The 72,089-nt window shown below is 38.9% G+C and overlaps 2 protein-coding genes and 1 long non-coding RNA gene across 8 annotated transcripts in view; 1 reads left to right on the top strand and 2 right to left on the bottom strand.

The window, feature by feature from the left end:
- snx13 (sorting nexin 13) overlaps window positions 1-3,313 on the bottom strand; it is a 33,838-nt gene extending 30,525 nt beyond the window's left edge. For all 4 annotated transcript variants that reach the window (XM_079591125.1, XM_079591123.1, XM_079591122.1 and 1 more), the window contains exon 1: window positions 3,137-3,313. In XM_079591125.1, the coding sequence (XP_079447251.1) occupies window positions 3,137-3,148 (12 nt within the window). In that variant the 5' untranslated portion in view covers window positions 3,149-3,313. The remainder of the gene's footprint in view (window positions 1-3,136) is intronic.
- Window positions 3,314-14,690: 11,377 nt separating this feature from the next.
- Window positions 14,691-48,862, top strand: LOC306987110 (histone deacetylase 9-B). 3 transcript variants are annotated; one of them, XM_079591139.1, is made up of 11 exons: window positions 14,691-15,057; window positions 22,690-22,901; window positions 26,291-26,447; window positions 27,384-27,504; window positions 27,630-27,751; window positions 36,585-36,716; window positions 36,851-36,957; window positions 41,162-41,284; window positions 43,965-44,109; window positions 44,911-45,128; window positions 47,624-48,862. In XM_079591139.1, exons 1-11 carry the CDS (start codon window positions 14,967-14,969, stop codon window positions 47,930-47,932), a joined length of 1,737 nt encoding a protein of 578 aa, XP_079447265.1. In that variant the 5' UTR covers window positions 14,691-14,966; the 3' UTR covers window positions 47,933-48,862. The 3 variants fall into 3 exon arrangements, with proteins under 3 accessions (XP_079447265.1, XP_079447264.1, XP_079447263.1); XM_079591138.1 differs by having other exon boundaries at window positions 14,713-15,057; window positions 22,690-22,943; XM_079591137.1 differs by having other exon boundaries at window positions 14,741-15,057; window positions 22,690-22,961.
- A 15,691-nt stretch (window positions 48,863-64,553) lies between these two features.
- Window positions 64,554-72,089, bottom strand: part of LOC306987133 — a 13,719-nt gene continuing 6,183 nt past the window's right edge. The window contains exons 2-3 of the long non-coding RNA XR_013795099.1: window positions 68,557-68,660; window positions 64,554-64,684 (exon numbers count right to left, since the gene is read on the bottom strand). This is a non-coding gene — a long non-coding RNA (uncharacterized lncRNA). The remainder of the gene's footprint in view (window positions 64,685-68,556; window positions 68,661-72,089) is intronic.

Genomic DNA, 72,089 nt, shown 5'->3' with positions numbered 1-72,089 from the left:
CACTCTGATTATGTAATCCGTATGAAATAGAGTTGTCAAAAAGTACCGACTTCTTCGGTACTGAAATAAAAAAAATGTGTCGCTGTCGAGTGGAATCGGAAACGCCTCTGATTGCCTATTGTACTCTCGCGCTCATCGGAAATGTCTGTGATTGGCTACAGTGATCAACGCACGGGAGCGGTTTAAAAAACGGGAGCGGGAGTATTTGAAAGCACAAGCAGGAACGATCCGCTGATAGACGCCTGCTTTCAAACGCTCCCGTCTGTATCTGTGCAAGCGCTCGATGAAGAGTGTCATTGACGTATATTTAGTTTACAACATGTTTTTTAAACGTTGATCATTGTAGCCAATCACAGACATTTCCAATGAGCGCTCGTACACAATAGGCAATCAGAGGTGTTTACGATTCCACTCGACCTCACTCAAAGCGTCACAATTTTTTTATTTAAGTACCGACTGGTACCAAAGTCGGTACTTTTTGACAACTAGTATGAAAGGCACGTCCACTATAAAGCAGCGATGACGAGTCAGCATCGCCAACTTCATCTTTGCAGCCGACACTGACTCAGAAAAAACACTAGTTTATTAATAAATAATTAAAATGTCTCCTTGGCCTTGCTATTTTTTTTATTACTTTTGTCAGTGCTTTCCAGCAAGCTTATAGGCTATATGTATTACACCTATATATTAAAGGCCCATTATGGTTTAGTATTTCCCCCAGTAGCCTATATATTTAAGTAATTAATTATAAATGTAAGATATAGGTCGACTAATGGCTTAAATGAATGACTACCAGTCAACAGGAAATATCTTTAGTCAGGGAGAGCCCTAGAAATCAGCAGACATCATATTTTTGAAAAAAAATGGGGGGGGGGAAATGGGTGAAACAAAATCTTATGTCTAGTTACATATAACTACATAACTTCAAAGACAAACAGCTTCTTTCACTGCACAGGCTACGGTCACGGTGCTACTGTGAAATAATGATCAGTATTAGCACCCGTAACCAAGAGCTTCACAACGCTTTGATAAGGATCATCAGATAATAAGATTTACATCAGCATATATCTCACAGCTCTGATGGGCATAAACAGGGCACACGCAGCAGAGAGCATGCTGGGATAGCTTCAGTGCGCAGGTGAGCTGAGCTACCCGTGTCGTAACACGAGTCTGATAGGCAAGTGCTGGACATTTACAGTTTGGCATTCCTCTGTTGACACACATACTGTACAAGGCTACTTGTAATTTACTGAGGAAACAAAAGGAATGAAGAAACAAAACATGAAAAAAACCTCTATGCTATTTTATTTGTACTTACTGCAAACAAACGAAATGACCTGTAATATAACATCACATGCGTCACAGCAGGTTGACCTGAAACTCGCTGGTTCGACGCCACGGGCTAGTAAAACATTTGCAGGAGTGCATTAACTTCGAGGTCCAGCCCTAAAATGCAAAGACAGTGAGTGTGTTCAAGTCCTGATATGCGTGAGACACGTGAGGACGCTCTTACAGCGGGTCAGGTGACTCAAGAGGATTCACCTCATCCACCTGTCATCAGCTGACGAAACACAGACAGATTTCAACAATGCACTGAACTTTTGACAAATGCACCATTTCCATTGTGAAATGTGGCATGCGACAAATCGGCAAGCTCGTCTTCAAAACAAAACAGGCGTTTAATCTTTAAGTTATTTTCAAATTACTAAATAAATGTAATAACCCCAACACAGGGCAAGTAGCACACAACAAGACTCTTTCAGGCCTGTCATGATTAACTAAACTACAATATTTAAACAATCATTCACAGCTAAAACAAAAGCAACACACCAATTCACTAAATAATCCGGTTTCCAGGATTTTTACAAATGACTTTTCCTGTTGTTCTTGATCACAGATTTGATGCTAAAATTGCACATGAACCTGAAAACGATAAAAAACCAGACAGTCTGCTTATTGCAAATGTCCCAACATGAGTTTATAATTAGAGGGTGAAATGACACATCCAGAGAGTAAGTGTAATGAAACCAGACTGTTATCTTACCATCATCATAACCAACCATACCACAATGTTTGCATAGTCTAAACAAGTTTGTGTCACTTTAGAAATATGCTCAGAAACTGAAATAAAATCCACACACAAGACCAACTTGATCATCCGACACAAAGTCTGCATGGGTTTAACTGCCTCATAAAGACAAATTAGACGTTTACACTTTACAAGAACATATTCAGAGACTGAAATAACACATACAATCAGGCATGATTTAACCAACATTACAATCTGGCCTACATTTAGTCAAAACAAGTGTTTCTAATTTAGTATATTGTTTATTTGAGTAAACAATACACACATACTGATAGGTTAAAATAACATAAGACAAGTGCAAAACAAACAGAACCAGGCTTCTCATCATAAACAATGTATACAGCAAAAACAGGTTCAAGGTTTTACTTTGTATACAATGCGTTTTCAGTATCAACACATCAAGATCAGACACTGATATATGACACTAACAAACAAAACCAGTGTGTGTTATCAGGCATGTCATCATAATCAACCTTATGGCCTGAACTGCAGCCTTTACAAGGTTTTATTTCTCCCATACACGCAAAACTAGCATTTTATTTCAACATATGTTTGTAGTGTGAATACATAGCTAATCATACGCTCAAATGACACGTACACATATTTATGATGAGTTTAACACACATGCCACGACGTATCTCAACATCAACAAGCTGAGACACGCAGAAAACACACAAAAACCCTTCACCTACACCCATGGCCCCTATACACACAACTGTCTCTCTCTCTCTCTCTCTCTCACACACACACACATTACTCATGTAAACCATGTAACTGACACAGCTGATGTTAGCTGAGCTAGCTGAAGACTTACTGTCAGTGCTCAGAAACATATAATCCCATCGCATTACTGAGTGTAATCCTGCACACAAGACGCGTATGTGTGTGCTAATGTGTGTAACTGTGTGTGTACTTCAGTGTGTGTTTATTTACCTGCTCAGGTAACACACGGCTAAGCTAACGTTAACAGTAACAGCAGCTCAATACAGCAGGAAATACAATAAAATGACAAAACAGACTATCCAATTAGGGAAAATCATGGCTTACCTCTGCAAACATTATTTAAAATGTAAAAACGGTTGTTTGGTCTATCCCCGCCACATTATTAGCGTATTTCTTTCTTCTCGCGTTCATAAACTGAGGCGCTTCAGGACTGCGCGCGCCCACCCTGCAGCCGCCATGAGCGCGAGCTCGACAAGCAACGCAAACTAGAGCAAACACTCCGGAGAGCTTCTGGGGAAAGGTCATGTGATGAGAAAAGCGGGCGCTGATTGGTTGGCAGAATTCAATCACCCGGAAGATTGCCTACGAAGCTACGATTTTGGCAAATATAATAACCATGATTTATGTCACAAAATGTCTTAAGTCTCCTTTAAGCTTTGCTCTTTTTCTTGCTGAACTTAACTCTTTTATTTCATCCCTTACATTTATAAATAACAAAAAAAGTGAATTTTTTTTCGATGCATTATGATGATTTATTCAAAGATATGATTTAACCTTATTATTGTTATGCTTTTCTTTTTTTTGTGTGTATGTATATTTACATAATTTGATGTATGCAAATCCAGGATATTCATGTTTTCTGTAGTGTATCATTGTTTGTTCATTGTAAATGATACAACCTTGCTTAACTTCCCTGAGCTTGTAGTTATGTATAAGTTTGCAATAAAAATAAAATAAAATAAAAATATTATATTTGGTAAATTTAAATAGCACAGATATGTGTAACGATGTAAAGTGCCTCGTATTGTTTTTTTTTCTTCTTCTTCTCAGAAATCGTGTCATTCTGCTGAACCAGCACTGATACAGCGGTTGACCTTATCAATGCTCATGTGACACAATGAAACTCTAAAAGTGCTCTAGTGCACAACTTGAATAAAAGCATTTTCTTTCTTTCTTTTGACATGGCATATGTCAAGAACTACACTGAAGTAGAGCCAATTATCTGTGTAAGCATGGCTAAAACATAAATGATGTTCACAAGCTAACATGGATGGATGCTCTCAGAATTTTGACTCATGATTTATTATATTTGGTCAATTTAAATAGCACAGATAGGCTATGTGTAACAATATAAAGTGCCTCGTATTGTTGATTTTTTTCTTCTTCTTCTCAGAAATCGTGCGTCATTTTAACGCACTTCTGCTGAACCAGCACTGATACAGCGGTTGACCTACAGTACTCAATGCTCTCAAAATGTGACACAATGAAACTAATCTAGTGCACAACTTGTCTTCCTTCCTTTCTTTTGACATGGAATGTGTCAAAACCAACACTGAAGTAGAGCCCATTATCTGTGTAAACATGGCTAAAACATGGTATGTTCCCAGCTAACATGGATGCTCTCAGAACTTTGTCTTTTCTGAATAAACATTCTTCCCGTAAAGTAAAGTTATCTGGTCTTTAATGATGTTTTTAAAACGTTAGCACAAAAACGTTTATGTCATTATTGAATGTAGCCCTAGCACTTTTTAAAAATGTTAGGCTACTACTTGTTTTAAAATGTTCTGAGAACATTCAAACGTAACATTGCCATAATTTTAGCAGAATAATGAAATGGAAAGTTCCCCTAACGTTTGTTGTATAACCAAAAGTTTGAAAACTGGACATTTTGAACGTTCAGAGAACATTAAGAAATAATTTCATAACTCAAATGGAACATAAGCAAAATGTTTTAGGGCACATCTTTGTTAGCTGGGTTGCGTGGTGTAAAAGCTTGATATATTTTTAAAATATAAATATATTCAATATTAATCAGTTTTTGCTGCATTGGCATTTGTTTCCAGTTGCTCAAAGCCCCGCTCGGGTCACACTGCAGGCAGGGCGAGGAAGAACCATCATCAGAGGTACATTAGCTACTGAAGGGCAAATGAAGAATAATCTTCACATTCGCGATTGTGCCTATGCATCATATGTCTTCATTTGATAAAGTAGTCCAAGTCAGAAATAAGTATGTTTGTTTCCTCCATATAGGCTATCAGTCACACAACAGGTTAAAGACGGCTGACGCGGGCCATGACGTCACACTGAATGATCCTAAATAAACTTTGGACCTTATTTATGTTTATGATCATAAGTGAGAAGAACAGAGATAGATGAGGAAGAGGCAGGAGATTAATGCACAGAGTAATTTACATGAAACTGATGTGATGGCCACTGATAAGGCTTGTTCTGCATGGATATATGAGCCGTGATGATAAGAATGGAATGCATTAAAGAATCGCTCACTCATGCTGAATGCACATAGATGCTTTGATGTCATGATTAGGCATAGCCTATATGGGTAGCTTATACACTGTTAGACCTTAGGCTTTTTACAGTAAAATGTGTTGTCAGTAATGTACACTCTAAAAAATGCTGGGTTGTTTTAACCCAATTTTGGGTCAAATATGGACAAACCCAAACTTTGGATTAAAAATCCATTATAAAAATGTAACCCAACGGCTGGGTTTTTACCATATTTGACCCAAAATTGGGTTAAACCAACCCAGCATTTTTTAGAGTGTACTGTTAATTGCACAGTTCTTTACTGTAATCATTATTGAATATTGTATGTTACTGTAAAAATGCAAATAAAAGCAAATTAAAACTCGAGTTAACTCATTTAATTTGCAGAAACCGACTGCCTTACTGTAAATTGACCTCAGTTGTCGAAGTCAGTTGCAGTTCTTGTGCTTCTCTTTTTTCTCTGTCCTTCAGTGATTCTGCTTATCAGGTGTTCATCAGTGTCTGAATTCAAGTGGACTATATTAGTGAACTAATGTAGGGAATAGTGAATGAGGGTATAGGGTGTGATTAGGAACAAGACTTTGAGCTGTTCATTCACAGTATATTAGGCTACTTTCTCGAAAACGACAAATATTGCACAGAATGCAATGTTTTATACGGTAAATTACTGTTTTAATGGAAATTGGTATGATACTATCAACTTTAACTTATGCTGATAATCTAAATAAAATTAAAATAAAGCAATATCAAATTTGCTGTAGCTTTTATCTTTGATATGCATTAGAAAGATAGATGTCCATAGCCTATTATGTGCTCATGGTGTGAAAGATCTTGTCACACTCTGCATCATGCCATTTTCACTGTCAGCATCTCTTGAGTGATATAAGACAGCATTGTGATGTGAGAAGCAGTCAGTGTGTGGGTAACGCGTTATTCTACTGCATCTCTTCTGTTGCGCGATGCGCTATTTTTAGATCTCGCGTCTGGATGCTGCGCGCGCGCGCGTGCGTTCGTACACGGCGCGCGCTGAAGATCCGCGGTGCGTTTTTATGAATGAGTGTGTGATCGTTTCTCTCATAGCAACCCATAAACGAGCAGGAACAGATATAACAGATATATACTTTTTTTTCAGGTGAGTGCCAACTGCATGTCTCATTTTATCATCCTCTTGTCTTGGATAGATAGACAGACATATAGATGATAGATAGATAGATAGATAGATAGATAGATAGATAGATAGATAGATAGATAGATAGATAGATAGATAGATAGATAGATAGATAGATAGATAGATAGATAGATAGATAGATAGATAGATAGATAGATAGATAGATAGATAGATAGATAGATGCACTGTTTTTTGTTTAAAAAAATGTTGCCCAAACTTGATCATTGCTTTTGTGTAAAATTAGGTTCATGGATTTATGACATAATGCACTGTAATGCATGTATGCAATTATATGGAATTAAATAGAGCAATTTTTCATGAGAATATATCTCATAAATGTAGCATATATAAGGGCTTATACAATCTAATCAGTACTAATAATAGTAAATTGTAAAAACATATAATGCATGACACAAATAAATCTGAATCATTTTTTGTGTGTGTAGTTTTCCCCTTAAAGAAGGGTTTGGAGCTCTTGGTAACAGGTACAGAATATATCCAGCATCCTCTGCTCATAGGATGCATGGAGGACACATCACTGAGCTATAAATAGAACTGACAGCACACACACACACACACACACACTGAGGACGCCTCACAGAAGCTGTTCCTCCTGAGCATCTCAGGTTTGAAGGCATTAGTTTGCACAGATGAGATTTCACATGACTCATCCACAGGTGAATTGTACAGCAACAGGGTGAAGATCCGATCCACAGGTTATATCAACAGGTCTGCTATGAAGAAAAGTGTGAATAAGGTATGCCACTGTCTGGCACTGTTATTTAACAGCCTATATATCACAGTAAAATAATTATGAATACGTTTATCCTTTTATGTTTAAACCGGAGTCAGACAATGATAGACTCAAGAAGAAGTGACAACAACAGAACAACAGGACATTCCTGAATGGTTAGTTGATGAATTTATGTTGCTGGTGATGTGTAGTTACCTTAGTCATTGATTAGCATATTCTGTCATGATATCGGGGGCGGAATTTATGTAAATTTTTAGGGTTGGTGATGTCACTAACCCGGGAGGAATGTCATGTAGTCTACGAGCCATTTGTAGATCTTAAAAAGCAATTTCTTTAAAAGCAAATATCTCCCTTTGCTTTGAACTTTGAGCGTTGTAACTTTGCAGATGCTGTGTATCCTCAAACAGCAACATTACACACTAACTAAAGTTAGAAAAGTGAAATCATACTCAACCACCCCTTTAAGACAACCATTTTTTCTTAGTGTAAAGAAAAATGTAAAAATCTATAGAACCCATATATGGGTGTTAAAGGAGCCAATGATGCCAGCTTTATTTTGAAGAGTGTAAGTTGACCTTTTGACCTCTCCCATGCTCACACACACACCTGGACTGAAGGTAGATGTCTCTCAGTGATGCTTTAGATATATTTAGCACACTTTGGATGTGTTTCTGGCTGTTTTAAGGTGACAGATGGACACCCAGGTGACGGGTGTCTCTTTCAGCTCACAGGTTCTCTCTGACATGATCATCGGATCAAAAATGGAAGATAGATTAGTATTTTACTGATTAAAATAGCTATTTCATAGCTTTGATGACTTTAATTATTCTTCTACAATGTGGGTCAGAATGGATGTAGCTAGTGTGTATCGGTGTAGACGCTGATATTGTAGCCTGTATTGTGTGACTGAGTCTCGACTGAGAGGTTTTGAAACGAGTTCATGAGTGTGTGTGTGTGTTGAATGACGCAGATGGTGTGATTGTTTGAGTGATATCATCACATAAAACTTCAGTTTTATATTGGATCATCATCTATCCTCAAATCTCCGAGGGTGGAGACCAGCAACATTCCTGACACACTGACATATGCATGATGTTTCCCTCTCTCTCTCTCTCTCTCTCTCTCTCTCTCTCTCTCTCTCTCTCTCTCTCTCTCTCTCTTACACACACACACACACACGCACGCACACACGCACGCACGTATACAAATTAGCAATCTTAAAAAACACACTCATTGCACGTGTATACACATTACCTAGAAAAAATTTGAGTCTATAAGATTTCATGTTTTTAAATTAAGTCTCTTCTGTGCACCAAAGCTGCACTTATTTGATTAAAAATACAGTGATATTGTGAAATATTATTTTTATAACAGTTAGTTAGTAAAGTGTAATTTATTCCTGTGATCAAAGCTGAATTTTTAGCATCATTACTCCAGTCTTCAGTGTCACATGATCCTTCAGAAATCAGTAAATATGATGATCTGATGTTCAAGAAACATTTATGATTATTATCAATGTTAGAAACAGTCGTGCTGCTTTGTGATACAGTTGTTTCAAGATTATTTGATGAATAGAAAGTCCAAAATAATTTATTCGAAACTGGATCTTTTTGTATCAAAATAAAAGTATGTCACTTTTGATCAATTTAATTCATTCTTGCTGAATAAAAGTATTTATTTCTTTGAAAAATATATTGCTGACCCCTTTTAAACAAGCGTGCGCACACACACACACATACACACACACACACACACACACACACACTCACACACACACACACGATTGCATCACATGTCCACCCACACTAATACAAAGTCATGCACTTGTGTATTTTAGCCTCAAGATGGCGCTGTTGCAAACAGATCCTGAAAGCTCCACAGATGCGTGTGTGCGTTTACGAGTGTGTGTGTGTATTTTTATGCGTGTTTGCAGTGGTGGACCCTCCTGATGCCTCTTGTGTCGTGAGGTTTTATCTGTAGAGGGTTTCCGTCCAATGTGACGAGACTGCAAAAACAAAATAAGAATATTTATTTGATAATCACGAATATGATCTGGTGCTGAATGAAAAAAGTAATGTATTGAGAAGTGACATCAACAATGCAGCTGTTGTTTGAAATGACATAATCATGCAGTTTCACATATGATCAGGCCTGATATACTCTTACGGTCTACACGACACAAGCACTGTCACAGTAACACAAGAAGCATTCACAAACTGCATCTTTCTTGCTTTATATATAGAACATACTGTGCAATATGCAGTTGCCAGTGCGCTTGTATTCAGAGAAACCGCTGAAGGTCTTTATAGATAGAACACGCTGTTTTGCTGGCGTGGTTATTTTTATCTGCCCCCTTTTACCTTGGGAGTGTGTTTCTCTGTCAGACCTGTGCAGATGACCTATTTAACAACACTGCCATTGTTATGTCTGGAGAGGAAGAGCAGGACATCTATAGGTGTGTGTGTGTGTGTGTGTGTGTGTGTGTGTGTGTGTGTGTGTGTGTGTGCAAGCAATCAGTACACTTCACAATGATGTACTGTAGCGGTGTTTGCACAGTTCACAGCCACAATGCTATGCTATGCAGTTGCCAAAGGTTTTGTGAATGGTTTTTGCTTTCAGCATGTTGTCATGCGGTTGCTAGGGTGTTCTGGGTGGTTGCTAAGGTGCTGGGTGATGTGTGCCTCAGCAAACATCACTAAAAACTGCATGCTTGGGAAAATAAAGTTGTGATGCCATTTGTGGCCACAGAGGAACTTCATCTCCGTCATGCATTAGGAATGTCTCACTCCTGGGAATTGTGCTTTTTCTGGATTACAGGAAGATTTCCTCTGTTTCCTAATTCATCCGGCGGGCCTGAGGGGATTCCACGTCAGTAGCCGGTGCTTTGTGTCCTATTTTTCCTTTAAACTGCCCGATTGTCAGGTGTTTTCCCCACGGGGAAGTTTAGTGGTGCTTTCATGATGTTGTTTAAAGAGGCCATGAAATCGAGGAGGAAATCTATCTATCTATATATATATATCTATCCATCCATCCATCCATCTATCCATCCATCCATCTATCCATCCATTTATCCATCCATCCATCTACCCATCCATCCATCCATCCATCCATCCATCCATCCATCCATCCATCCATCCATCTACCCATCCATCCACCCATCTATCCATCCATCCATCTACCCATCCATCCATCCATCCATCCATCCATCCATCCATCCATCCATCCATCCATCTACCCATCCATCTACCCATCCATCCATCCATCTACCCATCCATCCATCTACCCATCCATCCATCCATCTACCCATCCATCCATCCATCCATCCATCCATCCATCCATCCATCTACCCATCCATCCATCCATCCATCTACCCATCCATCCATCCATCCATCTACCCATCCATCCATCCATCCATCTACCCATCCATCCATCCATCCATCCATCCATCTACCCATCCATCCATCCATCCATCCATCCATCCATCCATCCATCCATCCATCCATCCATCCACCCATCCATCCATCCATCCATCCATCCATCCATCTACCCATCCATCCATCCATCCATCCATCCATCCATCCATCTACCCATCCATCTACCCATCCATCTACCCATCCATCTACCCATCCATCCATCCATCCATCCATCCATCCATCTACCCATCCATCCATCCATCCATCTACCCATCCATCTATCCATCCATCCATCCATCTACCCATCCATCCATCCATCTACCCATCCATCCATCCATCCATCCATCCATCCATCCATCCATCTACCCATCCATCCATCTACCCATCCATCCATCCATCCATCCATCCATCTACCCATCCATCCATCCATCCATCCATCCATCCATCCATCCATCCATCTACCCATCCATCCATCCATCTACCCATCCATCCATCCATCCATCCATCTACCTATCCATCCATCCATCTACCTATCCATCCATCCATCTACCTATCCATCCATCCATCTACCATCCATCCATCTACCATCCATCCATCCATCCATCCATCCAAACAGCCATCTATCCATCATCTACCTATCCATCCATCCATCCATCCATCCATCATCTACCTATCCGTTTATCCATCCTTCCATCATCTACCTATCCGTCCATCCATCCTTCCATCATCTACCCATCCATCCATCCTTCCATCATCTACCTATCCGTCCATCCATCCTTCCATCATCTACCTATCCGTCCATCCATCCATCCATCTATCCATCCATCTACCTATCCATCCATCCATCTACCATCCATCCATCCATCCATCTACCATCCATCCATCCATCCATCTACCATCCATCCATCCAAGCAGCCATCTATCCATCATCTACCTATCCATCCTTTCATCATCTACCTATCCGTCCATCCATCCATCCATCCATCCATCCATCCATCCATCCATCCATCTACCCATCCATCCATCCATCCATCCATCCATCCATCCATCCATCCATCCATCCATCCATCTACCCATCCATCCATCCATCTACCCATCCATCCATCCATCCATCCATCTACCTATCCATCCATCCATCTACCTATCCATCCATCCATCTACCTATCCATCCATCCATCTACCATCCATCCATCTACCATCCATCCATCCATCCAAACAGCCATCTATCCATCATCTACCTATCCATCCATCCATCCATCCATCCATCATCTACCTATCCGTCCATCCATCCTTCCATCATCTACCTATCCGTCCATCCATCCTTCCATCATCTACCCATCCATCCATCCTTCCATCATCTACCTATCCGTCCAATCATCCTTCCATCATCTACCTATCCGTCCATCCATCCATCCATCTATCCATCCATCTACCTATCCATCCATCCATCTACCATCCATCCATCCATCCATCTACCATCCATCCATCCATCCATCCATCTACCATCCATCCATCCAAGCAGCCATCTATCCATCATCTACCTATCCATCCTTTCATCATCTACCTATCCGTCCATCCATCCATCCATCCATCCATCCATCCATCCATCCATCCATCCATCTATCCATCCATCTACCTATCCATCTACCCATCCATCCATCCATGCAGTATATTGCATTTTGCATCGTGATATTATTGTGACTTCTCATTTTCATTGCAATGTGGAAAAAACTGTGATATATCGCTTCAATTATAAAGTACAAAAACATTTGTAAAATACAATTTTAAGTATTTGTCACAGTAGTATTTGTACTGAATTTAATTCATATATTAAAATAAATGACAATAAAACAAATTGAAATTATATTCATATTTTTCTTTTTTCTTTCTTTCTGGTGTAAACCTACAAGCTGGCAGTAAAACATTCCAAAGTTATTGACAAAGTTATCGCACTCAGGTCAGAGATTTTTACTGTATCCAAATATTTGTCAAATGCTAAAATGTAGAATGAGAGAATCCTCCTCCTTATATCGGCCACAGCAAAAAGCAGAAAAAGTGAATTAGGGTTTTTTAGCTATTTAAAAAAAAAAAAAGTCCTTTTATGTTTCCACCCAATTTCATGTTGGAAATACATCAAATCTTGTTCACGTTATTTGTAAACAGTAGTATCAGTTGGTCCATTGGTATTTAATCAATATGAAATGTGTATTTCATTCAGAGAAATAAGATTAAATGGAGACATTTCCAAAATGACTTCAGTATCTCCTCTAGAGTTTCAGAAGAAACGTCTCTCTGTGCTCAGGCTGCTCAAATGTGATGATTTTTTATGATGTTAAAAAGCTGTAAATTGTGCACACCAGTTTAATCACAAAGAAAGGCACCACATTCTAACTATAAAGTCAAATATCTCGAGCAAAGACACTTTTTATCTGCAGAGTCAAAGTCCAAATCTCTCTAATCTGTGCATTTGAACCTAAATGCGGTTTTGCAGATAGAGAATCAAAGTGTGTTTACTGATGAAGGTTTGGGAAACAGAGAGTCGACCGCTTGATGTCGACAGAATGTGTCCCTTTGAAATCGGCCGGCGTGATGCTGATGCTTTTACTGAGATTACACCTCTGAGAGAAACAGGTGAAGAGAAGAACACGAGACAGACCCGTCTGGAAGAGTGTAAACAGATAAGAGGAAAGATCAAACAGAAGAAAACACTCAATGACAGAAAGCTTGAGGAAGAACAGTCTGACACGAGCAGAGAGAAACTGGGAGAGAGGGAACCTCAGCAAACCTGTCAAGATCTCGGACAGCTCATATTTTACCACAAGATCAAAAGAAAGAAATCAAATTGTAATTCAAAATAAGAATATATATATATATGCAATGTGACATTATATTATTGTGACAGTTAACTGTATTTCTCCAAAAATCATTTTCATTTGAATTATAAAGAATTAGAATCATATTGAATTAATTATACTTAAATTATAAAGTACAAAATATGTACTAAATTTGTTTTGATTGATTTTAATAACAATAATAATATAAAATGAATTACAATACAAAAAGTTCAATTTCATTCATATTTATATTACAATTGATTTAATTTGAATATTTTTTAACAAATTAGTTATGAGAATGAGAATTTTCATTGCTCCAATATAAAAAAATTGAATATATATATATATATATATATACATATATATATACAGTATATGGCTTCAATTAGGGCTGTAAACGATTAATCGCGATTAATCAAATCCAAAATAAAAGTTTGTGTTTACATAATATATGTGTGTATTGCAGTATATAAATGCAAATAATTCTCAAATATATACATGCATGTGTGTGTATTTATATATACAAAATAATTATACATAACACACACACATATATTATGTAAACACAAACTTTTATTTTGGATTCGATTAATCGCGATTAATCGTTACCAGCCCTAGCTTCAATCATAAAGTACAAAAATGTGTGAATTTAATTCATGTTGATTTAACAATAATAAAATCAATTAAATTACAATATAATTCATATTTTTCATTTTACATTTAATTTAATTTTATTAACGACAAAATAATTACAATAATGAGAATTTTTCTTGTTGAAGTAAAAAAAAAGTTGTTGTTTTTTTCAATAAAGTAATGCAAGTGTTTTTTCTCGTTTCAATATTTCTCATGTTACACCAATAATATTTTTTGTGTGTGTGTCACAGTCATGAGAATTTAGTAGGATGAAAAGTGCTTAATTTCCTTTCAAGCTTCATTTTCTTGACGTTAAACCTAGTTGCCTAGTCCTTTCTTTTGGTTTTGTGGTGAAATAGGAGCAGGTCGTTTTCTTCATGCGACTCACCCATGCAGAGATAAATGAAAGGAGAAAGAGAGTGTGCAGGGAAGAGATGAAGGCAGACAGCTGTGTTTTTGTGTTGCTATTTTGAGCGTCTGGCCGCTGCTCTACTCCCCTGGTCTGGCCCGGCCTATTTCTGTCCTGGGCTGGTCCTGCTGCTATTCTTGGCACCTAAGCGAGAGAAAGAGAGAGAGAGAGAGAGCGTGCGGTTAGGACGAGTAACAGAGAGAGAAAGCGTGAGACAGACAGAGAGAGAGTTTCCTGTATACAGAGGTTGAGAGGCAGGAACAGAGCTGACGTTCTCACCTGTGACGTCTCCTCACTGATCTACCTGATGAAACTCAGCAGGGACGGCTAGAAGAACACACAGGAGAGACCCGGAAACAGCAGAACCACTCCGCAAGAGAGACACGGATCAAAGGAGAGGAAGTTGGGACGCTGAGACCGAGGTCTGAAGCTCAAGTTATGCTGCAGACCATCTATGAAGCTGACTCCAGCATCACTGCAGAGTGGAGGAGGAGAAGCCTGGACACACACGCCGCTGCCATCGGGTCAGGTACCGTACAACACCTGAACACACTCACTTGCATGAGCAACATGATCTCAGATGTTTCTCTGGGAATTACATCATTGGAATTTTAAATTGATGTTTCTCTTAGAATTCCATCATTAGAATTTTAAATTGATGTTTCTCTTAGAATTCCATCTTTGGAATTCCAAGAGACAAATGTGTTGTTGATGTTCAATATAGAGCTATTTTGTCAAGTGAGAACCTCAGACGCAGGGGGTTAGTCTTCATTTGCTCTCCATTAGATCTGTCTACAATGCAAATGATTTGCGTAGTAATTTTACTTTTATGTTTTTAATAAAAAAAAAAAAAAAAGTATTTTTACTTGAGAAGCAAAATGACATAAGATGTAAGTCTTTTTTGAGAAATGTATCAAAAAATTTGTGAGTTTATGCTTAAAACAAGAACAAACATCTGCCAGTGGGGTAAGAAAAGTAAAACAATTTTTTCACCAATTTGAAATCATTGGCAGATATTTGTTCTTGTTTTAAATGGGATACATGTATCCATTACGGATATATGATATATGTTATGATATGTATATATATAATTATATAATAATTGTCATGCATTCATCGTTTTCCTATTGCCAATGTGTGAACATCTTGCAATGAAACTTAAAAACGAGACAGACTGATTTGGACTCGGGACGTTTTTGCCGGGAAAATCAAAAGGATGTGAGGCTCTCTACCGTTATATGAAACAAATGCTAATTATACAATGTTCAGATCAAGATAATGAAAGAGCCATTCTAATGTCAAAAGTGCCATGCAAAGAAAAGGGATGTGTCTAAAATATAGTCTATTTTATAGCCTAATCTAACTATAATTATAACGGTGTAATTTTAATTAGCCTACCTCATCTGTCGACATGATGCCTGTGAACTGCAGCACTTGAGCAAACATATCCACATCGCAGATCTCTTTGCTGTTAGTGTTTTCTCACCGCTGTCATTTTTGTTGTATGTTTATTTTGTCATTGAGAGCCAAGGAAAGTTCGCATAGGCTACTCATGTAACGTTAAACGCCGCTGTCAGCAGCGGACGGCGTCGACGAGTGCGTTAACAGTAACGTTAGGCCTGTGTTGCTGCAAAGGTATTTCCAACTTATCTTTACTTCTAAGCGAAGAACGAAAAATAACTTCGCCGTGACGCGAGTATATCAGGGATTTAATCACGATCAGTCTCTTGTGTGGAATGTGCGTGTTCACGAAGTTGCTGTCTGCAGTTCACTTAACGGCCACCGGTGTCGCTAATAACAAGGGTTTCTGAATTATACATATAGCCGATTTAAAGGATAATTCCGGTATTTAACACCTTGAGTCTATATTGTAGTTTGTTTTGGATGAACAAGAGTGGTGGACAACATTTTTTTGACAATGGTTCCTCTCTCGAGTTTTTGACTATAAAAGAATTGGCCATGGACCCATTTAACATTGGAGTCAATGGGCATGTCCGAAAATGTCATTAAAACAGCCAATAATGTTCGTTTACAAAACTGTTAAACTCACAGAGTGGTTAGTGGTGTTCGTTGATGATTATAAACAATATATTGTCGCAATATATGATTCCAATCCGTTTATTTTGCTATAGTGGAACTATTTTTTCAACAATGGGATTTTACAAAATGACGAATAAAACACGACAGAAACTGTATTTCGCAACACTTTTTGTTTCTGGAACATCAACTAACATCACTAATCACTCGGTGAGTTGCACAGTTTTGAAAAATAATGTTAAAGGTTGTTTTAATGACATTTTCAGACATGCCCATTGACTCCAATGTTAAATGGGTCCATGGCCAATTCTTTTATAGTCAAAAACTCGAGAGAGGAACCATTGTCAAAAAAATGTTGTCCACCACTCTTGTTCATCCAAAACAAACTACAATATAGACTCAAGGTGTTAAATACCGGAATTATCCTTTAAGTATAAATTCGCTTTCCCCCCCTTTTAATTCTCAAGTAAATGTGTCTTAATTAAATAAGCGTTTACATAATTGTCAGTAATATAGTAAGACAATCACTTTCTGCAGTGTACCAGAAACATCTGAGACATTAAGGAGATGATCAGGTAGGCCTATATATCACATGTGAGGACGAGCTCAGGTAAATTGTGTTGCTCAAATGTCGCTACACACAAATAGTTGTCATATAGTAAGAGTATAGAGCTTTAAAATGAATGTGAAAAGCAGCTTAGGTCATGTGCTCTTGGGAGAAGTCGATGAGAAGAGTTTCTGTTGTGTTTCTGTTTCTTGTGTTTTGCGAGTTATTGAGAGTTTCACATCACACTATTCGTAGATGATTCAACAGCTCTTGACCAGGTCAAATCTATATTGAGATGTCAGATAGTTTCATATGTCAAATAATAATCCATTGTTTCATTTGACAAAAGCAAATGACTCACGTCAAATGATTCGCATCATGTTTCTCCTCATGACTCTGTTGTAGGCTATATAAACACCATACACTCATCTGCCATAGTCCAAATCCAGCAGCAGATCTCAGATCAATATCCTCATTTATTTCATGAAGATGGACTAAAAAAAGTAAATTTTGCTTTGTTTTGGCAAGTTATGTTTCTTACTGAGTATACTCCGTGCATTTTGCCTATGCGTTGCGCAATTAAAAAAGTAGTAGGCCTAGTATGAATTGTGCAATGATAAACATTTTAATCAGTTGCATGCTAAAGTGTTGTCACATTACCTCAATCATTTGCACATTGGGTGCCATCCAGCATTTTTAATCCAATTGTTTATGCAAAATCATACTCAACAACATGTTTGTCTTGTTTTCCAGTACAAATATCTAACATTCCTAAATCAGGATTTACTTGAGAATCAAAATGGCTTAAGATATTAATATGTGATGTAATTTTCCTTCTCAGGTAAATATATCTTGATTCAATACTTTTTAGATATTTATACTGGAAAACAAGACAAAAATACAGATTTTTTGCAGTGAGAGCAGTATATGCTTCCTAACAGAGCTATTAATCTGCCAGTTTGGTAACTCTATGAGTTAGCAGCGTACGAGTTCAACAGTGCAACTCCTGTTTTTAGCATGTGTGTCGACTGTGAGGAGAATGTTTCTCTTAGACACCTGAAGTCCTTCTGCAGGGAATGAGAGCTCGTCCAAGTGTGTGCCTGCGTCCCATTTATTATTATACTATATGCACTAAATGTATAGTACTTGGCTGGTGATGAGAAAGTGCACAAGAAGGTAAAATTGAAAGCACAACCCCCATTGTCACACACTGTTTGCATACGTATAAAAGCGCAAACGTCTAACCAAATTCATTCCTTTTGAACTTGCATTGCAAAGCTGAATTTTCAGCATCATTACTCCAGGCTTCAGTGTCACATGATCCTTCAGAAATCAGTATAATATTCTGATTTGCTGCTCAAGAAACATTTGTTAAATATTTAGTTGTGCTGTGCTTCATATTTTTTGTGCAAACTGCTACTTTTTCAAAGGATTTTAAAAAGTAATAAATAGAAAGCATTTATTTGAAATATAATTTTTTGTAACATTCTTTACTGTCACTTGCTGAATAATAGTGAATATCAAGATTTTTTCCTATATATTTTCCATTTGATAAATATTTAGTTGTGCTGTGCTTCATATTTGTTTGTACAAACTACTACTTTTTCAAAGGATTTTTTAATAAATAGAAAGCATTTATTTGAAATATAATTTTTTTGTAACTGTCACTTGCTGAATAATAGTGAATATCAATCTATTTTCCTAGCAGAATCTAATGCTGTCAAGTGGAATCAGTGTTTAGCAGCTGGATGCGTGTTTACTTCATGCTTGATTTGTCGTTTCTGAGAACATCTTTTGACAGCGTTGTGCTCAGGTGTGCTTGTGAGCGGCGTTCCGCTTTAGGAATGGCGTGAGAGGGCAGTTATTTACCCCTCTGCGCTCCCTTACTGCCCGCGGCTGCATGTTGAATGTTCTGGCCTCTTGACTTCAAGCCTGACTATTCTTAGCCACCGTATTTTGGGCTTAAGGCATTAGGATGCTAAGATTAGGCCCGGTTATCGTTCCGTCTGAGTTAACTCCTCACGTAACTACATACCGGAAGGCTTTATTTATAATGCACGCTGTTTTAAAAAAAAATAACAGCAGGAGAAACAAACAATGAGATGTTTTTGAAGTGAAGGTTTTGAGAGTTGTCTCATGGGTGTCTTTTATTGCGTTCAGAGCACATGCCGCAGTATTTTTGGTGTCGATTGACACCTTTGGCCAGTGTTGTGGTTCTGTTTTGGTGGCCTGTGCTTTTTGTGGTTTGTGTATTCTGGGCCGGGGGCCCGGTGGAGTCTCTGTGGCAAGAGATGGTTTCACAACGAGGCGGTTTTTATTTCATCGCCCGAACGTGATGCTGATATTCTGAGTCGAATGTAACTGTCGCCTATATTGCATGGTTACCCCCATAACCCGCCATCAAAGAATAACTGTGTGTGACCAGAGGGAGGTTTTATTGCACCGAGGTATAGAGTATTTAGAGTATAGAGCTACAGTGCAGTATAAATGAATGTGGAGAGCAGATCTGATTGCTTGATCATTGAAGAATTAGATACAAATTTTGAGTTCATATTGAGATCCCTGACGTATGATTGGAGACTTTAATATTTGACATTTGATTTTAATATCTCTGACACGTTATTTTGATGCTCCTCCAACAAACATTACTGACTTTGCAACTACAGTACGTCAACTTATTCTACTAACACCCAACCCATAACCTAACAGTTTACTACAGTCTAGTACTATAATGACTGCTAGGTGACATGTGGTTGCAAAGTTACTTAATAGTAGAATGTCTAAAGTGGACCATCAAAATAAAATGTAACCAAAAAAAAAAAAGCATAATTATGACATAAAAGGTAAATTTTGACATACTATAACTATAAGATAAAAAGTCAGAATTATGACATTAAAAGTAAACATTATGAAATAAATGTCAAATTTATGACACACTAAAATCAAAATCATGACATGAGATATAGTCGAAATTGAAAGTCATAACTATGAAATTAAGTCATATGACATCAAAATCATGAAAGACTAGTAATAATGATTAAAAGGTCATAATTATGGCATAAAAATTAAAAGAATATGAGATATAAGTCACAATTGTGACATAGTCATAATTGAGATAAAGTCGAAAGTATGACACACTAAGTTAACTATCACAAAAAGTTATGGCATAAAAAAATGAGATAACATTTAAAATTATGACATACTAAGTTACAATTATCACATACAAAGTCAAAATTATGACATAATAAGTAATAATTATGAGGAAATAATGGCATACAAGTCATATAAAAGTCATAATTGTGAAAATAATTAATAATTTTTACATAAAGACAAAATTAATGCACACTAAATCAAAATGATGGGACAAAAAGTCAAAATTATGACATAATTCGAAATTATGAGATACTAAGTCATAATGAGATAAACAGTCATAATTATGGCATACAAAGTAGAATTTATGAGATACTAAGTCGTAATTATGACATAAAAAACATGTCATCTTTTTTCTTATCTTATATCTCTGTCTTATTGTCTCATAATAACTTATGTCATAATGACTTGGTATGTCATAATTTCGACTTTTCATGTCATAATTTAAATCTTATAATAACCATGATTAACCAAAGCATATTTTTCCTCATGTGTCTGAAATGGGCTTCCATACTGTACATCTGAAACTCAAGAGGAGACACAACGGTCTTTTCCTCAGGAGGAACATCGAAGAAAGTATTTGAAAGACAGTATATTGATATCCAGAAACTGAAATCTATCTCAGTGTTGTCTCACACTTCTGGTTGTGTGCTTAATAAAGAAAACAGCACATGCAGTAATAGGTTTATTAGCGAGGAGATTGGGGCAGCAGATTAAGGTCATGTTTACGAGCGCATTTTTACAGCGCAGCTTTTTTAAGGGCATGAGACCAGATCATTCTCTCTCTAAAAAACACACACATATACTACACCAAACGCCTTTCCTTTTTTCACCTGTGTAAAAATACATTAAGTGCAACTCAAACATGACAGGCACACGGTGTCTCGCTTTAGATTGAGCTCAAATAAGATTTCGGCCTCGAACGGTCGGGAGCTTGTTGAAATACCTCTGTGTTTACGCTCAAGGCATTTGAAACAGACTCCAGAAAAAGACCCTCCCTGTAGATTATGCCCGTAATTGCCCTTGGGTTTATTTAAAGACACTGAAGAAGGGTTTTAATTTGTCATGTCTCAGAAATAAGTGTGCAATCTCTGTAAAACTGAGGCATTTAAACTGTACTTGTGCACTAAGCATTTGGCTGAAATGAATCAAACTTGTGCAAAACTATAAAGCTAAACAGGTATCTAATCTCAAGTGTGGCTTTATTGCATTGAATCTGGTTTGAAAGTCTGTGCTGAGCCGGACAGTAACGGAGTACATTTACTTGAGTACAGTACTTAAGTACAATTTTGAGGGATCTGTACTTTACTCGAGTATCATTTTTGGGGAGTACTCATGACTTTACTCAAGTACATTTGAGAGGCAAATATTGTTCTCTTTACTTCACTACATTTCTATCCATAACCGTGAGTTGCAGTTGGTACCGAGTACCCGTTACTTCTTCTTCTAAAAAAAAAAAAAAAAAAAGGAAAAAAATAATAATCTCGGAAACCCTCAATTTGTTGTTTCCCTCTCAAACGTGGCTGGATTGTGCAGGCGTCACTGTTTGGGACAGCCTATCAGCAATCAGCTTTCAGGTTCAGGTTCAGAGGTGTGTCAGAACATTGCTATATTGCCTTTTTTGCTGGTTTAGGTTTATTGATTTGATTGATGAAAAACAGAGAAACTCTCATGTACACACAATTGTTAGTTCAAATGTGGGTGCAAAAAATCCATTAAAACTCTAGCAGAGGTTTGTCAGAGCGTTGCCATTGTGCTATTGCCTTGTGGGCAAGTGCGAAATGTTAAATAAAGCAACGTGGTAAAAAGATGAAAATTACTTGATTTTACTTTCAATTCCTTTTACATTCTCCAGGGTATTAACATTAACATTTTTCATAACTCCATGTAGGACGTTTCTGTACATAAATGTAAGCACTGTGGCAGTAGTAATGCAATATTTAGAAAATGTACTCTTGTACTCTTGATACTTAAGTACTTTTAAAAACAAGTACTTCACTCTTAGAAGAAAAGGTTCTGTATAGAACCTTAAAAGGTTCTATAGGCGCTTCGTATTTGGAACCCCTAAAAGGTTCTACACTCTTAGATTCATTGGGGTTCTATATAGAACCATAGGGTTCTTTACTCAACTCCAAAGAACCTTTTATGCTAAAAAGGTTCTATAATGACAAGAAAGAACCCTTTCTTGGGTTCTGTATAGAACCTTTTAGGGGTTCCAAATACGAAGCGCCTATAGAACCTTTTAAGGTTCTATATAGAACCTTTTCTTCTAAGAGTGTTTTACTTAAGTAGACATCTGACTGTATACTTTTACTTGTACTTGAGTAAAATTTAGCAAGGGGTATCTGTACTTTTACTCAAGTAATGAAGCTGTGTACTCTGTCCGCCTCTGGTGCTGAGTGTGTCTGCGCTGTCTCTCTCTCTCAGATTCAGAGGGGCTGTCCGCGTCGGGCACGTCCGAGGTCAGCATGTTGGACTGGGACCGGGATTCGGACGACTGGGAGAAGCAGTTACAGCGCGAGCTGCTTCTGATCCAGAGACAGCAGCAGATCCAGAAACAGCTGCTCATCTCTGAGTTCCAGAAGCAGCACCAGAACCTGCTGAGACAACACCAGGCCCAGCTCGAGGAGCACATCAAGGTACAGCCATCTAACAGGGAACCTTCCCACAGCGTTGGCAAGGTATACTTCCTCTCAAAGGTATTATTAATATATTGTTTTTTCTGAAAAGTAAAAAAAATGCTACTACTTGCTTTTATACCTGTTAATTGAAGATTGTTTGCGTAATGATGATAAAATGTACCAATGTACCCATAATGCTTTATTTTGTTTTTGTTTTTTACATGTACTTTTTTTAAGTGTGTAATGTTGCTTTATGAGCATTAAAAAGCTCTGCAAAATTACAAAGTCCCTCCATTCTCTCTATTATTCTATATTATATTATTCTCTATATCAGAGTCAGTGTTTCTGAACTCCTGAAACGCCTCCATTGTAGTCTTGAGTTTTCTTCCGGGAACGAACACGTCACAATATTCATCATTTAAATAATTATATGCAGAATAAAGGGGCGGGGCCTGGTTGAGTTAGTTAGTAGTGTGTTGTTGAAACTGCACTCTAAAAAATGCTGGGTTGTTTTAACCCAATTTTGGGTCAAATATGGACAAACCCGGCCATTGGGTTACATTTTTAAATTGCATTTTTGATCCAACGTTTGGGTTTGTCCATATTTGACCCAAAATTGGGTTAAAACAACCCAGCATTTTTTAGAGTGTGGCGTTATGGTAAGGAGTGTTGACCAACGGTTGACCAATCACAACACACTGGTCCAGCCGACCAATCAGAGCACATTGTGCTTTTCAGAAGGAGGGGCTTCATAGAGACAGGAACTAAAAAGAGCGTTACTGACAGACTGGGAAGAGAGGAGCAGCAACAATGGAGAATATGGGAAAATGTGTTTTTTGATCATTAAAGCATGTAAACCTATTCTTGTAGAGCCCAAAACTAAATCAAGACCATGAAAAAGGACATATGGCCTTTAAAAAAAAAATTTGTGTGAAAAACAACATTTTGAACGTTCAGAGAAAATGTTCAAATAACGTTTTCATAACTTAATGGGAACGTTCTTTGAACATAATTTGGTTACACTTCATTTTATATACTCAAATAAGAACTGAGTAATATTAAGTAAATACATGTACTTACTATAGACTTACGGTTAGGGTTTGGTTTAGGGTTAGTTACTTGTAATTATGCATAACTAACTGTTATTACTATGTAGTAACGTGTAACTAAGCCACCTTAAAATAAAGTGTTACGCATAATTTTGTTAGCTGGGAATCAGCCTTTATTTACTGTGACTCCAGATGGAAAAACTACACACAAACATGTAAACGTTGCAGTTATCATTCGGTTTAGAAAGTATAATCATAAATGGCTAAATTAAATCAGGCCAAACCTGAAAATTTATCTTCCTACTTGGTATTTTTATGTACTTTTATGTTTTCCAGTATACATTTCTAAACATACATTTACTTGAGATGCAACATTTCTTAAGATATTAAGTCCTTTTGTGAAAAAAATATAAAAATAAAGTGAGTTTATGCTTAAAATAAGAACAAATATCAATCAGTAGAATCAGAAAAATAAATACATTTAATTCAGTTTATTTTTCTGACCTCGTTGGCAGATATTTGTGCTTGTCTTCAGAAAAAAAATTTAAATAATTTTAGACTTCACATTTGACATAATTTTGTATCTCGAGTAAATGATTGATACATCTAGATTTAAGAATGTTTAGATATTTGTACCGGGAAAACAAGACAAATTTGCCTGAGGAAGAACATAATTTGGCAGTGTGTGCAAGTTTATCCCTGCTAAAAAAAGTAAACCTGGTTACTTGTTATCCGTGTGAGGATACCAGGAAGTTCCACGCAATGACGACAATGTGACGTGTGCATATAAAGCTCTGTTCTCATCAGAGCAAGCTCCTCCCACAGAAATGACGCCGTTAGTCCAGTCATTAGTCACATCAAGACGCTGTGTGTGTCAGATATTTGTAGATCGGATGAAGCTGATCTTCCTTTCTGAAGCAGGTCAGTGTGGTTTAAGGCCACTCGTCTGAGTCTGACCTGCAGGAAACCAATCGATTTAGTCAGAGCTGCTGATCTCATTACCTCAGTGTGTGTGCGTGTGTGTGCGTGTGTGTGTGTGTGTGTGTGTGTGTGTGCGTGTGTGTGTGTGTGCGTGTGTGTGTGTGTGTGCGTGTGTGTGCGTGCGTTGGTGTGTGTGTGTGTGTGTGTGTATGTGTGAAGCATTGAATGAGTGCGTACATGCAGAATAGTTCAAATTGGGCCACAGATTTGTCCATGGAGGGACAACCCGGCGCCAGTGTGTTGGACATGTGGTCATAATGTTTTGGCTCATCGGTGTATATGCACAGATAAAAGTTAAAGTACATATAAGATGCAGTGCATAAAGATGCAGATGCTAGAGCAGTCAGTGCAAGTAATGCTCTGGTTGTGATGTGAAGGAGACAGAAATGGAAGATGATTGTCACAATGCAAAAAAAAAAAGTTGGGTTCATATTCATATTTGTGATTTAATACTACATTAATACATTGAGCGTCCAAATACTTCTTGGGGACACTGTATGCAAAATAATGCTTTTCTTACTTAGTATTTTTGACTTGTTTCCATGCAGTCCAAATATCAAAACATTCTTATATCAAGAAGCATTTACTAAGTAAAATGACATAAGAAATGATATCTTAATTCAAATGGAAACAAGTATTTTTGGGGTATTTTTCTTACCCTATTGGCAGATAATTTAGCTTGTTTTATGCAAAAACTCACTTAATTTAGACCCCCCCCTCCAGAAAACAAGATATCATTTCTTATGTAATTTTACTTCTCTAGTAAATGCTTCTTGATTTAAGAATTTGTAGATATTTGGACTGAAAAAAACCCAAATCATAATTATAATTATCATAAAAAAGTATTTTTTGCCATGTATCGCCAATACATCAATCTGAAGTCAGTTTGATCTCTAAATATTAACATCAGCCATGTACATTAATACATTGAGCTTGCACTAAATGCCAAAATGTCTTGGGGACACTCTATACACTGCTAAAAAATGCTTTTCTTACTTAGTATTTTTGACTTGTTTCCATGCAGTCCAAATATCTAAACATTCTTATATTAAGAATATTTTACTAAGTAAAATGACATAAGAAATGATATCTTAATTCAAATGGAAACAAGTATTTTGGGGGGTATTTTTGCTTGTTTTATGCAAAAACTCAATTTACATTTTTTTTAAATATATTTTTTAGATTTTTGGACTGGAAACAAAGATTTCAAACAAAATAAATCATAATTATAAAAAAAGAAAAACCTTTTTTTGCAGTGTATCGCCAATACATCAATCTGAGGTCAGTTTGATCTCTGAATGTGAACATCAGCCGTGTTGTTTAACTCTGCGTGTGTGTGGTGAGGAGTGAGGTTTCATCGGTGTCTTCCTCCGCCAGCTCCAGCAGGCTCTGCTGACTCTCCGGCAGCAGCAGGAGGTGTTCGCCGAGGAGCGGCGGCTGGTGTGTGAGGAGGAGAGAGAGGACGAGAAGGAGCTCCACAGGAGAGAGACACAGAAACACCAGCACCACAGACGGAAGGAGCGATCGAAAGAGAGTGAGCAAACAAAAAGTTGCACTTCAGAATTCCCCAAATTGGCCCTATGGTGTTTTTCTTTATAGGCTATACACTTGAAAATGAATAATGACTACTTTTAATATGTCCAGAAACTATCCAGCTATGACTTAATCCTGGAAATGGTTTGATTCACCACTAGGTGGCGCTATTTCTGCACATGTCTCTCCTTTCTGAGTTGCACATGTAACTTGAGCAGAGTGAGAAAGTCAAATTATAAATATTCATTATATAAAAAATATTATGGCTTATATTAAGACACCTGAACAAAACTTTTAACAATATCTAATTGTATTTGTCAAGCATACTTAGAATAGAGATAGCACGCAAAAAAATGAGATCTTTTAAATTACTGAATTGCAAGGAAAACTATTAGACTTAATTGTAAAATATATTAAATAAAACTTGTATTTATTAATTTTAATAATAATATTTGTATAATAATTGTATAATAATATAACTATATCATATTTAATCTTATGTATTATATATGAATAATATTATAATTATTTAAATATTATATTTTAATTATAAATATAATTAAGATATATTTAAATATTAAAACGTAAAATTATAGAAAATGACTGTTTGCTTGAGATAATGTTTAGCATACAGCAAATTAGATATTTGAAAGGGCTTGATTGCAAGAATAAATATTTCGTTTAAAAAAAAACAAAAAAAACACATAAATATGAACAATTCAATTGTAAATACATACATTTATTTGAATATATATTAAATACATGTATAAAAGAAGATTAAATATATATTTATTTAATTATTTAAAAGTAAATATTAGGTAGCCTATATTATAAGGTACATATTAATTATATATATATCCATTACACATTAAGTCATTACATAATAAGAGTCATATATAGGCTGACTTTTAATACGTTTCTATCATGTTTTGCGCAGGTGCGATGGCAAGTACTGAAGTTCGTCAGAAACTGCACGACTTTCTGATGAGTAAATCGGCTAAAGACCCGTCTGTGTCCGGCGCCGGTTACCCTCTCAGCCGCTCGAAGCTGTGGTACAGGTACATTACCTCCTTATTCTACAGTTTAGACTTCTTTTCCATGTGAGTGTTTGACAAAATTGAACAGAATGTGAGTGGAATCAAAAGTATGAAAAGTGTAACGCGCTCTCATGATGTCACCACAGCTCCGCCCACCCGGGTCCCGCAGAGCAGAGCTCCCCTCCTCTAGGAGAGACTCCGCCCACCTTCAAATACCCTCTGACCTCTGGCCTGGACTACAGAGAGGACTTCCCTCTCAGGAAGACTGGTAGGTCAGAGTTCAGAGGTCACGCTGAAGAATCCTGTCCTATGATCCTTACCAAATCAGTTTAATCTGAGACACGTTTGGAGGCCTTCAGGTTCAGGTCTCTGATGGGAAGTGTGTGTGGTTTTGTCCCAACTAAAGCTTCTTAAATCTGATTTCATACTGTAAGTTGATGTGTTTAGCATATTATTGCTAATGGCTCAGTTTGATTATAGTGAGCTACCTTGCTGTTTACAACCTACATAGGCAGCATGGAGAATATTTGCCATTAGCATCCACTAATGCTTAACTAACAATGCAATATATATACAGGTGACACTCGAAATATGAGAATATGGTGCAAAAGTTCATTTATTTCAGTAATTTAACTTAAAAGGTGAAACTAATATATTATATAGACTCATTACATGCAAAGTGAGATATTTCAAGCCTTTATTTGTTATAATTTTGATGATTATGGCTTACAGCTTATGAAAACCCCAAATTCAAAATTAGAATATTGTGAAAAGGTTTTCATAAGCTGTAAGCCATAATCATCAAAATTATAACAAATAAAGGCTTGAAATATCTCACTTTGCATGTAATGAGTCTATATAATATATTAGTTTCACATTTTTAAGTTGAATTACTGAAATAAATGAACTTTTGCACCATATTCAAATTTTTCCAGTTTCACCAGTATGACCTAAACACATTTATTTGTCTTGTTTTCCAGTACAAATATCTAAACATTCTTAAATCAAGATACTTGAGACGCAAGTCTTATTTTCTGAAAAATATATCAAAATTAAGTGAGTTTATGCTTAATTAAAGAATAAATATTATCTGCCAGTGGGGTTAGAAAAATATGCTTAATTCAAAGAGAAAACAAGATCATTTTTCTTTCCCCATTGACAGATATATATTTTCTTATTTTAAGCATAAACATGTAATACTTAAAATAAATAAACTCAGTTAATTTTGATATTTTGATGTTTTCCTTCTCAAGTAAATGCATTGTGATTTTAAGATTTGCTTTTCGATATTTGTAATGGAAAATAATGCTATGTAAGAAAAAAAAATTCTGCAGTTTCAAACTTCAATGTTCTTACAAGGTTCTCTCAAAGTTATGAACAAACGTTTGTTCAAACATTTGTGCATCATGAGTTTGTTTGTCCACATGGATGGGTTTTTAGTTAGCTTGGGCTAAATGCGGCACACTTTGCTGCTGTCTAGGTCGGGTGCTGATTGGGTTTTGTAATGTGAGCATCGCGATATGAACTGGTGTGTGTTCTTGCTCCGAGCTCGTGCAGAATCTGACAGCAGTGCACGAGTGTCACGGGGGCTCGGCGGAGGTGACACTGCCTAAATGTTTGCAGATGAATCTGGCCGATATTTAATCACTGGGGTCAAGGGTCAACTGAGCATGTCACTGAGCCCGGCGGCCTGTGGGCAGAGCTAAATGAGTGACCCTGTTTAGCTTTAGGGTCAGCGCGGTGAGAATGACCACGCTTGTGCCCACTGTGTGCCCCGGGGCGGCCGGCGCGGAGGCTTGCTAACAATTACCCAGCGGAGACGGGACCGTTTCCCCGAAAGCATCGTTAGCCAGCTATGTTCGCAAGCTCCGTCGTTATCAGCGTAGTTTCCCGAAACCATCGGTCCAACGAACATTCGCGAACAGCTTCGCAAAGTTGTGTGTTTGGACAGATCTCCACCTGTGGTTAGAAGCAGTTTCTAGTTTACATGACATGTGGACTCAATAAATCCTTATCTTGAGCAGAATAAGAAAGCTGACATTCAGTACAATCTATATCTTTTATTTATAATACATACAAATGTCATTTACGTCTTTTAGTTTGTCAAGAGATTTAAAGCACTGTTTTTGAAGAGTGCGCATGTGCGAACGTGCTACGTAAGCCTATGATTGAATCTGGAAATAAAGCAAAATAACTGAGAAAAAGTCCTCAGATGCCATGTCTGTAATTTATATCAAAACATCCAGCGTTAAACAGTTTCATTAAAAGAGGTTATGACTCCACCACGTGCGTGACGTCATAAACCAACGTGGTTGAACGACCTCTTTGCGACAGTATGGTTTCGGGAAACAGTCGTGACTCGCTAGTTGATTTCTCCAGCGATGCATCGTACTGCTAGCCTGGCTCCGACCCCCTACGTACTTCCGCTCAATTTTCATTTTCCTTCTACGTCTGGGATTGTGGTGTATTCTTGGGTTTTCTCTGGTCAATTTTTTACTGGTCCAATCAGCGAACAGAGGGAGTGTCTGAGAACGATGACATCGAGGTCGAGCGCTATTTGAGCCGTCATACGTCACGACCAAACGTTAGCGATTGGTTACGGCAGATCCAGAGTGACTCCAATAGTTTAAACTTCAACAGAAGACCCGCTTACAAGGAAGTTAACGCTTGTCAATGGAGAGAGGCCAGACTCTCTGTACACATGAAATGTGGTAGAACCAGGCCACCGTACTGTGGCAGTGAAGCAGCGAGTTACGTGGTTGTACGGGAAACGCACCCCCGGGACGGCTCTCGGCCCCTAATCAGAGCGCAGAGGTTAACTCGTCCTGAGGGCGTAGGTGGCTGCGGGTCGCGCGGTTGCGATCGCCTCAGATGAGTGTTCAGGATGGTCGTTTTGTGCGCTTTTGACCTCTCACCCTGTGCTTTAGTCTTTGGGATTGTTTTGCATGTTTTATTGTCGGATAGGTTAAAAAGTCTGAGTGGTTAATGTTTTAAAAGTTTGGGGTTAGCATAAATATTATGTTTATATCATTTATATCATTAATATAATTTTTTATGCTTATGCTGACCAAAGCTGCATTTATTTGATCAAAAATCCAGTAAAAACTGCAATATTGTGAAATATTATTACAATTCAAAATGGCAATTTATTACATTTATTTATTATATACAGGTGAAACTAGAAAAAATTGAATATCGTGCAAAACTTAAAAGGTGAAACTAATATATTATATAGACTCATTACATGCAATGTGAGATATTTCAAGCCTTTATTTGTTATAATTGTGATGATTATGGCTTACAGCTTATGAAAACCCAAAATTCAAAATTAGAATATTGTGAAAAGGTTTTCATAAGCTGTACACCATAATCATCACAATTATAACAAATAAAGGCTTGAAATATCTCACTTTGCATGTAATGAGTCTATATAATATATTAGTTTCACCTTTTAAGTTGAATTACTGAAATAAATGAACTTTTTGCACGATATTTCAAATTTTTCGAGTGTCACCTGTAGATGTAATTTATTCCTGTGATATTTTCAGCATCATTACTCCAGTCTTCAGTGTCACATGATCCTTCAGAAATCATTCAAAAATGCTGATTTGCTGCTGAAGAAACATTTCTGATTATTACCGATGTTGAAAACAGTTGCGCTGCTTCATATTTGTGTGGAAACCATGATGCATTTTTCAGGATTCTTTGATGAATAGAAAGTTCACATGAACAGCATTTTACATTATAAATGTCTCTACTGTCAGTTTTGATTAATTCCAAAAGAAATCAAAAGTCTTTTAAACAGTAATTTTAAACAGGTATACAGTAAAAGTGATGCTTGTCTTTGCAAACACCACCAAAAAAGAAAGAAAAAAAGGTACAACATGCTCACTTTTCCGGGAACTCGCATTTGAGTCAACATGATCTTGAACCTCGGATATTTTCTGCATATTTCGGCGTCTCGTAGCGAGGCTGATTTCGAGATGAGTTTGCAGAGGAAGGTGATACGCCTGACTCGATGATAAGACTGAAACCCTTTTCAAAGGAAATGTAAATATAGACCTGGTTTTCATCCAGGCACTGTTTTCACGGAATTTCCAGCATGGCCTAAAAACTGGGAAAGGGGGTCCTGAGGCTCAACGGGCCGGAATACCGCAAACCTCCGGGGAGATTTTTCCTGAGCGCAGGGGTTTGCGCCGCATCGAAGATCACGAAACCGTGGGCCGTCTTTTCATCCCCTCTCAATAACTCAGGTAACAGCTTTTAAAAAGAGGCCCGTCCGGTACATTAGGGAGGAGGGGGGATACAAAAACAACGACGCAAAAAGCTGAAAAAAACGGAAAGAAAAACAGCCTGCTTTTTTGTCAATGGAATAATTTGTCTACGCTGACAAGACAGTCTGCAGGGCCACTTCCTGTGGCTCCGGTTTCAGGCCGTAGATCAGAACGAGCAGAGATAGAGCAGGAGCGGCCAATTAAAACACAAAACACCTCCCTGTGCCTGAACAGAGCGATTTTTATGACTGTAATCACCCCCACAACGAGAAGCTTCGCACATCCAACATTCAAGATGTCTGCTAAACATGAAAAAACTGTTTTTATGTATGAATTGAAATATCAAACATCCTGTATGTAGACTCTCCTCGACGTTCTGAGGCCTCGCTCCCGGTAGATTCCCGCTCAGATTCGGCCAGGCCGGGTGATCATGAAGGTAGCGTTTGTTCTTTGCCCTGGTCAGGACCTTCACGGCTGAATGATTGACAGGTGTGGGTGGGGGGGGGGGTGCTGAGTGGTCATGATGTGCAGGCGACAGATCTGTTTGTGTAAGGAAAGAGAACAGCGGGAGAGACACTGCTAGTGCAACTAGGACTTACAACTATGATTTGGACAAACTCTTAATGCCAAGTATTCATGTTTAGCGTTTACTACTTTTGTGATCATGTGCACCATTTTCAGCAAAAGATATGTTCAGATATACATTTTAAATATATTTCAAAAATGGTCAAAAACATAGGCCTATATTATATACACATATATATATATATTTTTTGGATTAATTAACTGTTATTTCCTCATGTGTTGATATATTTTTTCAATGTAAATATATAATATTGTCCAAAATGTATTTTAAACAAGTAGATATAGTGCATTTACAGAAAGAAAAAAAAAATTAACCTTAAAATACATAATCTAATACATTTAGACATTTGATGGTTATAGAAATTTAAATTTCAATAAATATATATCTTATACACTATATTCTACATATATTTTGGGAAGTCAAACTATTTTTTGCCGTATAGAAAAGAGGGAATTGAGCCTAGAGACAGAGCTGATGGTAAACATCCACCTAGCAACAACCTAGAATATCCATGCAACCACATAGCAACACCCTGGAAATCATCTTACCATCATAGTAACCTCATAGCAATATGCTACAAACCCCACCTTAGCAACTGCATAGCAACCACCCAGGAATGTGCTAAAAACTACTGAACAACACTTTAGCAAATCGCATAGCAACACCCTGGCAACCATATACAACACCATAGTAACCTCATAGCAACTGTAAGTCACTCAGAATACTTAGCAACCGCATAGCAACCACACATAACATTCTAACAACGATTAGGAATGAAACTACTGAAGAACACTTTAGCAAGCCACTTAGCAACAACATGGCAACCATCTAGAACACAATAGTAACCTCATACTTAGCAACTAATGTGTTCTAACAACCACCAAAGAATGTGGCAAAAACTGAAAAACACTTTAGCAACCACATAGCAACACCCTGGAAATCATCTAAAGTGTCATAGTAACCTCATAGCAACATGCTAAAAACCACTCAGAACACCTTAGCAAATGCATAGGAACCACACAGAACATTATAGCAACCACACAAGTAATGTGCTAAAACTATTTAAGAACACCTTAGTAACCACATAGTAACAGCCTGGAAACCATCTAGAAAACCATAGTAACATCATAACAACATGCTGTAAACCACTCAGAAAACCTAGCAACTTCATAGAAACCACACAGAACATTCTTGCTACCATCTAGGAATGTGCTTAAAACTGCTGAAGAACACTTTAGCAAACAACATAGCAACACCCTGGCAACCATCTAGAACACCATAGTAACCTCATAGCAACTGTAAGCCACTCAGAATACCTAGCAACTGCAAAGCAACCACACAGAACATTCTGACAATCCAGAAATTAAACTACTGAAGAACACTTTATCAAGCCACTTAGCAACACCCTGGTTACCATCTAGAACAATATAGTAACCTTATAGCAACTGTAAGCCACTCAAAATAACTAGCAACCGCATAGCAACCACGCAGAACATTCTGACAATCCAGGAATTAAACTACTGGAGAACACTTTAGCAAGCCACTTTGCAACACCCTGGCAACCATCTAGAACACCATAACCACATAGCAACACCCTGGCAACCATCATAGCATCATGCCGGTAAGTTTTGCATGGGCAAGAACCACTTACATTTTATTCAAACATATACATTTTTTTTTTTTTTTTAAACATTACTACTATAAACTTGGTATCAGCCACCAGTGGCTTTAAATTAAATACACTGTTTTAATTTAGATCCTTACGATTTCACAGTCGGAGCAGACTAGGGTTTTTGGTGGGAGCTGTAGTTCACATGGATTGAGTGCTCTGTTGTGAAGTGTAGCGGTTAACGGGGTGTGCTGGTTTGTTAGCACTGGTAATGTAGGTGGTGTGTATGTTCTCAGTCCTCCCGCCATATGGAACTGGTCAGCAGCAGCTAAACGAGCCTCACAGGTGCACATGAGTTTGGTGGACGGACCCCTCCAGCCGTCACCCGCTCATGCCATGTAACCCCGTCCGTCCCACAGGTGTTTGTTTAAGGAAGCTTGAGTCGGGCTACACTGAAAATCCCCTTTAATGACGCGGCCCAACGTAAACATGCCGACCGCTCTGCGTATTTTCCCAACGAATTAAAAATGTGTAAATCCTTCCCGCTAATTGCTGGGCAAATATTTTTGCGGTATTTTTCTAATAGCTCTTATTCATCATGTGTCAGAGAGGGTAAATTACAGTATTTGGCCATTGCCGTAATCTCTGATCTCGGCCCAGTACTCCTGAAACTCAAAGCATCCGTTTCATTATGATCAGACTTTCTTTTTTTTTTTTTTTTGTCAGACTTCTTCCATTTTATTAATCAATGTGGGGCTCTTAAATTGCTTGTAACATTTTTTGGGATAACAGCCAAATATGACCTGTTGGGTTTTTCCCGAACGACAGCCGTAGGACTGTAGGCTTACAGTGGTGGTCAAAACTTCGGAAACTCAAAACTGGAAATCAGTTGTATCGTTAAACTACATGCATGATTGTAAAGAACACATCCAAAAGGCCTCACGTTTAAGTTGTTTGTGCGTATGTTCACTATTTATCCCCAAAAGTATAGGCAAGTCTGACAAAACCCACAATTAATTATTCATAATTTATCATATTCAAAGGAACTTTTGTTTTTGTCAACAGTTTATCTTTTAGGGGTAGGATTTAGTCATTTTATTTGAATTATAAATACAATTATTTTTAATTTAATTCAAATTAATTATTTTGTTATACAATTTTATTACAAATACAGTTATATTTAATCAATTTTATATTAATTTTGCATTTTATTTTAATTATAAATACAATTATATTTAATTTATATTAAATTTTTTAGTAAATATTTATTTTATTTTTTGTTATAAATATATAATTATATTTAATTTAAATTGTAGCATTATTTTCATGTTTTTAATTTATTATAAATACAATTATATTGAATTTTTATTAATTTGTTATAATTTTGTATTATAATTTTGTTTTATTTTATTTTTAATATTTAAATGTATGTTTATTATAAATATATTTAGTTTAAATTTGATAATTTTGTTATTTTTTATTTGAATGTAAATACTAATTGTATTTTATTATTTTGTTATGTATTTAATTTTTTTATTATAAATACAATTATATTAATTTCAGTTGCATTATTTTGTTATAAATTGTTGCTTTTATTTTATTATTATTATTTATTATTCTCACCGATAAGTCTTTGCAATAGTGTGTGTGTGTGTGTGTGTGTTTCAAATTCCTCCTCTCCTTTCATCTCTGTCCTCAGCCCACAGTGTGTTGTAATCATGCCGGTCTCCTGATGTGTGTATCTTTGATGCCCACTCAGCGGTCAGGCGGTGGTAGGTGGCGTCTATAGGGCTAGCCTGAGTAAAATCCAGGGAGTTTTGGTACTCCATAGGTCACCAGGATTTCCCCTTTTTTTCCAAGCCAAATCTCCCTCTGTCTGTGCCGATATCTCTGTGTTAGTTTAAACATGGCTACCGTAGAGGTTTGTGGTCGGCAGGCTGGCAGGTACTGGACTCCTACAGCCAGCGGAGAGCTGTTGGACAGATTTAATGTCCTCCAGATGAACGATGGAATTGATCTTCCAGTTCTTACCTCATTACAGCTGGGAGACATCCCAGAATTCCTCAGTGTGGCTGGACCGCGGCCACACATTCCCTCAGCTGGTTCTGTGAGCTGCCTCGTCAGACCACTTGTAAATGTATATATGTGAAAATGAAGTGACATTGAATTTAAAGCTATTTTAAAGATTCCTAATTTTGTTTTGGAACAGGTTTACATGCATTCAAGATAAAAAAAACACTTATAATATACTTTGCAGCATCAGCTCTTTTCTCACAGTGTCTGAAACGGTTCGATCAAGGATTCAGTCTCTCTAAGCCCCGCCTTTCAGATAGTCTGCTCTGATTGGTCAGAAGGCCTAGTCTGTTGTGATTGGTCGACAGCTTGTTACGCCTTTTACATGCACAAATAGCTCAAATACACACTGCATGAAAAGTAATATTTGAAAAAGCATAATGGGGCACTTTAAATTTGACATGTATTTATTTAAAAAAAAATTATTATCCTCTGAGAACAGCAGCTTTTAGAACTAAAACTCTTGTTAATAGCAGATAACCTCAAAATAGCCAAATATCGGATAATTAATGTGCCTGGCAGGAATAACTAACGTAATCTGTTTTCTCTTTCCTCTCAGCATCTGAGCCCAATCTGAAGGTCCGGTCCAGACTCAAGCAGAAGGTTTCTGAGAGAAGAAGTGGACCTATACGCCGCAGAGACGGCAGCGTTCTCGTCACGCCGATGAAGAAACGAACTTTAGAGCTAACAGGTGAGCGGACAACAGGTGCTTGAGCTAAACCACCTTCTTTCTGCAACACAGATCAGTAGCAAACTATGTGAAGAGAGGCTTTGATGTTGTGGGCGGAGCTCACAGTCAAGACTTCCTGTTTTCCACTTGTCTAGATTCTTCAGCCAATGAGAGCCCTGCAGGTTCTGGACCGAGCTCACCCATTGGCTTGTGCAGCAATGAGAACGGAGCATCATACCGGTCCAGCACCAGCCAAATTGAGGTACCAAAACTTTTTCTTTTTTTTTAGATTATATCAAATTAACATTTGAGTACAAACATTTTGCTTGGCTTTATTATGACTAACCTCTTCACATGGGAAATGACTAACAATACTTGTGGGATGCAATTATTAATAAAAATGTCTGAATATCATTGCATTGGAAAACAAAGTATCAAAGCAAGTGGCAAATCTGCAACCAGATATTGATATATTGATATATTGATATATTGACGCTTTTCTCAGAACTCACTGACATTTCTGAGCCGTTTTTGCAGTGCAGTGTTTTTGTGAAATGTTTTGCTTGTAATGTGGATTTGTGATGTTTTTCTTGTCTCTCAAAATAATTGCCATTTGCTTTGTTAAATTTAATGCAATGTCATTCTTACATTTACGTACCAGTCCTCTGTTTAAACTAACAGGTTATCCCCTTCAGCACACAGCTGTGGAACTGTGGAACGGTTTTTCATGCGCTTGCGTGCAGTTTTGAGCTCATGATTGCATTTTTGGGAACTGAACCATACACAACAAAAACTGAAACTAAATAAAATCCTCCATTATAGTCCCGTGCCTCATTACTCTTATCAGACTATGAGGTGAACGAGTCGCGCCCCCGAATGATTGGTTGTTTGGAGCTGAGCGTACACAGACCCCGTCCCGGGACGCTCGTACCGTCAGCCTGACAAACAAACACTGCATTTAAAACCACATTTGATGCTGTAGAGTTCTAAGAAGTTCGAAGGTGTGTGTGTGTGTGTGTGCGTGCGTGAGTGCGTGTATGTGCATGAGTGTGTGTGTGTGTGCGTGAGAGTGTGCGCGCGTGTGCAACTGTGCGTATGTGCAACTGTGTGTATGTGCGCGTGCATGCGTGTGTATGTGTGTGTGTGTGTGTGTGTGTGTGTGTGTGTGTGTGGCAGTGCTGTGCTGAACTAACTGTGACAGCTCTTTTCCGCTGTGGTTTCTGGCTGCGCTGGCGTTTGGGGAAGGGGGTGAGGGGCTCCGGGATGGTGAGGTTTATTTCTCCTGTGAAGTTCTTCCCAAGCATTTCCTCATGGGCAACGGGCCAGCGCACTCTCCTCCTGTAGGCACACACTCTCCTCCTGTAGGCACACACACACTCCTCCTGTAGGCACACACTCTTCTCCTGTAGGCACACACACTCTTCTCCTGTAGACACACACACTCTCCTCCTGTAGGCACACACACTCTCCTCCTGTAGGCACACACTCTCCTCCTGTAGACACACACTCCTCCTGTAGACACACACACTCTCCTCCTGTAGGCACACACTCTCCTCCTGTAGACACACACTCCTCCTGTAGGCACACACACTCTCCTCCTGTAGGCACACACACACTCCTCCTGTAGGCACACACACTCTCCTCCTGTAGGCACACACACTCTTCTCCTGTAGGCACACACTCTCCTCCTGTAGGCACACACTCTCCTCCTGTAGGCACACACTCTCCTCCTGTAGGCACACACACTCTCCTCCTGTAGGCACACACACACTCCTCCTGTAGGCACACACTCTCCTCCTGTAGGCACACACTCTCCTCCTGTAGGCACACACACTCTCCTCCTGTAGGCACACACTCTCCTCCTGTAGGCACACACTCTCCTCCTGTAGGCACACACACTCTCCTGTAGGCACACACTCTCCTCCTGTAGGCACACACACTCTTCTCTTGTAGGCACACACTCTTCTCCTGTAGGCACACACACACTCCTCCTGTAGGCACACACTCTCCTCCTGTAGGCACACACTCTCCTCCTGTAGGCACACACACTCTCCTCCTGTAGGCACACACACACTCCTCCTGTAGGCACACACTCTCCTCCTGTAGGCACACACTCTCCTCCTGTAGGCACACACACTCTCCTCCTGTAGGCACACACTCTCCTCCTGTAGGCACACACTCTCCTCCTGTAGGCACACACTCTTCTCCTGTAGGCACACACTCTCCTCCTGTAGGCACACACACTCTCCTCCTGTAGGCACACACTCTTCTCCTGTAGGCACACACACACTCCTCCTGTAGGCACACACACACTCCTCCTGTAGGCACACACACACTCCTCCTGTAGGCACACACTCTCCTCCTGTAGGCACACACACACTCCTCCTGTAGGCACACACTCTCCTCCTGTAGGCACACACTCTCCTCCTGTAGGCACACACACTCTCCTCCTGTAGGCACACACTCTCCTCCTGTAGGCACACACTCTCCTCCTGTAGGCACACACTCTTCTCCTGTAGGCACACACTCTCCTCCTGTAGGCACACACACTCTTCTCCTGTAGGCACACACTCTCCTCCTGTAGGCACACACACACTCCTCCTGTAGGCACACACTCTCCTCCTGTAGGCACACACTCTCCTCCTGTAGGCACACACACTCTCCTCCTGTAGGCACACACTCTCCTCCTGTAGGCACACACTCTCCTCCTGTAGGCACACACTCTTCTCCTGTAGGCACACACTCTCCTCCTGTAGGCACACACTCTCCTCCTGTAGGCACACACTCTTCTCCTGTAGGCACACACTCTCCTCCTGTAGGCACACACACTCTTCTCCTGTAGGCACACACACTCTCCTCCTGTAGGCACACACTCTTCTCCTGTAGGCACACACACACTCCTCCTGTAGGCACACACTCTCCTCCTGTAGGCACACACTCTCCTCCTGTAGGCACACACACTCTTCTCCTGTAGGCACACACACTCTCCTCCTGTAGGCACACACTCTCCTCCTGTAGGCACACACACTCCTCCTGTAGGCACACACACACTCTTCTCCTGTTGGCACACACTCTTCTCCTGTAGGCACACACACTCTTCTCCTGTAGACACACACACTCTTCTCCTGTTGGCACACACACTCTTCTCCTGTAGGCACACACTCTCCTCCTGTAGGCACACACACTCTCCTCCTGTAGGCACACACACTCTTCTCCTGTAGGCACACACTCTCCTCCTGTAGGCACACACACACTCCTCCTGTAGGCACACACACTCTCCTCCTGTAGGCACACACACTCTCCTCCTGTAGGCACACACACACTCCTCCTGTAGGCACACACACTCTCCTCCTGTAGGCACACACTCTCCTCCTGTAGGCACACACACTCTTCTCCTGTAGGCACACACTCTCCTCCTGTAGGCACACACTCTCCTCCTGTAGGCACACACACTCTTCTCCTGTAGGCACACACACTCTTCTCCTGTTGGCACACACACTCTTCTCCTGTAGGCACACACTCTCCTCCTGTAGGCACACACACTCTCCTCCTGTAGGCACACACACTCTCCTCCTGTAGGCACACACACTCTTCTCCTGTAGGCACACACTCTCCTCCTGTAGGCACACACACACTCCTCCTGTAGGCACACACACTCTCATCCTGTAGGCACACACTCTCCTCCTGTAGGCACACACACTCTTCTCCTGTAGGCACACACTCTCCTCCTGTAGGCACACACACTCTCCTCCTGTAGGCACACACACTCTCCTCCTGTAGGCACACACACTCTCCTCCTGTAGGCACACACTCTCCTCCTGTAGGCACACACACTCTTCTCCTGTAGGCACACACACTCCTCCTGTAGGCACACACACTCTCCTCCTGTAGGCACACACTCTCCTCCTGTAGGCACACACACTCTCCTCCTGTAGGCACACACACTCTTCTCCTGTAGGCACACACTCTCCTCCTGTAGGCACACACACTCTCCTCCTGTAGGCACACACACTCCTCCTGTAGGCACACACACTCTCCTCCTGTAGGCACACACTCTTCTCCTGTAGGCACACACTCTCCTCCTGTAGGCACACACACTCTCCTCCTGTAGGCACACACACTCTCCTGTAGACACACACACTCTCCTGTAGGCACACACACTCTCCTCCTGTAGGCACACACACTCCTCCTGTAGGCACACACACTCTCCTCCTGTAGGCACACACTCTCCTCCTGTTGGCACACACACTCTCCTCCTGTAGGCACACACTCTCCTCCTGTAGGCACACACACACACACACACACACACATCCCTCTGAACTCTTACGAGAGGTGACATCGTTGACACTGCAGACTGGTGGTTATGTGACAGTGGGACCATATTCAGATTTTGTAAATGAAGCACACACTACTGTACTGTTGATTGTCTGTGTGACGTAACGTGTCTGTCTGTCTGTCTCCTCCAGCGGTGTCTGTCCCAGAGCGCCGTCCTACAGACGGATGGATCGCTGTCCCTGTTGAATCTCTACACGTCCCCCTCTCTGCCCAACCTCACGCTGGCTCTGCACCCTGCTCACGCACACCTCTGCGTAAGTTCCTGTGCATCGTAGACACGCGTGAACGATGAGGTCAGACTACAGCGAATGAACACGTCACAATACTCTCATTTAAATAATTATACGCAGAATAAAGGGGCGGGGCCTGGCTGATTTTTAAAAAAAATAAACGTAATTCAAAGGGAAATTTTTCTTTCTTTTTCTGACCTCATTGACATATTTTTTTCTTGTTTTTAGCATAAACTCACTTCATTTTTATATTTTTTATAGACTTAATATCTTGTCATTTTCATTCTTCAGTAAATGTATCTTGATTTAAGAATTTTTAGATATTCGTGTTGGAATATTCAATATTTTAGAAAATGTAAAAAAAAAATACTAAAGGAAGGATATATTGACCAAGATACAAAAGTATGCAATCAAAAGTCAAGAGATCTCAAACACTTTTCATCAAATAATTTTGCTCATTCATTTTACACTGTAGCTTTGTATGCCAACTATCGGCTCATTCAATGTAGAGAAACATGTGAGACACTGTTGATACTTAAACGAGACGAGCTTGGAAAGAGCAACCTCTGAGAAACACGGCTTTCCTCTGGGAACGAACACAAAAGCAGCATCGCCAGCTCTCGTTCTGCTGCGCAACAGACATGAATAGATCCTGCAGAAAGAGCAAGGTATTTTTAGGAGACAGTGAGACACAGAGTCGCATCTATTTGCGGAGAAAGCACAAAACACTATGAGGAATGTGGCGGCGCGTTAGGAGACCAATCGTCTTCATGGAGCGCTTGTGTTTTGAGAGATGTTTGCTGAAGGTTTAGGTGCAGATCTCATTTTCTGCTTTCACTGAGTGCTAGTGTTCAGTCCCGGCTGGATTAATGTACAGCCCTGAGGGCTCGTGACCTCTGACCCCTGGGATCTTTAGCCCTTGGGTAAATACAGCGCTCGGTTTAGGGTTTCAGACTTTCAGAGTTTAGCATCTCGTTCATCACGGGCTGTTAAAAAGCTCAAGAAATTGTGTTCGGAAAGCGCGTAACATGCCAACAAATCAAAACACGGATCACTTTTACCATCCAGACGAGAATACTTTCAACACTTTCACATTTTAAAATAGTGGAGTGACTCACGAGGGAGCTCTAAACGCAGCTCGGTAATTACGCGCACCTTGTGGACGCCGCCGACGTGAATGCTGACGGGATGTGTTTTAAAAAGAGCACAGTTATTAATATTTCATATGCATGAGGCATTATGTAAGTCTCTCATGCTTGACTGAAACTTTGTCTTTAAATGCAAAACTAGGGGAATGTTTTATGATTTAGAGCACGTCGCCTTTAAAAGACTTAATATTCAGTGATATCATTATTATTTGACTGCACTGACACTATCGGATGAACTATGAATTATGACACCTCTGTAGAGCTGCTTATAGCCGAAGCCAGTTTGTTTCATAATTGAAAACATTGACCATTAATAATAACAAGCCAAGTCAAGCCACATTTATTTATATAGCGCTTTTTACAATACAGATTGTTTCAAAGCAGCTTTACAGAGATAACAGAAAAATAATGCAAAAAAGTTTGTTTCCAGAAGAAAATAGCGTCACAGTCCAGCTTAAGTAAGCTCAATTTAGTTCATATATGTATATATATATACCCGCTCTGGAGTAAACCGTGATGTCATCGTCCAGCTCAGTTCAGTTCTTGTATAATAGGCAGATCAATATTATTGTTGAATATTACATTTAATGTCCCCAACTAAGCAAGCCAAGCCAATGTCAACAAAGGTGGAAAAAGGCGACAGGGTACGACTAGTAATTATACCTAGACAAAATACAAATCTTCAATAACACTCTTGCCTTTTAAAAATCTTCAATAACACTCTTGCCTTTTTTTGTGTGCTTTGATCCGTTGCATCTTTACTAAACTAAAAGTTTGCTTCATCGATTCTACTACTGTGAAGCTGCTTTGAAACAGTCTGCGTTTCTCAAACGCATCGTGAGCTAAGTTGATCGTAGAGTCCATTGGATCTGGAACGGTTCTACGAACTACCGTATTTTCCGGACTATAAGTCGCACGTTTTTTTCATAGTTTGGCTGGTCCTGCGACTTATAGTCAGGTGCGACTTATATATCAAAATTAATTCTGACTGACTGAGATGAACCAAGAGAAAACATTACCGTCTACAGCCGCGAGAGGGCGCTCTAGTTAGCGGAGTTGTTCAGAAGCGACACTGAGGAAGAACTCAATGGATTCAGTGTTGAGGAATGAGATCGGGAGCTTGGTGAACTTGCTGACCGGTAACTTGTTGGACTCGCTGGCTAATGTTAATTTAGCATATTCAGCCTCAAAGGTATATGTTCTTTATGCTATTGTGCAGCTGAATAACTGTTAATGTGTTACGCTAACACACCGGACACCTTCAGCCTGTTGTTCTGTGTGCTGTTGTGGAGCTGAATAACTCGCCTTTCCAGATTAAATGTCTGTTCTTGCTCTTAGTTTTGTGAAAAAAATTTCGAAATAAATGCGACTTATAGTCCAGTGCGACTTAAATGTTTTTTTTCCTCTTCATGACGCATATTTTGACTGATGCGACTTATACTACGGAAAATACGGTACTTACAATGCTTTTGAGAAACGCAGCACTGTGTTTAGACAAATGTGAGCTGATTTGACCTGGAGTATGAACAGCGTTTGCCTGATCTCTCCTCTGTTAGACGGGTACGGCGCTGAAGGATCGGGGCACAGAAGGTCTGGCCGCGTGTCCCGTCTCGCTGGAGTCGAAAGTGAGCAACGGACAGCAAGCGCTCCTGCAACACCTGCTTCTGAAGGAGCAGAGACAGCAGAGGATGATCTCGCCCGGTGAGCAGATCCTACAGCAACTGCACACATCAGTGGAGCCGGCAGAACTGCAGACGCCCATACTATAGAGACTTAAAAAACTAAATGATAATAAAATGGCAAAATCACAACCTAAAATCTAAATGAAAACAAAAAAAAAATATACAAATCAAAACTTTTTTATTAATACTTTATGTGATTGGCCCTTAAAGCCCCCCCTGTGGTGAAAATCCAGCTTTTAATGTTGTTTATGTGTCTATGTGGTGTTTTTAATACGCTTTAAGACAAACCATATGTAAATTCATAAGTCGACAGCATTGCTGAGTATTTTCTCCTTAAAACTGCAGTGAACCAAAGACAGTCTCAAAAACACGGTTTGAAATCGCTGGTGTTTCTGACGTCACAAACTACCTTGTAACCAATCAGATCAACGTGTGATTGTCAACCAGTGGATCTCTGAGTGAGTGAGTGGAGGCGGGGCTCATTTGCATATTAATAGAACCGCCTATACTAAATGAGGCGAGGGTGTCGAGTTACATTCAAGCTATTTTAAGGCATTTTTCAAGGAAAAAACTTTTAAATATACGTTTTTTAAGGGATATAATGATTGATTACAGCGGGACTTTAATAGTTCTTGCGTTTTTTTTTTAAGTTGAACTCATTTTAACTTGAGAGACGCTACTAAAAATGCGAGCGCAATGGTTAAAGGCGTCCGTCTAGCGCGTTTACATTGAAAAACAATGGAAGAGTAGCGCAGTGGAATGGATAATCTCCATCCGTGTGAACTGATGTGTGGCTCATGTTTGATTTCTGTCCGTCCAGTCACAGGCAGCGTCCCCGTGCTGTCCTCGTCTCCTCTGGCGATGAAGGAGCGTGCGCCGGCGAGCGCTCGCGTCAGGTTACCGCGCCACCGACCCCTGAACCGCACGCAGTCGGCACCGCTACCGCAGAGCACTCTGGCCCAACTCGTGCTGCAGCAACAACACCACAACTTCCTGGAGAAGCAGAAACAGTTTCACCAACAGGTTCACATCAGCCAGGTAACTTCACAACACACACATAATGCCTCAAACCCCACAGGAAAAGCTAACGTTAGAAAACCTTCCACATGCATGAGAAACTTTTCATTTTTGTACATATTTTCACATGGACTCAAATAAATGGGAAGTGCTTTAAGTATAGTCTTTATTTCTACAGCGCTTTATACAGTACAGATTGTTTCAAAGCAGCTTGAACACTAATAAACAGGAAAATCAAATCAAATTGGAGTCAAAATTCACTCTTATGAATTTTCTTATGCTCATTATATGACAATAGTGTTATTATTCAGCTTGAGTCAGTTCAGTGTTGGTTTAGTTTAGTTCAATAACAGTGTAGGGATCATTAATTATGAAACAAGTTCATTTTAGCTGTAAAGCTCAATAACAACATGTTGATGTTGCAAAATTGGTCAGTTATGAAACTATAAAGCGGCGCTACAGAAGACGATATTGTCATCATCATCATCTGGATTCAGTTCAGTCTGATCGTGTCAGTGCAGTCGCATCAATAATATTACTGAATATTAAGAGTCTTTAAACTCTGCTGATTGAGGGTCATTTAATGGACAGTACGTCGTCAAAACAAAAGCACTGTCATGATTTATCACTTTGTAATAGATTTACTGGATCTTAAATATGCCAAAAAAAGACTTTAGTATTTCGTTTGAAATGTCTTTAAATGAGTTGAGGTTTTCTTAACGGTGGCAAAATACAGCTTGGGTTGTGAAGCTTCGGTTGTTCTTTTAATCCCCACAGTGGATGTAGTGAAGGAGAGCGATGACATGATGATAGATGGAGTTATGTTTCATAAATGTGTCTTTCAGAGCTGGTGAAGGACTGCAGCGTTTTCACAAGATTCCAGAGTGTTATCTGGAGTGTGTGTGTGTGTGTGTGTGTGTGTGTGTGTGCCTGTGTGTGTGTGTGTGCGTGCGTGTGCGTGTGTGTGTGTGTGTGTGCGTGTGTGTGTGTGTGTGTGTGTGTGTGCGTGTGTGTGTGTGTGCGTGTGTGTGTGTGTGTGCGTGCGTGCGTGTGTGCGTGCACGTGCCTGTGTGAGTGTGTCTGTGCGTGTGTGTGTGTGCATGTGTGTGTGTGTGCGTGTGTGTGTGCGCGTGCCTGTGTGAGTGTGTCTGTGCATGTGTGTGTGCGTGTGTGAGTGTGCGTGTGTGTGTGTGTGTGCATGCGTGTGTGTGTGTGTGTCTGTCTGTGTGTGTGAGCGTGTGTGAGCGTGTGTTCGTGTGTGTGTGTTCGTGTGTGTGGGTGTGAGTGTGCGTGTGTGTGTGTGTGTGCGCGTGCATGTGTGAGTGTGTCTGTCTGTGTGTGTCTGTGTGAGTGTGTGTGTGCATGTGAGCGTGCGTGTGTGTGTGTGTGTGTGTGTACGCGTGTGAGTGTGTGTGTGTGTGTGTGTGTGTGTGTATGTGAGCGTGCGTGTGTGTGTGTACGTGCATGTGTGATTGTGTGCGGGTGTGTGTGAGCGTGCGCACGTGCGTGTGTGAGCGTGCATGTGTGTGTGAGTGTGTGTGTGTGTGTGTGTGTGTGTGTGTGTGTGTGTGAGAGAGACCCTGCAGTGTATCAGTGTTCCTATTAAGAGTTTTAAGGGTCCTTTTCTCTTAAATGACTGTGTAAATGGATCTGACTGATGCCTCGTTGAGACAGGAAGTGAGTTAATACAAGGAGAGGAAGTGAGTAAGTCCCAGCAGGATGTTTTACTGCAGCTGCTTTTAACTCATTTAACATTTAGACAGTCAAACATACAAGATTTTTAATCATAATTATTTATGTATTTATTTATTTTTGTATTTTATTTTATTTTGGAAAATGGTCAGTAATTCAGTAATGAAAACGGTATATTTTGCAAAGCTGGGTAGTAAAAAAAAAAAAAAAGCTTTATTTTTACCCCAGCAATACACCCAGTTCTTTATTTTAGTCTTTCTTTCATTTCCTGAAGGCCTAGGAGAGGATTTTGCAGGCAGACGCTGGCGGCACTTTAACACACATGCATCCGCGTGTATAATTTAGCCACTTTTCATTTTACACAAAACTTTTACAGCTGCTATTTTTTCGGGGTGGTATTATTTTACCCTTTTACAGCGGGACTGAAGCCAGACCGGGCGGCGTGTTCGGCGAGCGGCAGAAGACAGATTTTATGACGGCTCTGACCACATTTACAAGAAGATATCAAAAAGAATGAAAGAGCATCTTAATGTGTCACTTCTGATCAATTATGAAGACGCATAACTGAACTCAATGCTGGAATATTAATTGTGACACTGTTTCAATTTCCAAAAGTACTTTTCCAAATTATTTTCTCCATAAGAATCAAATCAATTACCCCATTAGGTTTTAAACAGTTAGAAAATCGATTTAAAACTGTGTATCTAAAGTGTTGAATGTGTATCTAATGGAATGAACTACACATCCCATGATGCTTTGCGAATGATGTAATTGAATCCGCTATGATGATGCATTATAAAACTCTCTCATGTGTTGTTGTGTAGGTTCTGTCTCAGTCCATCGAGCAGCTGAGGAACTCCAGCACTCATCTGGAGGAGGAAGAGGAAGAAGAAGAGGAGGAAGAGCACAGAGAGCCAGAGGTCACATCGCCCCCTGCTGGAGTCATCCGCAGCCGCAGCCTCAGACACACACACGCCGAGCCCAGAGCGATCCGGCTGAAAACTGAGCCCGAGGATGGAGAGATGGAGGACGGGAGAGAGAAGGGAACGGGAAGAGACACAGGTGAAGAACAGAAGGAGATTTCAGGCGACGCCGAACGCTGTCTCGAAAACATGACGGAAACTGACGTTTGAAAAAGAAAAGAAAGAAAGAAAGAAAGAAAGAAAGAAAGAAAGAAAGAAAGAAAGAAAGAAAGAAAGAAAGAAAGAAAGAAAGAAAGAAAGAAAGAAAGAAAGAAAGAAAGAAAGAAAGGGTTGAATCTCATGAAAATTGTTAATATGTCCAGGTCATATTTAAAAAATATATGTTAAAAAAAATTATTTATTTTTGCTTAAAGAAAATAAAGCCTTAAGATTTTTCATCGTGACTTATTTTTAAAATGACATTTTTTAAACTTATTTAAAACTATTATATATTTTTTGCTTTGTGACAACTGTTTTTAAAATTATTATTTTTGAACTTAATTGAAACTATTATTATTATTATTATTTTTTTGCTTTTTTTTTGGCAAATTGGTTTTTTATTACATTTTACTAATACATTTTACTAAGAAGTTGGGAGATAATTACTGTAATACAGTAAAAAAAATAATTTCAGCATAAATGAAAGGCAGATATTTCGAACAAATACTGCACAATGCAAAAAATACTATAATGTACCATCAATTTTGCATTACATTAATGACATTTGTTTAGCTTTACAGTAAATAATATTATTATAATAACATCTTAAATCTGACCTAAAATGAGGCTCCACTTACTTTTGATTGTGGGTGAAATGTGACCTGGACATTTAGAATTGAGGATCAACCAAAGAAAAAGAGAGATAGCAAGTGGTCAGAAAGAAAGTGAAGTGCGATACTGAACAGAAAGGTATGAGAGTGAAGATGTGCTTGTGTTCTGTGCGTCTGGGATCATCCTCATGGAAACACTCACTCAGTCGGAGTTCGCCCTGTTAGTGTGACACTGTATGTGACCTCTGACCTCTGTCTCTGCTGTGATCTTCCTTCTCGGTGGTTGTGGTTGTTGTTGTTGTGTGTGAAGCTAAATAAAGAAAAGCAATGAGCACAGAGCTTCATTTGCCCCCCCACATTAAAGCAACAGTAGCACAGCAGCTGTTTTTACAGCCGGCCTCGTGTGAAGGGTCGTCTGGCTAGAGGAAATGATGCGGCCAGCTTCTCTTTTCAGTGTCTGTCTGAAGGGTGACGCGCAGATAAATGACGTCTTGAAATCACTGTGTTGTGAAACCGTATGCCAGTCCATACACACACCACAATTTAGTGAGACTTTCAATTGGCGAAAGTAAAGGAACACGTATTGCTGCGATGAAAAGGTTTCGCGCCTGATTGAGACGAGATGCTTCCTGCTGTTGTCTGGAGGCCGGATTCACCAAAATCTTACGAAAGTTACAAAGTTTCTTCAGATAAATTCATAGGAATGTTCCTAAGTGCAATTCTCAAGAACATGTATGGCGCTCTCATACAGAGGAAACTCAAAAAATTTGAAAATGTGCAAATAAAACTTAATTTATTTCACTAATTCAACTTAAAAGGTGAAACTAATATATTATATAGACTCATTACATGCAAAGTGAGATATTTCAAGCCTTTATTTGTTATAATTTTGATGATTATGAAAACAACAAATTCTAAATTAGAATATTGTGAAAAGGATTTCATAAGCTGTACGCCATAATCATCAAAATTATAACGAATAAAGGCTTTAAATATCTCACTTTGCATGTAATGAGTCTATATAATATATTAGTTTCACCTTTTAAGTTGAATTACGGAAATAAATGAACTTTTGCAGGAAATTCAAATTTTTCGATTTGTGTAATTTCAAATTCAGAAAAAAGTCACATGATGCATAATCATAACCGATCATTGTTTATCGATTACTGGTATTACTTTTAGAGAGCTACTCGTGCACATCCTTAGCATTTCATTGAGTTACTATTATAGTTTTCATTCATATTTTGAATAAATTTTTATGTATATATATATATTTTATTTTTATTTTAAAGTTTTATGGTTTTTGTTGCATTTCTGACATTTTTATTACCGTAGTTGAAATATATCTCTTGTTTTTTTTATTAATTTTTATTTCAGTTTTAGGTTTTGAAACTTTTGAAAACGGGTTTAAAAGTGCAAGTTTTTGAAAACGATACCGTTATCGTCTAACTACTAAAGCGCAAGTGTGTTTCTTAACAAAGTGACATCGCCATCGTGGATCCGTGAGAACGACGAATTAAAAATATTCTCAGGTTTTGTTTTTGGAAAAATTGTAAGAACTTAAGAATGTCTTCTTAACTCTATTCTTAAGTTATAAAAGAAGAAGAATGTTTGGTGAATCCGGCTCCGGGTTTTCTGTGTGTGTTTACACGATGAGTCTGTGTTTGTCAAGGATTCAGTGATTCGGATCAGTCGGTGTTGGTGTTTCGATGTGTCTTATGTCTTGCCTGTTGTTTGATTCTCGTTTGTTAGTGAAGAAAATAAAATATAATCGGCGTGAAGAGCCAACGAGAACTTTGGTATCGATGACGAAACCTTTTGTCCACGTGACGTAGGCTATGTAGTAAAAACACTGATATTTCACGTCCATATCATCGAAAGTTTTCATTTTCACGATGACGCCAGCACGGATCCTCTGAGATGTATAAAGTTTTGTGAATTTGCAATATCATGATTTTGTGATCGTACACTGTGTTCGCGGCCTGCGAGATGTACAGCACAGAATTAATCGCCGTCACTAATCGCACTAATGAAATGAATGATTGACGGTTTCTTAATCATGTGGCCATAAAAGTACAACAAAAGCCTGTTTTTACTTCACTGCTATGTAAATAAAGTTTATTATCCACTGTTACGCTAGATTGAAACAATAACTGCATGAAAAGCCTCGGGTCGAAGGTCATGTTTACGTTGACATTATAGTTTTAAAATAAAAGTTGTTTCTGAAGCTCCTCAGACTCGTTCATTATTGCGGTTTGGAGGGTGGGAAGGTGATTTCTGCGCTTTCTCTGGGGTTGACCTCGCTGTCTTTGCCTCTGCCACCCTGCACATTTTTCCCACACCGCCTCACGTCTCAGGGTGATGTTGAGGGAACGTTACGTTAACCTCTGGTGCTTGGGCAGAGCTCAGGGATCAGGTTAACCCTTTGAAGTGTGCTTGATCTTCTGCCTGCTATCAAGGGAATGTCTCTGACTCAGATATACGACCATCACATCACAGACGTCTATGGGAGTAGGAATGCTGCAGGTTCAATATACGTTAAGCACTATTGACAGCACTTTTATTTGAAAGAAATGATTTTTTTTATTTAGCAAGGGCGCATTAAATCGATGTAAAGTCACGGTTTATAATGTCACAAAAGATTATATTTCACATTAATGCTGTTCTTTGGAACTTTCTATTCATCAACAAATCTTTAATGTATCAGGTTTTTCACAATAATATGAAGCAGCACGACTGTTTTTAACATTGATGATAATCAGAAATGTTTCTTGAGCAGCAAATCATCATATTTACTGATTTCTGAAGGATCACGTGACACCGAAGACTGGAGGAATGATGCTGAAAATTCAGCTTTGATCACAGGAATACATTACATTTGACTATATATTCACACACACACACACACACACACACACACACACACACACACACACACACACACACACACACACAAACAAAACAAGATTTAAAAAATATTGGACTCATCCCTCAGCTTTTAAAACAAGCAAAAACTGGTTACAGTGAGACATTTATAACGTATGTGCATGAGGCAACACTTGCATGTAAAAATACACAAAGTTTTTTGAAACTATAGCCACAAGTCTTAATGTGATGACATTATACATTAGCATGATACAATTGCTTAGTAACCTTGTCTGTGAAAAGTTATGAGACCAAAAAGTAAGTTTTAACATCCAAACTCAAAATCCTAAAAGTTCCTCAACTTTTTTTACTAATAATGAAACCTGAGCTTTGTAGTGCGATCCAGTTATAGCAATGTATGCTTATCATCTGATCAACGACATGATGACTGCATCTAGTAAACGAAAAATTTGTCAAATTGATATGTATTTCCCAAGCAGGTCCACGAGCCCCTGGAGATCGACTCCTGCAAACCGACTCCTTCCTTTGCTCGGCTTTGAGACCTCGACTCAACAAGAGTCCTGTTTTCTGCCATGCAGCTCTTATTCCCTGGAAAACCCTGTGGTCAGACCTCCATTTGACATCACATCTCGATTTCAGCAAGGGGCCATTTGGTTCTCCACAAATAAAAGCAAACATCATTCATATATAGATTAGGAAATGCCTCAAAATAGAGGAATTATCCACCCGCCCCCAATTAGAGAGCCTTCCACCTTCCCGCAGAGGTATGCCATTCATCTTGGGACTCACCAGGGTTTCCCAGCGGCAGCAAACAAGCCCACCTGCATCCCGAAGCCAGCTGTGAAAGCAAACTCAGCGCTGCAGTTTAAACGCTTCAGTTTGCAGATATTCTGGCTGTAGGTAACATGTTAGGCCTCACATAACCAATTCATGTTCACTTCAGTGCCACTACCAAAGACTTTCGGTATACAAAGACGGTGCAGTCATGAAGAGAGAGCGCAATATGGCGGAATAAGTCCCGCCTCCTAAATAAAACAGACATTCATCAATCTATAAAGTTAATGCGTCACTGCAGCTGCACATGCGCATCCAGCCTGAAAAATTATTTTTTTGTCATGATTTGAGCGTTTAGAGACAAAATGTCAGATTTCATTGGTTATTTTAAATATGAAATTTAATTGTAAGCCTGGTGAATTGCTTTGGAGAATTTAATGTTTCCCCGTCCGAAGAGATATGAGTTGTACTTGCATGACTGGAAAAGCTGGCGTTTATAAGATGGCAAAGATTATGTAAAATTCACTTTTATATTGCTTTTAAACACATGTATGTGTCTGCAGTGTGTGTACACAACCAACCTATTGTTATAACAAAAGTCCACTCCGTTTGATAAATCTGAAAGTAGCGCTGCATAACGATTAATCGCAACTAATCGTTTGCAGAATAAAAGTTTTTGTTTACATCATATATGTGTTGTGTGTGTACTCTGTAAAATAATTATGTATTTATAAATACACACACATGCATGTATATATTTAAAAAATATTTACATGTTCATATACATTTTTTATATTTAAATATAATTTATATTATATATAATTATAAATACTTAATATATAAATATATTTTTTTCTTTAAATTATACATGCATGTTTGTGTATTTATATATACATAATTATTATACACAGTACACACACATATATGATGTAAACAAAAACTTTTATTCTGCAAATGATTAGTTGCGATTAATCGTTATGCAGCCCTATCTGAAAGTGTCTCAAAATGAGCCGTACAGGAATATACTCCAATGTGACGTCACATGTGCTTAGGCCCCGCCCACGACTGGTGACGGACTCCGCCCTATTGGCTTAGCCCCTCCCCTCAGTGAGCTGTACACAGTCCGCCATGTTTATCTCCTCGCAAGAGCATTTAGCAGCAGTATTCAAGTAAGAAATGTATTCTTATTAAAGCTACTAAAGTTATTCAATCAAGAGCAGCGAGTGATTTTCTGGTTTTCTTTTGTTGTTTGGTTCATATTAACAGCATATACTATTATGCTCCTGTCACTTTAATACACAGATCTAATATACACATGTGATTTCTTTCCCAGCTGTTTACGTTCACAGACATAACCGACTATGTTTGTGAACTTTGTTCACTATAGTTTTAAAATAACCTTGTGTGTATTTGACAGTTTAAGTGCATTAAGACGTAAAGGAGAGCTTAGTTTAATACTCACACAACACGCCGTCTGACAGGCAGCTTTCTGTGCGCGTGCTTCGGGTGTGTGCGCTCAGAAAGCATAAATCAGAAGTTTAGACTGATATGGCTTTAAAGTGCATGCAAAATAAAAAAAACGTTCATAATGATGAAGAACTGCAACGTCATGTGAGCATGACTGCGATAGAGATGATAAACAGATGTTTTGTTAGTTTTTGACAGAGTATGAACCGAGAACCGTGACACGTACAGGCTCCGCCCTCTTCAGGGCATCAGCTCATTTGCATTTAAAGATACAGACGCGAAAACTGCATGTTTTTCCTTCCACTCAAAAATGGGCATTTACAACATTATCTGTGGGGTATTTTGAGCTGAATCTTTACAGACACATTCTGGACACGTCTTGTAAAATGGGGCATAATAGGTCCCCTTTAAAGGGACTTTGTCAATACTGAGTGTATAGAAACCACTGAAACCGAGGTTATTTTCACTTTACTTATAGTGTGAATTCAGAGAAAATGCTCTCTAAACCTATATGTCATCACTTTATTTATATAAGAACTACAGGGGCCAAACTGTATGCAAAATATTTAACATGACCGAGAGCAAATGTAATATTTTACAAATGCATAAACACCAGCAGAAATGCTTGGAGTGCTTGGTTTCTAAACATCAGCTGAAGGTTTGGATCCATGCTTTCAGCAGTCAATAACTCACCTCGCATTGCCATCAACACAAGCCATGTTTATCCTATTTAGTCTGGCTTGTATTTATTTGTACCTTGTGCAGTTTTGTTGATGGTTTTGGAGGATGAGGACATTGACAATGAGAACTGAGAAGTGTTTTCCTCACTTTAAAGTGACTGAACGTGTGTGCTGGATCAAACAAGCACTGGACTGGAGCACATGCATGGCCTGGATTGACAAACAAACTGCCAATATTTTTTCTTTCCGGATGGTTTGGGACTATTTCAACCCTTCATGATGTGTGTGGTCGAGGTTCCTGAAGAGAAACTTCCTGTCATTTAGTTTAATGATGTTGCTCATGCACACGGATCGACTCTGGCGGAGAAACAAAAACAATGTCTCTCACCATGAGGGACTCCACAGCCTGACTTTACACACTTGTGTCATTTGTAATAGCAGTGTAAATGGATTTTGATAGAGTAAGATGGAATTTGTTGATACTAATGAAACGATGATCAAAAATATGTAACTTTTTATGTAAAACAAAAAAAAAATCACTTGAGCACCTGCCCCCAAAATGTCTGTGCACGGCCCTGAACCATGTATGTATCTGTGGAGAAAGGGGAACCATAAACATAGAGGTTTTTGGAGCCCGTAACCCCCTCCACCAGGCAAACCCTCATGACAAACTGCCCGTGTTCAGTTTATGTGCACCTCGCAATTATCCTGGTTAATCTCGAGATGCCGTGGAGCTGATCATTAAACAAACAAAACATTTATCCCTGTTATTGCATTGACACTGAGGTCCCACGCAAAGTTTATTATCCCCTTCTTCTACTCAAGACGCCAGAGAGAGAAGAAAAAACCCAAAAGGAGCGCACATTCCTGCAGCATGACCGATACTGCAGAGAAACCCTGGTGTGAAAGATAATAAATTTGTGTTGTGCATAAAATATGTGACATCAACACGTTCGGAGAGCTCAAAGACTCACCTTGCGGAGCGCGAGATGCTGCGTTAAGAGTTATACTGCCATAAAGTAGTGTAAAATGCATAAAACAGTTTGCTTTTATGCTTTGAAATAGGGCCGAATCACTGAAATGACGTCATCCGAAAGCCCACGTCGAGAATTATGAGCCCCTAAAGATTCATAATGCAAGACACAAATCCTGCATCACGGGCCACAGGGAAATATATTTAAGACTGATGAACCCCACCGCCGAGTCACTAAATGTTTGAAAATATTTCAAGCTCTTTTATAACAAGAAAAAGTCTTAACTGGTGGCTTGCAGGTTTGTTCTGTGAGTAGAGGAAAATAATGCTGAACGCAACTAAAAAACTCAAAATAAATGCATCTAACTATAATTGTGCATAGTTAGAACAGAGAAATTAGGCTAAAAGTTGACATACATTTTCTAAATGTATCTGTGGATACGTTTAATTTTTTTTAAGTTTGTCTCTGTAATATTTAACCAGAATGTCTTGGATCAACTGGATCTTCTGGTGAAAATGACTGACTTCTCTCTGGTGATGTGTGCAGGACTTCTCCAATCATTTAGTCTGCTTAAACCCCGCCCCTTTTGAAAGCCACACCCACATCTCAACATCCAATCAACAGACTAGAACTAAGTCCCCTCCCTATTTTTTTAAATAATCCGTTATACTCATACATTCGATATAATAAAATAAAAAATTCAGTCATGCTAAAATTAAGGACAAAAAGTAGTTCAATAGCCTATAATGTGTTGCATATCTTCAATAGTTTGCAGAACAGATTAAAGATTTGAAGATCTTAAAGTCATAAAAACTACTTTTATGATGTTTTTTTGTCCTGTTAGGAATGTGACAGACATGGTCATCACTCTACACTGTCATTGAATGGAAAATATATTGTGGCATAGGGAAAGAACTGCATAAATCTAGAATGACTAGAAAAAAAAGGGAAAGATTTGGGTGAGCTGTTCATCTAAGACACATCTGTTGGTTCCCCACTTGATGTGCAAAGTAAGCAAAACCAGTTGCGTTGTTTAAAGAAGAGAAATATGTGGGATTTTTACGTAGTCCACCTGTTGGCAGGAATTTTGCACAAGGAAAGACTTATGAAAGATGACTGAGCTGCATGTGGGACAGTGTGTAAATCTGGTTTCTTCTTCTTCTTCCAGCGTGTGTGTGCGCAGGCGTTCGGCTATGAAGCGGTAATGTATCGTGGCTGTTATTCTTTCCGTACATTATTCCCGCATGGGCGGTGTGGGACAGCATTGGCAGCGGGATAAAGAGAAAGACTCGATGCGTGAGAGTATAAAACAGACCACCCTGGACTCAAACACAGGCCTGGTGAGGCTTTTCAGGCGGTGTGTGTTTCTCAGCTTGGTCTGTTTTCCTGGTGCCGTCCGATTGTTCACGCAGTCCAAATAAGCTGGGAGAGACCCGTCTGCTATAATACGTGGCTTTGTTCGGTTAGGCAACAGTTATGGCTTCAACACTGATGGAGAAAATTGAGTTTTACAGGATAAATGACGCAATAATCCGTGCGCTCGGGGCAGACCACCGCAAACGTTTGCTCCCCGTTTCTTTTTTCTGCAATGACTGACAGAACTGAAAATACTCGTAATGAAGTCTAACAGGTTCATTCTTTAAAAAGTCAGCATGAGTTTTTATCACTGTGAATTTTAAAGGCTACAATAACACGGCTGCAGCCACTAGACGAGTAATCAAAACATTGCGCTGTTTAGAAATGAAAAAGGAAAAAACTTATGATCGCTGCTCTCTGACTAAAGTCTCGTATTAAAGCTGGGAATCGGTGAATGTGAACCAACACAGTTTTTCTTTTGGGTTTGAGCGAGAGCAGGTGCAAATGACACCAGCATTTTAAAGGGATAGTTCACCCAAAAAATGTAAATTCTGTCAGTATTACTCACACTCAAAGTCAACCGTAAGACTTTCGTTCATCTTCAGAAAGCAAATGCAGACATTTTTAATGAAATCTGAGAGATTTCTGTCCCTTCATTGACAGATACGCAACTACCAATTTGACGTTTCACAAACCTCATGTTCTTGCAGAAGCTCAAACGTGCTGCGTAATTAAGAGATTGCTTCAAAATGCATCAAATTTTTTGTTCATTTGTGCAGATTATCACGACTAAAACGTGTAAAAATCATACACTGCAATATCATATTTCTGCAAAAATCCAGAACCTATGGGAAAATCCTATTGGATTTTAGTCGAGGAAACCAGTCATCACCACAGCTCTCTATACAAGTTATATTGGCTGCCATTTTTAAGCTCGACAGCCTTGCCTCGAGATGTGAGCTGTGCGAAGATCTTCTCCACGGAGTAATATATTAGCATACAGGTATGGAGCGACATGAGGATGAGTAAATGATGACAGAGATAAAATGATTGCTTTTAGGTTATAAATGTCCTGCGCCGTGGAATTCAGTCAGCCAGCATGCACGCTCATGGCTCATGTATAGAAAGATGAATGAGCCTTTAGTGGAGCTGGTTTATGAGTTTGTCAGGCGGATTGCTCTTACTGTTATCTCAACCCCTCGGAGGGATCAGCACTCCCTCTCAAGTTATGGGAGATAAGAGCCCTGGAGGAGGGGGAACTCACTCCTGGAGTTCAAAAGACTCAAGTTTTATCTGCAAGCTGATGGAGAGACGTTTTGTGGATGGGAGGCAGACTCCAGTCCAACGAGATCTTCATCCATTCAGCTCTGATGAAGGTTTAGGTCACTTTCACCTCCCCCACTCCCTCAAAAACACGTCATCGGTCTCTCAGCCAATGGCACGATTGCATCTCATCTATGCAGATCCGTGGTTAGTGCATCCAAAGTGTGTTGGATATGCTATGGATTCACTTATTAAAACTCCCACTAAAGCTGCTTGTTCAGTTTTGTGACTCGGAATTATTGCAAAATTATAGCTATTGCAACACATTTCGTGCTCATTTTGTCAATTTTTATTACATGCAATCCATTTAAAGTTGAGATCTGGAGGTTTTCTTAATGCATGATTCATTTGGTTGGCATAACTTGGCCAGGGATTTGCAATGCTTTGCATGGGACATGATGGGGGAGAGTAAATGTTGAAATTAAGTGTTATTTTAAGCATTTTTGGGTGGAAAAAAAGAGGATGCATTTATAGTGTTTCATGCCCAGTATTGTTGGGATTTTGAAAAGTTTCTGTTATGTTGCTTCATACGGTGGTGAAAAGGGGAAAAAAGCACATATTTGCATGCTCATAGTAAATGCTCATTGAGTAAAGCAGCGTTAAGTTCCTTTTAGCTGGTAAAATAAAAAATAGATAATTAAGTAATGTGCAAAAAATGATGAAATTAATTATTTTAGGGACACATGTAAAACCATATTGATTCTACTTAATTGGCTCACTTTCTTGTGCTTTAATACATTGAAAAAATTCTCTCACGCTTGTCTTCTTTAGTTTAAAAATGAAACGCGTCCCGTATCATACAGTCTCCCATGTTTAAAAAAACCCAAGAGGGAGGAATTCAGTTTACAAAAATATTGTTGAAACTCCCTATAATTTAATAAAAGGCCTAAAAAAAATGGAATGAATCTAATTATGCACATATCTCTTGGAATCAACTCTGCTCTGCCCTCTGTAATACATCCATGTTTGTTTTTCTTCATTGAAGAGCCACATCAAAAAAAATGATTTTTTTCTGGTATGCCGAGGCTAAAGAGGTTATACTTAACTTACTTACTAACACAAATAGCCCACAGCAAGGTAGCGTTTCACTGGCTCACTCTCGGCCCGTCCCGCTCTCATTCTTTGAGATGCTTTTTAGATTGTGTCCCTCTTTATTGGAAGCAGATACAGCTTATGTAATCTTTACTTATCTCTGTTAGTTGTCAATTTGTCACTGTGATCAAGACGACGGCGATTGAACATTTTTAAGTGTGCAAAGGCAAGTCACTATTCCTATGGTGTTTGAGTGCTTTTTAACCTTATACTGACTGTGGTTGCTAGGCAGAGTTGAGGGTAACTCATTACAAGTAACTCGAGTTACGTAATCAGATTACTTTTTCAAGTAACTAGTAAAGTAACGCATTACTTTTTCAATTTACAACAAAATATCGAAGTTACTTTTTCAAATTAAGTAACGCTATTACTTTTTCACATTTATTGACTTAATGCCATGTTGAGAGAAATAATGTGAGGATGTGTTGTGTTCGCTGTGTGAACATGATGGTTATTTTAGTTCAAGACTAAACATGAACATGCATTTACTTATCTCACTGCCACGAAAACATTCAGTATTCCTCAAAATGAATAAAAACAGTAAAATGCAATCTCAGAATTGTATTTATAATTAACTATATAAAATTACACAAATACACTTTATGTATTTAATCTCACTTTATTAACCAATGTCATTGCTGCTGTCCTTCAATGAGCTAATTCAACCATACTAATAAACAAAAATTAAACTAAATTTCTTAGAAATAAGATTGTTGAACTTCCCTCTCCTGTATCCTATAGTTCTTTAATCCAGGATAACAGCTGAAAGGTTTGTTTGAGAATATACACGAGTAAATATGCATTTCCTTCAGCCTGGGGCTTATTCATTTCACTTATGGTTTGAAAGGGCCTCAACATTTGCCAAAAATACAACTTTTTTTTGTTGTTATTAAAAAACAAACAAGCAAGCCCAGCCCAGGTGAGGAAAAGTAACGCAAAAGTAAAGTAACGCATTACTTTTCATAAAGTAATGCAATTAGTAACTTTTTTTGGGAGTAACGCAATATTGTAATGCATTACCTTTAGTAACTTTCCCCAACACTGTTGCTAGGGTATTCTAAGTGGTTGCTAGGTGCTTTCTTAAGAGTCCAGATGTTTCACACACCCCGTTCAATATGATAGTACATAGTAGGAGTATGAGACGTTGCAGTAGATCAAAATTCAAATAAAAGTTGCAATATTTATCAAAATAATGACAATATTACTTATTTTTTTGGCCAAATCATGCAGTATTACTACTATCCACTAAAGGCCACATCTCCGTCTAATTTGTATCTGCTTAAAGAGTCATAAAGCAATGATACATTCACCAAGATAATCCATCCTGTCACTGCGAGAACAATGACTAATTCATCTCACTTTTCATTCAGGCGTTCACATCCAAGGAACGGTCACATCCATGAACTTGAAGACTCAAATCAGTGGCGTTATCAGGCTGTGATGTCACATTTAAAGGAATTCTGGGAATCTTCCTGCTCTGGTATCCCACTGAGATGAGGATTCAGTGTTTTTTTGTTTTTTACACGCTGTGGCTTTAATCAGAAACTCGATCTGCTCTTCTAATCAGTGCATTGATTTCCCTCCTGCTAACCTGGGTCAGACGGAGCAGATCTGCTTTCAAACGTGACCACAAATCAAGCGCCGAAGAACAAATCCCCTCTGTGTGTGTGTGTGTGTGTGTGTGTGTGTGTGTGTGTGTGTGTGTGTGTGTGTGAGAGGAGAGCAAACGGAAAGCCCTTCCTCAGACCGTCGCTTTGCTTTTTGATCAGGCGCTCAGGACGGTTGCTATTGCAGTCTAGCATTTGATTATAGCGGAAAGCTCTTTTTTTTCAGTGTCAGAAGTTTTTGGGAAATCTGCCCCTTGAACTGCGAGTGCATGGAAGCCTCAATCTGTGGCTTTTCCAAGTTCATCACAAGCGCAGATGTTCAAAGCGAGCTTGACCGTGCTGAAGTTAGAGCGACTGGACAACACTCGGCACAGCTTGATTGGCACTGAGGAAGATTTGCAGGGTTGAATTGTATTCGCATTATCTGGTTTAATCTGTGCATCGTGTCCACATTTTCTGAGTGCATGAAGTCAAGTTTGGCTGCATGGTCAGATTATACTCGTACACTGATGTTTAGCATTTAAAGGCAATTGTCTATTTTTCTTTCTAAAGAACATTCAAGTCATGTTGGAATGATTGTATTTACAATGCTGATTTTTTTAACAATGCAAATTTGTTGGGAGGGACTCGTTAAAGGAGAACTCCGGTCAATTTTAACATTAAGCTCAATTTTTAGTAAATTTGGAGTGCTGTCAATACAGAGAACAACGACAAAAATCGGTGTTGCCTACACTGTGTTATCCTATTTTTAAAATTTGCACCCTATTGACTTGAATGGGGCAAGTTTAAACCTGCTTTTATCCTCTTAACATATTTGATGTGTCATACAAGTGCCCAGCCATGTTGAGTGATTCCTTAAGAGTGAACACGAGTGAATCTGACTGCAGTAGATGTGAAAAATATGAATAAAAATGATGTTATATCAGCCAGCGCAAATACCTGTATTTAGTTCCTGTTTTCGGTGGAAGTCCAAAGTAGTCGATTGTCGAGTTCACGCGCGTGATCATAGTAACTAAACCTATGCGCGTGAACTCGACAATCGACTACTTTGGACTTCCACCGAAAACAGGAACTAAATACAGGTATGTGCGCTGGCTGATATAACATCATTTTTATTCATATTTTTCACATCTACTGCAGTCAGATTCACTCGTGTTCACTCTTAAGGAATCACTCAACATGGCTGGGCACTTGTAATGACACATCAAGGATGATAAGACTAAGAACTGGTTCAGTTTAAAACTTGCCCCATTCAAGTCAATAGGGTGTAAATTTTAAAAATAGGATAACACGGTCTAGGCAACACCGATTTTTGTCGTTGTTCTCTGTATAGACAGCACTCCAAATTTACTAAAAATTGAGCTCAATGTTGAAATTGACCGGAGTTCTCCTTTAAGTCGTTTAGTCGCCTATTTATCAAAACAATTTAAAGTGTACCTATGTTTTCTCTTCCTACTGTTGCTGTTAAAACTGGCCAGTACACAACATTCGTTTAGCCAGTTTGCACCACTAAACTACGTTTCCCATCATTCTCGGTGGCAGCACCAGCTAGAATACACAGATTTATGTTCACATGCTTTCAGAAGTATCATAAATACGAGTTTCCTAGTCGGAAATTGGACATGAACGCCCTCTCAAGTCATATTTACTACTGGGAAACTCTGAGATAATTTTGATACCCCTGTTTCTGATTGGGCGGGACATGAACTTTAAACATGGCGGAGGGGAGAAGAACGATAGGTTGCACATTTCATAAAGTTATGTGTGTTCTGCTCAATAGGCCTTCATCAAGCTGCTTGATTTGACTGATCTTTGAGTTAATATTAAATTTGACGTGCTTCTGGATTGAGCCTCCCTGTTTTTATAACTGTCTATTGGGCCTGCAGATAAATATGAGCCTTGCAAATGTCAGCCGGAGCAAATCTTACCGACGCTTTCGACAAGTACAATTTACAGTTCTCTCAAATATTGCGCTGGCTTATCTGGACGGTGTAGACGGAGCGGTCTGGAGATGAATGAAGTGGTGTGAAGAGAGCGCGACAGATCGACGCGGAGACAGGCGGAGAGATTCGGGTCGGTGGAGACGGAGTGTGTGACAGCATAACCCGGCATGATAAACTGGTTCATTAAAGCTTTCAGTTGAAAAACAGCAATTCGAACCTGGGCAACTCCAGCTGTGAAAGAAATTACGAAATAATTCCACAAGATAAATCTCTCTAAATATGAAACCGCTTGACTTCCCAGCACACACAACCTATTTGCATGACTTGCATGCTAGAAGAAGAAAAAACACTAATGGAGAGTTTGACGGATACGCAAGATTTCATAATTTCGTTTTACATTTGACAGCGTAATCTCTACTTTAGCTTGCGTTGACTCAATCCACGCAAACATGGTCTTTTATTTATTGTGTTGAGCACGACTTGATGAGAATCATCTCCTCTCTTCATGCTCGACATATGGAACGAAGAGCGAGACAACTATTGATCCAGTTCTGTCTGGATTGTTTCAAGCCTTTAACCGTGACGGCCATCTGTGTCAAAACTCAAGCCAATGAAACTTTTAGTCGAAAAAAACAAAACAAAGACGACTGTTTTTCTTCCCATTTTTTTTCAATAGGAACTTTGAGATGATGAATAAATATTGTTTTCCAGAAAGGTTGTGAGTCAGTTTTGGGCTGGTGTTGTTTAGGGTGGTATTACAGTGAGACTGTATGCTTTCTGTCTTGGTTATTTCTATTGGCATTTTGTTTCTAATCCAGCAGGATTTGGGTTTGTTTCATGTGGATTTGGAGGTCCAGGAACCAGAGGGTGGAAAACTCCTCTAGAGAAACACAGCAAAGAAAAGAGCAACAATAAGGTGGACTTCACCGCAAACATTTCTGGATGTATTTATTTATATAGGGGAAAATTCACAAATCCAATTTGGCTCCAAAATTCAAAACAATACAATCGCTTTTCTGGGTTTGTACAGGAAATCTTTCTGCCCAGAGGAACATGATCATATAGTTGAACATGTGCAGGTTAGTGGTCAGTATGAAGGTTCATTCACAAGAGAATAAACAAAACGTTTGGGATCTGTAAGATTCATCAAGGACATATTCAATTGATCAAAAGTGACAGTAAAGATATTTATAATGTTACAAAACATTTCTATTTCAAATAAACACTCTGCTGTTTAACTTTCTATTCAACCCCGAAAGAAATGTATCTGTTTCCATAAAAATTGTTTTCAACATTGATAATAATCAGAAATGTTTATATATTAAAATGATTTCTGAAGGATCATGTGACACTGAAGACTGGAGTAATGATGCTGAAAATTCAGCTTTAATCATAAGAATAAATTACATTTTACAACATATTCTCATAGAAAATAGCTATTTTGAATTGTAATAATATTTCACAATATTACTGTTTTACTGTATTTTTGATCAAATCAAAGCAGCCTTGCCGATCCTAATTGAAACATGGTCCAATTCATCCCGACAAAGAAAAAAGTGTCCTTTGCACCATTTTTCAATCTGTTCAACAAAATGAGTCAATGACCAATACAATGTAAGCTTTCGGGTCATGTGTCCATAATTTGAATTTATCATCATTGATCTCTACTAATATAGCATATTTCTATATCACACCATCACTATATCAGTGCTTTGAAGTACAGTACAGTAAGTGAACTTTGTGCTTTTTTGTTCGGTATGGCGCCTGTGTTTAATACCAAGGGTCTCTTTGGCTGGTGTGTGAAATAAATGTGCTTCTGTAGTTAACTGAAGTGCAGGAAAAGCATGAAAGCAGAGATGTGTGTGTCTTGACGTCCTGTCAGCGGCCGGCCGGACTCAAAGGACTCCCGCTGTGTGTGTTGTGCTTTGACTGACGGAGGAGCTGTGGATCTCAGATGCACTGAAACATCTGCAGAAACACACAACATGTCTCTGTTGCTCGCCGCCGCGGGTCTTTGCTCCAGCTTGAAGTGTCCGACCCGGATCTGAATGCTGGAAAACGTGAAGGGACGTTCGAAACACACTTTACTTTCGTAGAAATGTGATATTTTGGAGAGAAACAGGACACTGAACAGGAATTAATGTTAATTCTTAATCAGGAAGTAATTGAATGTGTTTTAGGGATGCACTGATGTGAACATTTTGGCCGATGCCGATAACCCATAATTGTTTATATTTGAAAGCCGATAACCGGTATACTGGGCAATACATTTAAATCCAAATTTTTCATTTTGAAGTGATTCCAATCATATTTCAAGCAATTAAAAACCATCATGGCGAACAGTGCGCATCTGAAGGAAATAATACATTATTTATCGACATTAATATATTGGACACATTTTCTTTATCAGGCCGATAACAATAACTTTAAAAATTAACATATATCGGCAGATACTGATTTGGTGGCTTATATATCATACATCCCTAATGTCTTTATTACAGGTTGAAAAATAAGAGGGCTTGATGTTTTCTTTTGATGAAAAATTATTAAGACAAAATTTTCTTTTTTGGAAAAATACGATTCTAAACATCTACAAACATCTCTATACTATAATCATGTTAATTCCCCTATAAACTCATTTATATAAAGTAAACATCCAAACATAATATAAAGCTACAGAATCAAACTACAGATTACTAAAATCTGGTCAGTCAAAAATTGGGAGTTTCCGAGTTTATATCTCACAATTCTGATTCTTGATGTTCTGCTTTTATTCCTCAGATTTGCAAGTTTATATCCCGCAATTCTGACTTTTTTTTCCGCAAAATTGTAAAAAAATGGGCTACACAAAAAAGTTTTTTTTTCGATGACGATATCCTGTAAAAAATTAACACCATCTTTTTTTTTTTTTTTTGACATCCAATGGCACAAGACATGTTTTTCTCTTATTCAGCGGATTTTCCTCCACTTGTTGCCACAATTCAGCACAGTGACGTCTGCTCCTAAATGCTCTATCTGAGTGAAACGGCTTCTCCTAAGAAGAAATGAAGGGCGGGACTTGATTTTGTCTATGAGGATTTGATAAGATGGTTGTGGTTTTCTATTGGTGGATCTCATATGAGTGACAGGTTGAGTCCTTCAAACACCTGCAGACCACCAAGGCTTCAAGGAATCTTTGGACACTGAAATCTTTTTCGTGTTGCCAGGGAAAACATCCTTAAAACGACTAGGCTGGGACTTCTACTCTTGGTTGGGTTTCTTCATTCTTGACTTCCCGTAACAGTTTCTCTTCGTCCTCCGTCTGTCTGTCAAAACCCCTCTGTCCTCGTCCGTCTCTCTGTGACAGCAGCGCTTCTGCCCACACACACACACACACACACACACACACCTCTTTCCTGTTTGCTCAGGTGGATGAAGCTGTGGTTTGGAGTGAACCAGTAGTGACCCTCTACTTCCACACACACACACACACACACACACACACACACACACACACACACACACACACACACACACACACACACACACACACACACACACACACACACACACACACACACACACACACACACACACACACACACACACACACACACCCTTTTAACTGACAGCATCACTTAAGGTTCATGCAAAGTCAACAGATCGCATGTCTGGATTAGTTAATGAAATGTGAAAAAACGGAGTAATTCTGAAGTGACTCAACTTAAATCAACAGAAATCAAAACTGACCCTTTCAAAATTGGGGTTTTGTGACTTTTCGTCCATATCTGTTAGCATCTACTGCATATGCGAGTGTCACGCTCTAAGTTATGCACACAAAAGCAAAACCAGCAGCGAGTGTGGTGTGGAGATATTAAACATTGTACAGATTTGTACTTGCAATCAACCAATAAGTTAAAACAATTCAGATATATGAGATGTATAACATCCACCAGCCACCAAACCACTCTCAAACTGGTCTCTATTCATATGAATTTGTAATATTTGAATATGTAGACAGTATGCAATATACCCACGCTAGCTAAGTAAACGTGTGTATCAGTGTAGGAAATGAATGGGTCTCAAGGCAAAAATGCCACAGCGGGTGACCGAAATACCCCAGATATTCAAAATATGGCAGTATTCATGTGATTATTTATTTTTGTATAAATATGAACAGATGTTTAATTAAATTGATATGTCATGCACTCAAGTTTCCTTTAATGCATTGATTAAATTCAGGTGTTTGATAAAACTGCATGACAGGGTGTTTTTATATAAGAAATGCCCCTGAAAATCAGATCCGGGGGGGCAAACATTGGCTTTTTGTGTTAAAAGTGAAATTCTGCCACTGGTATGTGTGTCTGGGAGGAGAGCTGCACACCTGCAGGGTCTACGGCCATCATTACCCAGACTCCCCCTCTCAGAGAGTGACACGCCAGACCCTTGCAGCACATCCAGCCGGGAACAGGATATGACATCGGACAGAGCGCTGGACTCGCCACACATGGAAACCATCAGAACTCATAGTCATTTGTAGTGACGGTGGTGGTGAAAAACTTTAAGACACACAGCGCTCTCTCTCTCTCTCATGTAAGACCTTCAGGAACTTACACATAAATAAGATGCATTGTGGTACAAGCTGAAGATATTTTATGTTCTCTGCATTTCTAGTATAAATTTAGCTTTTACTTCTGCTGATTCAACCATAAAAGCTGACCAGTCAGGTTGTGCAATGTGACCGTATCCCTATGCCTTTAGGTTCGGTGCTAAAATGCCAATGTGAATGCTAAGCAGACCAAGACTAAGGCCCTGTTTACACGAGAACGCTCGCGGGTGAAAACGTAAAAATATTTTAGCGGATGTGCCTTTCGTTAACACGGCGACGGCGTTTTTGGGCCTTAAAAACGCAAAAAAGTGAAACCACCCTCCAGAGTCGAAATCTTAAAAACGCTCCACCATCGCGTTCCCGTCTAAAGGGTAAAAACGGTAAAAACGCAAAAGTCTGCTAGACAGTGAAGGCGTCGCGTACGCGTTTACGTCACAGGCATGCGCCAGTACAGGAAAATAACAAAACATTATCAAACTAATTTATAGCATTGATTTCATTGACAAAAAAAAAAAAATTCTGTCATTTTTGAGCGACACGCGAAGAGCAGCGAGGGTTAAAAAGTGATAACGCAACGCCACTTTTACGGTTTCTCTTCAGATTGTTTCCGTGTAAACATAGCCTACATATTTTATTTTTTTGTCAGAACCAACACTGTAAAACATTCCTCCCCAACTCAAAATTTCTAGTGACTGGTCACATCTAAATTTTTCAATTGGCCCAAGTGAAATTTAGCAAATTGATGAAATTTAATTAGCAGAATTTCACTTGGGCCAATTGAAAAATGTAGAAATTTAGACATTTTTTACAGTGAAGCAAACCGAACTATGAGTGTGAACACACAGAGATGAAGAAATATCTTACTTGGCATAGCCTGATTAGTTTAGCTTTTGCCATAAGACATGCATTTGCAATCTTACACTAGGTTGGTCCCGCTTAAAAACAAAGATTGTCTTTTAATGGTTTAAGTTGTTGTTTCCCCCCATCCGCCCGTCTCTAGTGCCATAGGTCTTTGTTCACATCTAGCATGAGGTTTGTTTTCCTCATATTCAGGCCCATTAATCAAACGTGGCAGTGAATCTCCTCAGAGGTTTGGTGTTGGGAAGTGTTTGCTTTTTTCGGGCAGTAATCACTGTATTTCGTGTAGTGTGAAAAAGCGGTGTTGCTGTGGAGAGAAGCAGCATCGCGTGTGTGTTGCGCGCCCTGTCATGGCATCAGACGTTATCGCTCGCTCTGTGTTTATCTTAGCAGTTTCCTGAATGGGGAGCCAATTAAACACGCCATTCTCTGGGTCGCTTCGGTTTGATTGTGTCACGATTCATTACACAGAATTACCTCTTGCTTGAGCGGACGTCTGTGGAGGTTAGCGAGCCCACTCGTTCCTCCTTGTTTATTTTCTTCTGTCTTCTTCACTGGTTGGCTCATTATGCGTCACTCAGCTGAATCAGTACGATGGACAGATATTTGAGGAGGTAAAGTATGAATTAGCAGAGCGATGTCTTAAAGGGACAGTTCACCCGAAAATGCAAATTCTGTCATCATTTCCTCGGCCTCAAGTTGTTCTGAATTTCTGGGAACACTTTATTTTGACGATCCCTTTTGAACATTTAGTTGACTATGAGTAACTTTGCAACTATATGTCAACTAGCTCTCATTAGAGTATTAGGAGACTTTCTGCTTAATATCTGCAAACTATTTATTATGATGGTTTTCCAACAGACATACTGACTATAACTATCTTTGCAACTACATGTCAACTTATTCTAACCCTAACCCTACCAGTCTACTAATACTCTACTAATACTCTAATGATAGTTAATAGACAGCAGAAGTACAGTATAGTCAGCAGAATGTGTTAAAGGGACCATCAAAATACAGTGAAACCGAGTTTCTTTCTTCTGCTGAACACAAGAAGACATTTAGAAGAATGTCGGTAACCCCATTGACTTCCATAGTATTTTAATTTTTTTTAGATGAAATGAGTAAATGATGACAATTTGCATTTTTGTATGAACTTAATATATCGATATGCACTGATCAAATGACAAATTATATGATCTAACAGTGCACCATGAAAAATAAATAAATAAATATATATTTTAATATGCACTTTTATTTTGACTCATGTTGGCCACATCTGCATGCAATGTCTTAAAGAAAACTTGTTTGATTGTTATAAAAAGATGTCAAATTGCCTCTAAACTTAAACTGTGTCATCAAATATTTGATGAGTTTTAACAACTTATTTTTCTGTATAAATGTATTTTTCAACACATGGAGTGCCTCATTGTGTTGTTTATAAACAAGTTTAATCAAATTGGCTGCACAACTCATTTCAAGTTAATATTGATTGATATTGGTTAAAATATGTTGATGAGTTAAAGTAATGGAAAAGCATGTTGCTATGATTTACTGATCATATCATTTTTACAGTGTTTTATTCAAAAACTAAAGTGTATTTTATGTTGTCAATGTCTCATGTGGGATACAGGATTTGCAATCTTCAGAGTTCAATTAAATGTTCTACATTTTGGTTGCATTTGTGAGTAAATAAAAACACTGGTTGTGTACAGGCACATAATATGGTCATATCGATCATAAGCCCCCGAATCTAATGAAATCATAACTGTAATGTGGCATGCTTTGAGATATCGCCAAATATCGTCTCGCTAGCTAAGAGAATCGAAGTTGTGCATAGGCAAGTACCGTATTTTCTTTTTAAAAATGCAACACTTATTATTTCAATATACGAATAATTAAAAGTGTCATTTTGAGGGTTTTGAGTGCATTGCAGATTTTGAGCAGTAAAACACGGTCATATGTTTCTTCAAATGAGGTTTGTTGTGTTTGTATGGCCTTGACTGACACTTCAGAAGCTGCGGAGTGGAAAGATCAACACCTTCACTGAAGAACATTACACAAATAAACTTCAGCTTGTTCTCAGAAATGCCACGGCGAGAGTCAAGCACTTTATTTCTTCTCATTTCAATCTGACAAATAATCGGACATGGCACTGAAGTCCAGCAGCAGTAAAGCGTGGTTGGTAAGGTGCTTGTGCTTCAGGTATGTGCTCATGCAGCGTTTGCGTGTGTGTGTGAATATCCTCGGCGTGTATAGTTACATGCGTGTGTGTGTGTGTGTGTGAATATCCTCGGCGTGTATAGTTACATGCGTGTGTGTGTATACGTCTGTGTATTAGTGTGTGTCCGGACCAGCACGCCCGCGGGTCGCTCCACAGATGAAAAAGATAAGGTAATTGGCTCTAATGAAATCCAGACCTAGCAGTCCAAAATCTCTCTCCTGTTCCTCTCTCTCTTTTCATTCAAATCCATTTATTCTTCTCGCTTTCTGTGTCTGTCCTTCTCCCTCTCTTGCTCATGTCTGTTTGAAGTTTGCGAAACTTGTGGCTTAAGCGAATTTTGAAAGAAAACTTCAGTCTGCTGGGCCCGTTGCCATGTATAGAGGGTCTAATTATCGCCCTTTGCTGTCGTGGAGTTTACGGCACAGGAAGAGAGTCATTATGCACTCTATCCATATTCGTTTTTTAATGCGGAGGGAAGGTTGAAAGGTCGCCAAAAGGAGGTGCAGAAAAATGACTTTGAAACTTGCAAGCGGGGATGGGAATCTCACAGAATATAATGATTAATGATAGGTGATGTGTGTTATGTTTTTCTAAGTTCAAATACTTCCCGTCTCTGTTTAATACGGAGAGATAAAAGGAAGCCATTCGCAGGTTAAAACGCTGTGGTGATTTCAAAACATTGTTCTGTTTGTTTGAGCAGCTCAACACAGCAACTGTGGCTCAACCAATGGGGTGAGATGGGGGCGGGACAGATTAATCGACCAATGGAAAGGCTATATAGCGATATATATACTGTATAGACCTTCTGTAGACTCCGCCCCTTTTCAGCGCTGCGCTCGTTGTCTTTTGTCTTCCGGTCTGTATTTTCACAGCGATCTTGCGTATTTATGAATGAACAGCTTGTTTTAAAATCTTCACGGTCCACTGATATTTGTTAAGACTTCTGATTTAAACATTACAATCCTCATGATAATGTTCGTTAACTTTCCATCAAGTAAATCCACTTCAAAAGCTAATTACTCCTGGACAGCGATGCCATAGAGATATACAGAGCGACCGCAAAAACGGAAGTTCAAAGACAATATTATAAAATGTATATATATTATACTATATAGCCCAAATCTCTTCTGTTTGATTGCTTGTATTATGTAAACTGTATTAAAGGGGACATATCATGCTAAATAAAATTGTTTAGCCCTTAAATGCATTTTGTTGTATATTTGGAGTGTTTAGAAGTACAGAAAAGTTAAAATTAGTCTCTTCAGGTGCTTAGTTGATATCTTTATATTCTATTTTGGTCAAATTTTGCAACCTGTTCCGATTTTTCTATTCTCTATTACGTTTTTTGAACAATAACGTCACAGTATTTGCAGCGGAACTGCCAAATAAGGACATCGACTCCCGGCCCAACACTTCAAGCAATCCGCCATTTTTATTCATTATTTATTAATCAATGACACATAGGTTATTATAACGGTAATTAAACTAAACTATACCCATTCCAGCTCCATACAACATATATTCTCTGACTCTAGGCATTATTGTCCGAGTCGAAATGAACACCGTTACTGTGACTTTCTGTTTTGATATTATTTCCGTGAGTTTAGATTGTTCACTGAGCGCGAGCTGGTTAGGCTCCGCCCCCTGTGCCGTGAACCAGCAGCTCATTAGCATTTAAAGGAGACACACTAGAACGGTGCGTTTTTCTGAGCCCCAAAAAGTGACGATTTAAACATGCTGTAAAAAATTATCTTTGGGGTATTTTGAGCTAAAACTTCACATACAC

This window comes from Phoxinus phoxinus (assembly GCF_949152265.1).
Source record: "Phoxinus phoxinus genome assembly, chromosome: 19".
Classification (NCBI taxonomy): Eukaryota; Metazoa; Chordata; class Actinopteri; order Cypriniformes; family Leuciscidae; genus Phoxinus; species Phoxinus phoxinus.
The sequence above is the reverse complement of the archived record's forward strand: the minus strand, read 5'-3'. Positions and strand labels throughout refer to the sequence as shown.

Excerpts from the sequence above, each read along its gene's own strand:
- LOC306987110 (XM_079591137.1), top strand. The coding sequence starts at position 14,967 with ATGCTGCAGACCATCTATGAAGCTGACTCCAGCATCACTGCAGAGTGG. Across the intron at positions 27,505-27,629 it reads CGCTCGAAGCTGTGGTACAG|CTCCGCCCACCCGGGTCCCG; the intron begins GTACATTACCTC and ends ATGTCACCACAG. Across the intron at positions 36,958-41,161 it reads CCAGCACCAGCCAAATTGAG|CGGTGTCTGTCCCAGAGCGC; the intron begins GTACCAAAACTT and ends TGTCTCCTCCAG.